At 43.6% G+C, this 72,089-nt stretch overlaps 3 protein-coding genes across 3 annotated transcripts; 1 reads left to right on the top strand and 2 right to left on the bottom strand.

Annotated features, from left to right (window-relative positions):
* Window positions 1-111: 111 nt before the first annotated feature.
* LOC147303130 (uncharacterized) lies at window positions 112-1,829 on the bottom strand. The gene is made up of 3 exons (XM_086280979.1): window positions 1,784-1,829; window positions 1,116-1,172; window positions 112-1,020 (listed from the first exon to the last, which is right to left on the bottom strand). Exons 2-3 carry the CDS (start codon window positions 1,153-1,155, stop codon window positions 590-592), a joined length of 471 nt encoding a protein of 156 aa, XP_086137105.1. The 5' UTR covers window positions 1,156-1,172; window positions 1,784-1,829; the 3' UTR covers window positions 112-589.
* Window positions 1,830-38,457: 36,628 nt separating this feature from the next.
* On the bottom strand, window positions 38,458-40,537 carry LOC147303129 (uncharacterized). Its single transcript, XM_086280747.1, has 3 exons — window positions 40,463-40,537; window positions 39,789-39,845; window positions 38,458-39,693 (listed from the first exon to the last, which is right to left on the bottom strand). The coding sequence occupies exons 2-3, from the start codon at window positions 39,826-39,828 to the stop codon at window positions 38,936-38,938; spliced, it is 798 nt and encodes a 265-aa protein (XP_086136873.1). The 5' UTR covers window positions 39,829-39,845; window positions 40,463-40,537; the 3' UTR covers window positions 38,458-38,935.
* Window positions 40,538-43,987: 3,450 nt separating this feature from the next.
* LOC147303128 (uncharacterized) lies at window positions 43,988-62,178 on the top strand. Its single transcript, XM_086281208.1, has 9 exons — window positions 43,988-44,167; window positions 45,734-45,847; window positions 49,970-50,448; window positions 52,441-53,319; window positions 53,998-54,431; window positions 55,269-55,540; window positions 55,622-56,266; window positions 56,519-57,008; window positions 62,066-62,178. The coding sequence occupies exons 1-9, from the start codon at window positions 43,988-43,990 to the stop codon at window positions 62,176-62,178; spliced, it is 3,606 nt and encodes a 1,201-aa protein (XP_086137334.1).
* Window positions 62,179-72,089: the final 9,911 nt, after the last annotated feature.

Genomic DNA, 72,089 nt, shown 5'->3' with positions numbered 1-72,089 from the left:
ACACATGCACAGATGAACATAGCAGAAGCAGTGCAATAAATATTTTTTGTGGTCTTGCTAAAAATTCACACAAATTACATTTAATATAGAATAATACAGAAATAGCCTGTTTTTAAGTTAGTCGACTGAATTAGAAAGAATGAAAATACAGAAATACAGTTGTTAATGTCATTTATTGATTAATTCTACAATCTAGTGTTAAATGCAGCTGTTTTCACAGTACACAACAGACAGAAGTTAGGATAAATGATCAGATCAATAATATTTACACAACTGAACATCTTTCTTTCGTAGTTAAATATTTCATCTAAATGCTGACCCTCTGATCGGACGAATGCAATTAACTCATGTGAAAATAATCTGGGATCCTTTTGAACATGCACACTATACAGAGCAAGTACACATATTTACCGGCTTCTAGAATCAAAGATACATTTCCCACACTTCTATTTATCCCCTCCGTTTCGACACTTTCATATAAGATGAAAAATAAACATAAAACACGATCAGACTGGAAATGAAAAGATGAGCTAGAACTGTAAATACATCTGCTGTTCATTGCAGATTAATTACAGTCACATGTTGCTCTTTATAGAAGTGCAGCAGCGATGATGGCCACTGTGACAGAAACCAGGCTGACTTCATTAACCACTGCCCCCGCTACTACTGCCGTGGGTGTAGCTTTGGTTGTGGTTGTAGCAGCTTTGGTTGTGGTTGGAGCAGCTTGGGTTGTGGTTGGAGCAGCTGTAGTTGTGGTTGTAGCAGCTTTGGTTGTAGTTGTAGCAGCTTTGGTTGTAGTTGTAGCAGCTTTGGTTGTAGTTGTAGCAGCTGTGGTTGTAGCAGCTTTGGTTGTGGTTAGCGTAGCTGTGGTTGCGGTTGTTGTTGGAACAGCAGCTGTGGTTGTGGTTGGATCAGATGTGGCCGAGGTTGGAGCAGCTGTGGCCGTGGTTGGAGCAGCTGTGGCCGTGGTTGGAGCAGGTGTACTAGTGGCTGCATCCGTGGTTGTGGTTTGTGTGTCGGCTAAAGATGTTCAAGAGCAACATTGATGAAATTATTTCACTTTCAGGCCCGTCTCCTGTACAAAGTAGAATTTGTGATATTTTGCGTAAACTTACCAACAAACAGAAGCAGGATGGCAAAGATCTTGGTCGTCATTGTGGAACGATCCTTTACTGTTTTAAAGATAAAATGATTGGTCATAGTATGATGTAACATTCAGAAGTGTTCAATGTGCCCTCACATTTGTCATTATTCCTACTCATATATCATATTATTATTATTATTATTATTATTATTATTATTATTATTATTATTATTGTTGAAAAAAAGGATATAAAACATGAGAGAGAGGATATGCATTTATCCTAACTTTGGAAATTCCCACGTTAAAATAACCAAAACATTAAACACAACCTATAACAACATAGCTTAACTAAGTTGGAATAACTGAAAAACAGAAAACATAATTACATAGATACAAGGGAAGTAAAATAAAATAAATGTGTTGACCAGCTTAATAAGTAATAAGTGATTTTTATGACAAACCTTTGTTTAAAAGGAGAAAAATAACTCTAGACTTTATTTTTTAAGGAGTAAAACTATAAAACCCTTTTTCTCCCAGAAACAAAAGCACGCAAAGTACTGTCATAATATCTAAAGTGTTATTTCTTTCTTTCTTTCTTTTTCTATTATTTTCTATTAAATAATATAATGGAACAAAGACAGAGCCAGCAGTTTTCACTGAGGTTAAATTTGGTAAAATATCCAGGATGAATGAACTTACAGGTTTCGGTGGCTTCCCTCCTGAGATAGAAAATGTGATGCTCACAGAGTCCAACTGTTTAATTGTCGATGTTCTTCAGTCGTTTTATACCCACAGAAGGCTGACCGTGACATCAGGTGCTGAACAAAGACACAGGGAGGGAAACTGGTTGGGTGACTTCTCGTGTTAATGTGATATTAGATTTACTTTTATTTTTTTTACTGATGGCTGTGAACAGAGTGAGCGAGTCTCCAGCCATCACACGGCAGAGGCTCTTTCAGGCTCGGTGCTGGGTTTCAGCCAATGGGGTTAGAGATCTTGTCAAATCCACAGGCCTTCAAGCACCTTGAAAGAGTAGTTGTCAAACAGCTAACAGATCATCTGCAGAGGTTTATTTGAAGAGTTTCAGTCAGGTTTCAGAGCTCATCACAGCACAGAAACAGCTTTAGTGAAGGTTACAAATGATCTTCTTATGGCCTCTGACAGTGGACTCATCTCTGTGCTTGTCCTGCTAGACCTCAGTGCAGCGTTCGATACTGTCGACCATAATATCCTATTAGAGCGATTAGAACATGCTGTAGGTATTACAGGTACTGCACTGCAGTGGTTTGTATCATATCTATCTAATAGACTCCAGTTTGTGCATGTAAATGGAGAGTCCTCTTCACACACTGAGGTTAATTATGGAGTTCCACAGGGTTCAGTGCTAGGACCAATTCTGTTTACATTATACATGCTTCCCTTAGGCAGCATCATTAGAAGACATAGCATACATTTACACTGCTATGCAGATGACACCCAGCTCTATCTGTCCATGAAGCCAGATAACACACACCAATGAGTTAAACTGCAGGAATGTCTTAAAGACATAAAGACCTGGATGGCCGCTAACTTTCTGCTTCTTAATTCAGATCAAACTGAGGTTATTGTACTCGGCCCTGAAAAGCTTAGAAATATGGTATCTAAGCAGATCCTTACTCTGGATGGCATTATCTCGGCCTCCAGTAACACTGTGAGGAACCTTGGAGTCATGTTTGACCAGGACATGTCCTTCAACACACATATTAAACAAATATGTAAGACTGCTTTCTTCCATTTGTGCAACATCTCTAAAATTAGAAATATCCTGTCTCAGAGTGACGCTGAAAAACTAGTTCATGCATTTATTACTTCCAGGCTGGACAACTGTAATTCATTATTATCAGGAAGTCCTAAAAACTCGCTGAAAAGCCTTCAGCTGATCCAAAATGCTGCAGCAAGAGTCCTGACAGGGACTAGAAAGAGAGAGCAGATTTCTCTAAATCCAGAATTCAAAATCCTGCTCCTCACATACAAGGTCTTAAATAATCAGGCCCCATCTTATCTTAATGACCTTGTAGTACCATATCACCCTATTAGAGCACTTCGCTCTCGCTCTGCAGGCCTACTTGTTGTTCCTAGAGTATTTAAAAGTAGAATGGGAGGCAGAGCCTTCAGTTTTCAGGCCCCTCTTCTGTGGAACCAGCTTCCAGTTTGGATTCAGGAGACAGACACTATCTCTACTTTCAAGATTAGGCTTCAAACTTTCCTTTTTGCTAAAGCATATAGTTAGGGCTGGACCAGGTGACCCTGAATCCTCCCTTAGTTATGCTGCAATAGATGTAGGCTGTTCAGCTCTGATGATTCAGTAAGGACATCTCCTGGTTTCAGCTTCATGTTTCCCTCTCACCACATATCCAAACCGACATCATGACCAGCAGTTTTTTTGCAGCTGTGGCTCCAGCAAACATCAGCTGATACTAGAAATTAATATTAAATCAATTCTAACAACAGCTGATCAAGCTTAAACGTGCTGCTGTTGTTTAGCGCGACATCCGCTGGTTTCCTCTTTCTGGCGCAAAGTGAGCGATAAATAAACAAGAGAGAAAAGCCGATCAGCTGATCACTGATCAGTTTCATGATTGAAGTAGAAACAGGAGAGAGAGGGGAGAGGATGAGAGAAGAAGAGGCAGCTGACAGCGTAACGACAGAATAACTCCAGCTTTGTGTCTTTTCCATTGTACCTGAAGTCCGGGACAAACTGTGTTTCTTTTCCCCTCAATACGAAACGCGTAATATTTTCTCTGAATACGTCATACCTGGACCTGGGAGTATAGAATATCTTTGGGGAGTGTCAATGGGTGTGTCGTGCTCATTTCTCTTTATCTCCACGTTGGACGAGTGCTGAGTATTTGTGTGCATGAGGGTGGGAATGCATGCTTGTGTCTGTGTTTCAGTTTTCAGTTTTATTTGTCATATGCAAGTTAGCACAGGGTCAACATTGCAATGAAATGTGTTTGACGAGCAGCAGTCACTCAGCAGCATGGTACAGTAGAAGAAAATAAAATAAAATAAAATAAAATAAATAAATAGAAAAATAGTAAGGAGCAAAATATTAGAGAGACGTGGTAAAAGAGAAAAGATGACTAAATATATCTATAAATATAAATATATGTACACTAGTAATTAAATAAGAAAATCTTGAAAAGAAATATGACGGGGGGCAGATGGGATATTGCACAGGAATGAGCAGCAGAAAATCACAGTATTGCACTTTTAAATATAAATATCAACGACAATAAAGTGGAGTGACCAGTGCAGATTAAACAGAGTACTTGTGAAGCTGCAGGTAGCTTCTGAGCGCGTCCTGTGGACTGTGTGTGTGTGTGTTTAAGTGTTGTGGTTGAGGTGTCGTATGGCTTGATGGTAAAAACTGTTTTTGAGTCTTGTAGTCCGAGCAGACAGAACCTGTAACGTCTGCCAGATGGTAACAAGAACAGCTGATGTGCTGGGTGGCTGTGGGCCTTGATGATGCTGTGAGCTTTACGGAGGCATCGCTGGAAATAAATGTCCTGAATGGCAGGAAGCCTCGTGCCAGTGATGTGCTCTGCTGCCTTCACCACCCTCTGTAGTGATTTACGGCTGCTGGCAGAGCAGCTTCCGTACCAAACTGTGATCTAGCTCGTCAGCAAGCTCTCGACTGCACACCTGTAGAAATTTGAGGTGATGTTGGCGTTCATGCCAAACTTCCTCAGCCTCCTCAGGAAGTAAAGCCGCTGGCGAGCTTTCCTGATAGCAGCGTCTGTGTGAAGGGTCCAGGAGAAGTCCTCGGTGATGTTGACTCCAAGGAACTTGAAGCTGCTGACCCTTTCGACCTTGACACAGTTGATGTAGATGGGCTGGTGCTCCCTGACTGGTCGTTTCCGGCAGTCCACTATCATCTCTCTAGTTTTGCTGATGTTGAGAGTCAGGTTATTTTCCAGGCACCACTCGTACAGCGCCATCACCTCCTCTCTATAGGCGTCTCATCATTGCCTGTGATGAGGCCTAGGATGGTTGTGTCATCCGCAAACTTGATGATGATGTTGGACTCGTGTGTGCCTGTTTGTCTATGTCCATGTGCCAGCTTGAGTCTCCGCCTCTGCCTCTCTGGGACATCTCAAGCCCCCCTAGGTGTGGAGGCTTGTCTCCACCCACCACACTTCCTGCCGGTGGCTGATGCCCTCAGACGTATGTGCGTTGGTGGTTCTTGGTGTCCGGGGCTGGGCGCTCAAGTATGTACCTCACTCCCAGCGGCTGCTTGGTGGGGCCTGGCACACATGGCCGGGTTCGGGCCCCTTCCAGGGGGGTGGCGTGCCCTCGGGCCTCTGGGACCGGGGCTGGGTCCTTCTGGTGCGACTGGCTGCCTGCAGGCTCGTCACTGCAGTGCCCTGTGGCTTCTGCACCGTGGCTACTGGGTGACCCCATGTCTGGGGCTCTCAGCTCTTTCCAGGAGGGTGGTGCAGTTGCCTCTCAGGTGGTTTTCCTTGGGCTTTTACCCTCTGGTGGGTCTTCTCCATGTCTGCTTCATGCTCTGGGGAGCAGGACTATGGCTCCCCACACCTTCTAGCAGATCGTTACATGCAGAAACCTTTTGAACTCAAGCGGGCTCACACACACAGATGTGCACACAGGTGCACACAGACTTTCTCAGAGTATATTGTGCGCTGTCGGTCTTGTGTGCTGCTAAATAACATTCAATATTTAGTATTTAGTGTTACTTACACATGTCTAGGTTGTTGCTTTGATCTCTGTATTGTGTTCTCTTGTTGTTTGTTTTTATTTTTCTTCTTTTAACAGCTGATCCAACAGATTTTCTCCGGGCCTTCTCTTACTGTCCCCCTTTCCCTCTGTTTTTCTTTCTCCCTTTCTTTCTTTCTTTTTATGGGCGACCGTGGCTCAGGGGGTTGGGAATCGCATCTGTAACCGGAAGGTTGCCGGTTCAATCCCTGGGCCCTCTGTCCTGGTCGTTGTGTCCTTGGGCAAGACACTTTACCCTACTTGCCTACTGGTGTTGGCCAGAGGGGCCGATGGAGCGATATGGCAGCCTCGCTTCTGTCAGTCTGCCCCAGGGCAGCTGTGGCTACACCTGTAGCTGCCTCCACCAGTGTGTGAATGTGAGAGTGAATGAATAGTGGCATTGTAAAGCGCTTTGGGTGCCTAGAAAAGCGCTATATAAATCCAATCCATTATTATTATTATTTTTTCCCTTTCTCTCTAACTGTCTGTCCAATTTGTTATACCTTAAAATAAAATAAGTTAATAAACAACAATAATATAGATGGCAAATGGCCTGTATTTATATAGCGCTTTACTAGTCCCTAAAGACCCCAAAGCGCTTTACACATTCAGTCATCCACCCATTCACACACACAGATCAATCAAGTGGACTAATAGGGCATTGGCATATTAGTCCACTTGGAAAAATAAATATGTTGAGCATCTTTCCTTCAGGCAACTATTCTGATTGCTAAAGTACTGAGTAGGACAGGAAAAAAAATGACACTGAACATGTGAAACAGTTCATATAAAATCCAAAACCTTTATAACAAACAGTGACAGGCTCATGCAGAAGCAGCACTTATATATCTATCTGAATAGAAGAAGAAAAATCACACTCTCACACATAACCCACACTGGTGTTCATCCAGTACTTTATATTTATCAACAAACAGATCCAATCAAGGGTTACGGTTTTCAGAATATTTCTAAAAGGTCAGCAAAAAATAATACCGCTCTATAGTTATTCATGTAGCGTCGCTCTCCATTTAAAAAAATGGAGTTACCTTAGCTAATCTCATATAATCAGAAAATACTGATTACATATGGATATAAATAAGCTTTTAGAGTAAAATGACAATCATATATATATATTTCACCTCTGTAATATTCTGGATATTTATAATTGAGCTATTTGCACATATATAAGTGCTGTTCCTGATATTTTGTGAACTTGTAACATATTGTATTATTTAACAAGTTCAGTCTGTTACTGCTTTTGTCTTGGAGCAGCTGTAACCCTCATAATTTCCTCAGGGATTATGAAAGTATTCTGAATCTGATTACTATAATCTGAGTGATTCCTTCAGTTCATCTTTAATCTTTTATTTCATTTATTTATTTACAATTTCAATGACATCAGTTTCATTTATTCCACAAAGAAATCCAGAACTCAAAATACTGATCAAACTATTTCTTTATTATTTCTGAATTATTTCACTGCCTCTCTGTTGTAAAAACTAATCGTAAGGTATGTTTTTCTTGTTGTTTATTATAAAACTCTGAGTCTAAATTTAAAAACATGAAACTAACAGAAACTAAGCCAGACGTTTGTTGTTTCATTTCCATTAGAGCTGCAGTCAAAGGCTGTGTCTCCCCTCATGCTCCGGTTGATTAACTCCTGACATGCGGTGAAAGAGGATATGGGATTCATTAGCTCGCAAAAACGATTCCTTTGTCATTTGAGCCAATGTTTGAGAGCAATCTGGTGCGCAGGTTCACTTTGTTTGCTTGTTTCCAATGGAGAGTTTCTCATAGACGGTGTGTTTACCCATCCAACCACTCACAGATGGTTCAGTGCTGTGATGGTTCAGTCAGAGATGTCGGTTCAGGACTGAATAAAATCAACTGGGCTGTCTCATTATCATTTTGTTTGTTTGTTTTTTAATAGACACATCAAACACCCACACGTCTGTCTATATATCCTTTAAAAAATTTCTTTCAAACCAACATTAACTTAACCTCAGCTCGGAGCCTGTGCCAGCTATCATCGGATGAAAAGTGTGTGTTTACAAGAAAATCAACAATAATAAAGTGGCTAAATGTGTGTTAAGAGATGTCACAGTGCAGGCTCGAATTATTTGAAGTAGTTTGAGTGCCTCGTCTACAACGTCATAAAACCTCCTCACGGTTCTGGGTCTGGGTCCCAGTGTTTTGATTTGTGGGGTTATTGCTGTCTGTGCTTTGGTTTTGTATTTCTAGATCTTTGATTTTAGTCCCACTGGTTTTCTCTGTTTTCAGGTCAGTCGTGTCCCTGTGTGAAGCCCGTGTCCTTGAGTCTGTGTATTTCCTGTTTTACTTTGGTAGTCTTCAGTCTGTGTGCGTCAGGTTGTGTTTTGTTGTCCTCTGTCTCTGTCACGGTTCGACCCAGCATTTTGAGTTTATTATGTGTTGGTTTATCTCTTGAATGATCGTTGTGTTACCTTTGTGATTTGTTGGTTACTATTTGAGTTCCATGTTTCTGTTTACTCGTGGTTAAGGATTTGTGTTCTCATGTTTTGTGTGAGTTTAGTTCTGCGTCCTCGTGTAGTGATCTCTTGTTTCCTGTTTTATTGTGGAGGTCTGTGTCTCATGTGAATGTGTTCAGTTTTACCTCATGTCTCGTCTCGTTAATTACTCCCAGCTGTGTGTAATCCCCCTGTGTTTCTCTGTGTGTATCTAAGTCGTGTCCTCTGTCATTGTAGTTGCTGGTCTGTCTGTGTATCCACCATGTTTCATTCGTGAGCTCCCTGCCGTCATCATCATGTACCATCGTCTTCCTTCCTTTATGTCCAGGTTCGTGTTCTTGTTCATGCTCAGTAGTTTAGTTGTCCCAGTATAGTTTAGATCTCCATTTTGCCATTTGCCTCTCTATATTTCAATTCAATTCGATTCAATTGTATTTATATAGCGCCAAATCACAACAAAAGTCGCCTCAAGGCGCTTCATAGATACAGAGAAAAACCCAACAATCATATGACCCCCTATGAGCAGCACTTTGGCGACAGTGGGAAGGAAAAACTCCCTTTTAACAGGAAGAAACCTCCGGCAGAACCAGGCTCAGGGAGGGGCGGGGCCATCTGCTGTGATTGGTTGGGGTGAGAGAAGGAAGACAGGATAAAGACATGCTGTGGAAGAGAGACAGAGGTTAATAACAAGTATGATTCAATGCAGAGAGGTCTGTTAATACATAGTGAGTGAGAAAGGTGACTGGAAAGGAAAAACTCAATGCATCATGGGAATCCCCGGCAGCCTACGTCTATTGCAGCATAACTAAGGGAGGATTCAGGGTCACCTGGTCCAGCCCTAACTATATGCTTTAGCAAAAAGGAAAGTTTGAAGCCTAATCTTGAAAGTAGAGATAGTGTCTGTCTCCTGAATCCAAACTGGAAGCTGGTTCCACAGAAGAGGGGCCTGAAAACTGAAGGCTCTGCCTCCCATTCTACTTTTAAATACTCTAGGAACAACAAGTAGGCCTGCAGAGCGAGAGCCAAGTGCTCTAATAGGGTGATATGGTAATACAAGGTCATTAAGATAAGATGGGGCCTGATTATTTAAGACCTTGTATGTGAGGAGCAGGATTTTGAATTCTGGATTTAACAGGAAGCCAAAACAGGAGAAATCTGCTCTCGTGATTTGTTTCGTGTTCAATAAATCACGACTTCACGACTGCCTGCGTTTGGATCTTCCTTTACCTTTTCCACACGGCTCTTCTCACTCGCGTGACAGTACGGACCAGCCAGATATGGATCCAGCGGCATTCACCCCACCCACAGAGCTTCGAGAGCTCATAACGGGCTCAGCTTCAAAATTAATCAACCTGTGGCTTGAGCATGAGGGAGAAGTGTTTCTCTACGTTCTGGAAGCCAGCCTACAACAGCTTATTTCCGATTATCCCCGGCTATTGGACTCACTGCACCCGCTGGTACAAAACTTCATTTTGATGGACCGCAGTGCTTGAAAAAAGCCTGGGTGACAGTGCTGTAAGTCATGCCTCCACCATCACCCTGTGTGAATGTGGACGTCAAATTCAAATTCAAATTTTATTTGTCACGTACACAGTCATACACAGTACGATATGTAGTGAAATGCTTGGACAACTGCTCGTGACCTAAAGAAAACAAAAAAGGAAAAGGCTATGAATAAGATAGGAAATAAATATGAAAAATTAAAAAGGGTAAATTTAACTAGGAAGGAATAAAATATAAATTAAGGTTAAAAATGAAATAACTGTACAACACAAATTAGAATGAAGGGTAAATTTAACTGGAAGAATAAGATAAAATATATAAATTAAAGTTGAAAATAAAATAACTGTACAACAAAATACACAATATAGAACTATATAAGAATGTATGAAGAAATATAAATAAATATATACACAATAACAGCAGCTGTACAAGACAAAAGACCTTTTGTCAGGAAGTCGTCAAATGTCTCACTGAAAATGTTTTATTTTTATTTTCTCTGTTGAGCTGGGTAACATTGTCAGTGAGACATTCAACGACTCCCTTAGCGTGGCATTTTCAGCAGCGAGCGTTTCCACCTGCTGCTGACTGAACTCCAGGGATTCTCGTAAGCATTTAAATTCCTGGTGTAGAATCTCCACCAAGGACAGCCTTGCAGCCTTGTCGATTGACTCTAGGATATCGATAATATCTTTGCTGGCTGGCGATGTTGTGCCGGGGGAATCTGCCAGGCGACATCTTTTCGATGACGGCGTCTCAGACTTGGCCGGGGAAGCTGCACTCTGGGCCTTCTTCATCACGAGGTCCTGGAAGCACTGATCGATGTAATCTTGGAGAGCCTCTAAACTCTCCCCGTTGTTCTCCAGGGTGTTGGAGATGATTTAGACAAATGTTGTTAGTTATAAGACAACTGATAAGTGTATTTGGTAATACTGAAGCTTAAAGGAATTTGTTCAATTCTAAGCTACCATTCGCTTAAAGTTTCTGCCAAAATCTCCGGCGTCTGATGTCAGTTACAACATGAGTCACTTACCTTGTCTGAGTCGGAGTTGTAAATGAATCAAATACTTAGAACATGTATTAGAAAGAACAGAATTTATTTCATTTGACAGACTAGTTACACAATATGGGATCAACAAGAAAAGATTTTTAGAATATCAACAAATTAAATCCATAGTAAAAAAGAAATTTAAACCGGGTCAAGTTGAACTACAAACACCACCAAGTGTGGTTCAATTTCTTACTCTTAAACCCCCAAATTACTATCCAAAATATACAGAATGCTTTCTAAAACAGATGAATCAATATCACTTCCTATTGCAAAATGGGAAGCGGATTTATCGGTTAACTTAGACCTAAACTTCTGGTCTCAGATTTGCTTAAAAACCTTTCATCTAGTTAGAAATCCCAGTCTGCAATTAATTCAATACAAAATATTACATAGAGTGCACTATACAGGTCATCGGATGTTCAAGATGGGCTTTACGTCTACCAACAACTGCTCACACTGCCAAACCAATTCACCGGACAATCATATCCACGCTCTTTGGTTCTGTCCACCAGTTCAGAAGTTTTGGCGCGAGATATGTGAAGACTTATCGAAGTGTCTGAAATGTACAGTGGGGCAAAAAAGTATTTAGTCAAGGTTCAAGGTTCAAGGTTCTTTATTTGTCACATGCATAGTTATACAAGTATAACACACAGTGAAATGTAGCCTGACACGCTCCTCGACATGTGCAAAAATTGGGGGGGGGGGGGGGGGGGGGGGTGTAGAGGAAGAACATTATATATATATATATAATAATAATAATGGATTGGATTTATATAGCGCTTTTCAAGGCACCCAAAGCGCTTTACAATACCACTATTCATTCACTCTCGCATTCACACACTGGTGGAGGCAGCTACAGGTGTAGCCACAGCTGCCCTGGGGCAGACTGACAGAAGCCAGGCTGCCATATCGCGCCATCGGCCCCTCTGGCCAACACCAGTTTCTGTACATTAATATGAATAGACATCTGACTATTATACAGGATAGACAATATAAACATATTTAAAATTAAAGGAATTGAAATGTACATTGTGCCTTGGTTTAGTGTCTGGAAGAGTCCTGGGCTGCCCACATTCTGGACCTGAATGTGGGCATCCCATGTCAGGTCTGAGGAGATGTGGACACCAAGATACTTGAAGGACTGCACCCTCTCCACTGGAGCTCCATTGATGATAATGGGCTTGTAGTCTCTGTGCTGACCCCTTCTGAAATCGACCACCAGCTCCTTGGTCTTGCTGACGTTCAGCTGGAGGTGGTTGTCCTGGCACCACGATGCCAGATTCTTCACTTCATCCATGTAGGCCGCCTCATCGTTGTTGGAGATGGCACCCAACACCACTGTGTCGTCAGCAAACTTCACAATGGTGTTGGAGCCATGGGTGGCCACACAGTCTGAAGTGTAGAGGGAGTAGAGCAGTGGCGAGAGGACACATCCCTGAGGTGCTCCTGTGTTGATGGTGATGCTGTTGGAGAAGCACCTGCCCACCCTCACCACCTGAGTTCTGCCAGTGAGGAAGTCCAACACCCATGCACACAGACGGCTGTTAAGTCCCAGATCCCTCAGCTTTGTGAACAGTCTGCAGGGCACTATTGTGTTAAACGCTGAACTGTAATCAACAAACAGCATTCGCACATAGTTACCCTGTTTCTTGTCCACGTGGCTGAGAGTGGTGTGTAGGACGTGGGCGATGGCATCCTCTGTGGATCTGTTGGATCTGTAGGCGAACTGCAGCGGATCTGTGGTGTCTGGGATGGAGGAGGAGATGATGTTCTTCAGCAGCCTCTCAAACACCTTCATTACTACCGAGGTCAGTGCAACTGGCCGGTAATCGTTCAGGGATGAGGGTTTGCTGTGCTTGGGCACAGGGATGATGGTGGATCTTTTGAAGCATGTGGGGACCACAGACTTCGCCAGGGACTCGTTGAAGATGTAAGTGAACACACCTGCTAGCTGGTCAGCACAGCAGCGCAGCAGATGCCGTCTGGCCCCGCCGCTTTCCTTGTGTTCACTCTCCTCAGTGCCGCTCGGACGTCATGCTCCGCGATGCTGGTCACCGGTCTCTCGCTGATGACGTCACTGTCCTCGGTAGTCAGGCGGTAGATAGCATTAGCCGCCTGGCTAACCTCAAAACGGGCGTAGAACCGATTCAGCTCGTTGGTGAATGCAGAGTCGGCGTTGATCGGCGCAGTGTCCCTGGCTTTGTAGTCCGTAATGGTGCGTAGTCCGTGCCACATACTCCGTGTGTCGCCCTGGTGGAAGCGGGACTCCACACGTTCCCGGTACCTGCGTTTGGCATCTCTCACCGCGCGCCGCACGCCGTATGAGGCCGCTTTGTAGGCGCTCATATCGCCAGTGGCGAGACCCGCGTTGTAGGAGGCGGTCCTGGCGTTTACTGCAGTGCGGATCGATCTGTCCATCCACGGTTTCTGGTTTGGGAATGTGGTGACTCTCGCAGTGGGGATAATCTCCTCCGCTAGCATATTGACGAAGCATACTGCTACTTCCGTAAACTCGTTGATGTCGACTGCGCATGCTCTGAACATGTCCCAGTCAACGTTGTTGAGTGCGTCCTGTAGCGTAGCTTCTGATTGGGCAGTCCACCGTTTTACTTCCTTCGTGGTCACGTCTTCCCTCCGTATGCTTTGTTTATACTGGGGAATGAGGAAGATGGCGTTGTGGTCAGACTTCCCAAAAGCCGGGTGTGAGACAGCTTTGTAGCCCTGCTTGTATGGCGTGTAGCATACACCGATTGTGCAAGTTCCCCCACCTAAAATGATGACAGAGGTCAGTAATTTGCACCAGAGGTACACTTCAACTGTGAGAGACAGAATGTGAAAAAAAAATCCATGAATCCACATGGTAGGATTTGTAAAGAATTTATTCGTAAATCAGGGTGGAAAATAAGTATTTGGTCACCTCAAACAAGGAAAATCTCAGGCTCTCACAGACCTGTAACGTCTTCTGTAAGAAGCTTTTCTGTCCCCCACTCGTTACCTGTATGAATGGCACCTGTTTGAACTCATCATCTGTATAAAAGACACCTGTCCACAGCCTCAAACAGTCAGACTCCAAACTCCGCCATGGCCGAGACCAAAGAGCTTTCGAAGGACACCAGGAAAAGTATTGTAGACCTGCACCAGACTGGGAAGAGTGAATCTACAATAGGCAAGCAGCTTGGTGTGAAGAAATCAACTGTGGGAGCAATCATCAGAAAATGGAAGACATACAAGACCACTGATAATCTCCCTCGATCTGGGGCTCCACGCGAGATCTCATCCCGTGGGGTCAAAATGATCATGAGAACGGTGAGCAAAGATCCCAGAACCACACGGGGGGACCTGGTGAATGACCTGCAGAGAGCTGGGACCAAAGTAACAAAGGTCACCATCAGTAACACACTACAACGGCAGGGAATCAAATCCCGCAGTGCCAGACGTGTTCCGCTGCTGAAGCCAGTGCATGTCCAGGCCCGTCTGAAGTTTGCCAGAGAGCACATGGATGATACAGCAGAGGATTGGGAGAATGTCATGTGGTCAGATGAAACCAAAGTAGAACTTTTTGGTATAAACTCAACTCGTCGTGTTTGGAGGAAGAAGAATACTGAGTTGCATCCCAAGAACACCATACCTACTGTGAAGCATGGGGGTGGAAACATCATGCTATGGGGCTGTTTTTCTGCCAAGGGGACAGGACGACTGATCCGTGTTAAGGACAGAATGAATGGGGCCATGTATCGTGAGATTTTGAGCCAAAACCTCCTTCCATCAGTGAGAACTTTGAAGATGAAATGAGGCTGGGTCTTCCAACATGACAATGATCCAAAACACACCGCCCGGGCAACAAAGGAGTGGCTCCGTAAGAAGCATTTGAAAGTCCTGGAGTGGCCTAGCCAGTCTCCAGACCTCAACCCCATAGAAAATCTGTGGCGGGAGTTGAAAGTCCGTGTTGCTCGGCGACAGCCCCAAAACATCACTGCTCTCGAGAAGATCTGCATGGAGGAATGGGCCAAAATACCAGCTACTGTGTGTGCAAACCTGGTTTGAAGTTGAAGAGCCCCTCAGGTGGCTCGATGCACCGGCGGCACCCTGCACCAGGGCTGAGCCCCCATACACCCACCCGCCCACAACCCGGCAACACACCAACCAGGACCCAAGCCCCCGAGGCCCGGCCAGGGCCCCAGCCTGGAGACAGAGCACCCCCAGAACCCCACGCCCATCCTGGACCCACCCTGGGGCAGCCAGGCTACCAGGTCAGTAACCCACGTCCGTCAGCACAGACCCTCCCCTAGCCCCGCTGCACACAACCGTCACCTAAGAGCCAACAGAGCCCTTAATAGGCCATGACTGGGTTGAGCCCCCCAAGGAAGATGCTCCTGGGTAATCCCCTGACGCCCCAATCCTGTCCCTACCTCCACACCAATCACAACAGCAAAGGTGGGACCAAACTATGACCCCCCACCCCCACTAGGTGATGGAGCTGATCAAAGGAGCCCAGAGCAATTGATCTGATGTGGTGGCAGAGGCTGTATCAAGACTAATGTAATCTAATAGATAATTTCTATATTGGTTAGAATTAAGATTATTTTTATTTTTCCAGTTCATGAGGACAGTTTTCTTGGCTATGCATAGGGCAGTGAAAACCATATGGGCTATATTCTTTTCTGAAGTGACATTATCTAAGCTGCCCAACAAACACACTAAGGGGGAAGTTGGAATGTTACTGTATGTGGACATCACATTTTGGGTTATTTAGACTAAAATACTCAATTTTGCTCTACAAGGGCCTGATGTCCACTGACAAGGACATTATGCTGCTACTGTTCTATCAAAATTTTAAACAAATGTCCTCATATGTGGCTCTCATTTTTCATAAAAACAAAAATAAGGTTTTAAAAAAATCTGGTAATTCTTTGTTTTTACATTCATTGGGCCCCAATATGCAATAGCAAAGAGAAATTAAAAATGCTGCTGTGGAAGAGTTCGGGTCTTAGGAGGTTAAGGTGAAATAAGTTTTATTGTGAAGAAGCATTATTACAACAAAGAATTATCCACTAAATACAAACTTCCTTACTGTTTTGTCCTCAGATTATGGAGTATTACATTGAATAAGCAGGAAAGTTATTTTTTGTTTTTTTGTTTTTTGTTTTTATACACAATAAATACAGAAACGTGGCTTACCATCCCTTCTAATTTATCATTTGAATGTCCAGGAAGTGTCACTGTAGGGTCATCCAATAGAGGAGGTGCTAGTAGAAAGTAAAGGGAGCGCAGCTGCAGGTAAAACAGTGCAGTGTGTTGATAAAGGCAAATGCAAAATGGGTGCATTTCTTGTGTAATTTTGTGCAGACATCAGTCTGTGTGATTATCAACCACACAATCTGCTCATGTCCAAGTGATGTCATGTGCAAATGTCAGTGTGCTATTCATTGAGATGAGATGAGATAGCCTTTATTTGTCAGTTGCAGGTCTTTTGCCCACAACCGAGATGACAGACCTTGCCGACCGTACATAAAATACACAAACATCACACTGGGGAGACAGGTCAGGCCAGGTAGCGAGGAAAAAACATTGAAATGTGTAACACAGAAGGATAATACAGGAATGCACAGATATCAACACACCATAGCACAATAAACACAGACAGCAACATGGCAAAGAGTTCCAGTGTGCACATCTGATCTGGGACCGCTGCAATCTTCGACTGCGCCTCCAGCTGACCCGATGTCCACATCAGAGGGGAGCGTTGGAGGTGGCGTTGGATCCGGGGTAGGGAGGGTGATGCGTCAGTGAGTGCTTATCAGTATCAGTATATGTATGTGTGTGCGTGTCCATAGTTCAGCTGAGACAGTGTCCTTCGCCCTGCCAGGCTAAGTAAACAGTCTTCCAGCCAACCCAGGTGGCCTTGTAGGGAATGGGAAGAACAGACTAAACACAGTCGTTATCAGGGAGTTTTGTTCAGCTCCAGCCTTGCAGCTGGCACCGAGAGGGTATCCGCATAAGTGATGTTATTTTTTACTTTAGTGCGAACAGCTCATATGAATTTCACAGCAGTTCTACAGTGTAAAGGGAAGTCAAACGAAAAAGACAGGTGATCAGGGAAGTTACTTATTTTGTTGTGGGGAAATACCAACCCGAGGATATCTAACGCGCTTTGCAACACTAATAGTGAAAGAAAAACTTCAGAGGTTTAAAAGAGACACGGTTTCAAATAGAAGCGTATTATTAAGTGTCAATATTAAAACAATAAATGAGAAAATAACCATATAGTTAAAGGGTTAGGGGAGGTAGCCAATCAGGTCAGCTGTTAGCATTGATTAAGATAAGATCAGCTTTATTAGTCCCACGCGTGGGAAACTTTTCATCATGGCAGAAAGTACAAGTTTAAGAGCCGTAAAATTAAGAAAAACATGACAGAATAGGATAAGATAAAATCAGATACCATACGATACAACAAGAATAAAAGTGCTATATACAACAAAATAGAATAAAATGCTCAGTTATAGTAGGAAAAAAAATTGCACATAATATTGTATTTAAGGGAGACTGGGAGAAGGCTATCATGGTGTAATGGATGTGTGTGTGTGCATGTGTGTGGTCATCTGCAGAGACCATGTTGTCTGACAGCAGTGGGGAGGAAAGACCTGGGAAATCTCTCCGTCCCACACCGTGGGTGCTGCAGCCACTGAAGGAGCTGCTCAGTGCTGTCACAGTCTCCTGCATGGGGTGGGAGATGTTGTCCAACCGGGATGACACCTTAGCCACCATTCTCCTGTCACTCACCACCTCCACTGGGTCCAGAGGGCATCCTACAACAGAGCTGGATGTGTTTGTCGGCGGTGTGTTTGCTGCAGTAGGAGCGGAAAATGGCCAGCTTTTCATTATAATCCGCTGGAAGTTGCTGCGCTACCGTAGTCCTGGTCCGGATGGAAAAATGGCACCGTGTCATGTGTTGTTAAAGACTAGTAGTTAAACATATGCCATTTTATGACCAGTAGTCAATGTAGTAAATTAGCTTAACAGCTGCAGGCCATATATTATCCTTTAGTTCTAATGGTGTGCTATGTATGTAGTTTAGTCTCTATTATACTCTTGAATAAAAGAAACATAATCATTTGTAGTTCATTAGACAAAATGTGCATTACTCTGTATCCTTGATCAGCTGTGAATGTCTGACACTGTTTTCTTGAGAATGTTTTATTGCTGAATCATGTGAAGAAGGCCATAAGAGGGAGACTAGGTGTCTGGGCAGAAGAGATAAAACCACATTCTTTACCCCCCTTCCAGTTTCACACAGAAAGACAGGGAGGCAAGGTCAGGAGCCAGGCTCACTAAGAATTAGAAAAACATGTGAAGATGCAGCTTTTATGACAAAGAGGGGGGCTGGGATTAGCTATAAAAGTCTGTGAAAGTTGCCACCATTTTGAGACATGCTGTCGAACCTCTGCAGGCATCTCTCCCGTCCGGACGTTGTAATGCTCTTATTGTGAATTGTACCGAAATAAATGATTGTTGATTGAGCATATATACACCGAGTATTGTCCTTCCTTCAGCCCAAAGATTCAAAGAACTGCGTGTTTTCAACAACTTGGTGCCGTGACCCGGATCTTTGGTGTGCTGAGGAGGTGCAGATTTGGCCTTTGGTGAGATCGTGGGGCGAGGCGAACGGAAGACCGGTCTAACAACAAAAGGTAAGCACAGCCTGTTGTATTATACCAAATGTGCATATTGGGCTTTCCAAATTAATCTGTTCGCTGAGTCACATGTGTTTTCACAGTAAATTTGTCGGTGTCTGGTTTTTGGCGCAAGATACTAACAACATAAGTTGAGGCTGAATTCCAGTGTGTTAAATAAACTGCTTCTACCGAGATACTAATAACATACTACGTTGGTCTAGTCGCAGTAATCTGCTTCTACCGAGATACTAATAACATACTACGTTGGACTAGATGCAGCCACTTTACCTTCCACATTTAATTTTGTCTAATACTGGCTTCTGTAGCAATAATACGTTAGAATTTATTCTGAAGACGCGGCCATTAGTTCAGTACATTGAAGTCGAGGTTTGAAGTTTGTTTATGGTGTCGGTTACGTCCTGGCTCTTGCCGGCTATGAAATAGAAGTTGATTTAAGGAAAAGCAGATGCTGGCTTCACGGTGCAGTTGGACGCTGGCAACGCGAGAGCGAAACACGTCCGTAGGTTTGGTTTATGATACGGCCGTGTTCCGGTGGTGCGGCCGTGAAGTGCAGTAGTGGTTGGTGCTAATTTTAGTACATTGAACAGAGGTTTGACGGTGGTTTGTGGCGTCAGTCGAGTTTTTTTTTTAAGGGCTGCGGTCATAAAACAAAGTAAAATTTTACTTGCCAAGAAGTACATAGAGCAAAACCTGGTTTATGATGTCTGGTATAACTTCGGGGATGCAAGCATCACTTTTATGATGCGACTTTGCCCCATTGTGGCGGTCATAAGCGCAGAGAAAGGGGTATTTTGGTCTATGGTGCAGTGTGCTTTCAGAAGATCTAATAGTTGAGCTCAGAGGTTTCTGTGTAAAATTCCCGCTGAGGAAAAGTGTTGTGTGTGAGTCTGAAAGCGCGCTCTGGGTGAGAGAGTGTGTGTGAAGCTGCGAGGCGCGCTCTGGGTGCTGTCTTGTGGGTAAAGCGCGCACTGAGTGAGAGTGTGAGTGAGGCGCGCTCTGAGTGTGTTTTTTGTGTGGAGTGTGAAGCGTGAACACAGTGACAGTGACGGTTAATGTGTTTGATTAGGAGGACATTAGAGCAAATACACATTTTAGGATCAAAGGTTGATGCCTAGTGTACCTGTGGAACATTTGCCTATGGAGTAGCGACCCTCCTGTCCGTGGACGCGTGGCCAGGACCGGCGTTGTCCGGGTGCTGAGGTGGTGACTTGGGGAGGTGAGGGCCCCCGCATAGCCACGGAAATAACACTGGAACGGCCGTGTAATCACGGGTTCACATTTATTTCCGGACTAGAACAAGACACATTTTGCGAACAAACGTTGAGTCTAGATTAGTAAAGAAATATAAAAAGGTTGAATTCCTCGTTTCAGTGGTTGAAATTGTTGTGTGCCTGTCCCCTGACGAGTGTGAAATTAGAATAAAGAGGGAATTCGGAGCCACATAGAGATAGACGGGCATAATTGGGTGTATTACTCTGTGGTGTAAACATTTAAAAATATTAAAAATATAAAAAAGGAGTGAAAGGGTGAGAAGTGTGTGGTGGTGTGAATATGTCGGGTCTTAAATCTGACATAGAAAGAGGAGAAATGCAGGGTGACTGGAAAACTGTTGATGAGCAGGTGAAGGAGTTGTTGCGGGCGCTGAGGGTCATGCGACCTGGCAGCGTGGGTGAGAAAAAATCAAAGACTGCAGCTGTAGCAGCGAAAGTCAAAAAGTTGTGTGATAAGGAAGGAGTGAGAGGAGAAACAAGAGGTTCGTTGGCAAAATTACTTCTGGGAATAGCACAGAAGCTCCAGGAAGAAGAACAGGACATTAGTACACAGTTAGAGGAGGCTGCTTTTTGGAGCAGGCGCAGATTAGGGAAAAAGTTGCAGGAAGTTCAGGAGGAGAAAGCCCGTGTAACGAGGTGGGCTGTGACATGCCAGGGGGTGGAGCACTGGATGAGGGAGAGAAGGGAGGAGCCTGAGAAGCTGATGCTGCCGGCTTCTCCGGTGAAGTCATTGCTCACTGGGTTTCCCCCTCCCTATCAGGCCCCCGCCCCCCTCTACCCTGTGCTGAGGGTGGAGCAGGGCTGTCTCTCTAGTGAAAATGGCCAAGTTTTAGAAGTGACAGGAGGCTATGTAGATTGTGATATATCTAAAGAGCCCAAACGACCTACTCCACCCCCGAGGGGTGAAAGAATAAAGCAAAGCTCCACTTTTGTTAATGAAGAGGGAGCTTGTGGCGGAGTGCAGACACCGCCCATGAAACAGTCTCCCCAGCAGGTAGAGACTGAAGAAGAGCGGGCTGTGCGGCTGCTTGAAACAGCTATAATAACTCTAGAGCAGTGTCATCAAATTTCTGAGGATGAGGCATGTAGTGGAGTAGTTGTTGCACCACAGGTTGAGAAAGGTGAGGTGTGCGGGCCCGATGGGGACGCATACGAGGGCTGGTTATCAGGCACACTGGATGATAATACACCAGTAAGTGTCTGGGAAAAGCAGAAATTAGATGCAGTGCCGGAGCTAGAAGAGGCCTTTCACAATAGAGCAGCTAGAGAAAAAGCAGGAAGAGGCAGAGTAGTTAAACCTAAACTTCCAAACAAACCACACCCCATGACACGTCGGAGCCAGGATGACAGGGACACTTTGTCTCTGCCGGGATCATTCCCCCTGGTGGTGACCGCTGGGGGTCACATGAAATACAAGCCATACGGGGTGGGAGATGTAACTGCATTGATTGAGTTATTACCTCCTATTACAGACGGAGGTGCGGGGTGGTTGAGAGAATTTGATAGAGCAACAACAGGTGTTCAACTGGCCCTAGGTGATTTCAGAGCTGTGGTGGCCAGATGTGTTAAAGGCACAGCACTGGATGACATAGAAAAAATAGCAGGTACAGCATTGATGGCTGATAGCACCCCGTTTTGCCGTGTTGTGAATGAAATATCTCATGCATTACGTGAAAAATATCCCACTCCAAATGCTGCTAAGATTTTGAAGTTGTTGTGGAAGCCTGATCAAACTCCAAGGGAGTACATAGAACAGGCTAAAGCCACATGGGCCCTTAACACTGGCCAGCATCCTGGTAGAGAGGGGATGCAACAATTGTGGTTTAGAGACGCTGTGTTAAAAGGTGTGCCCGAAAAGGTCAGAGTGGCCATGACTGATAATCCCGACATGGAGGGAGCGGAGTCTCACGTGTGGGAGAAACATCTGGTGCATCGCCTGCAGACAGCTCATGATGAGGTTATGGCTAAGAATGAGGATGCAGATAACATGAAAGAGCAATTGTTGAAATTACAGCTGGGTGAAGCGAGGCTAAAAGCACAGGAGAAGAAAAAGGAGGAAAAAAATAGCAAAAGTAATGGTAGCTCAAGGTTTCCAGCAAATGGGGACTGATGTTGATCCTAATGCATTGCCAGTAGACACACCGGGACCCGCGCGAGGCACAAATTGGGGTGGCCGTGGGGTCGGTAGAGGAAATTGGGGCTCACGTGGTGGTCAACGGGGAGGAGGCGGCGGCATGGGCAGGCAAAGGGGTGCGCCAAGAGGAGGTTTATATGTGCCAGGGACTGTGTGCTTCAACTGTGGTCAGACTGGACATTGGTTTCGAGAGTGCCCAGAACCACCTCAGCCGTTCAGCAACAACATGCCACGTTCAGCCAGAAGGGGGCGTGGACAATGGTCGGCCCCCAACTCACAGATGGCTCCACCAGGCCAGTATTCAGTGGAATACTGGCAGCAGGGACAATACTGACACACCCCACAGAGAGGCCTGGAAATAGGGGGAGGGGCAGACTCCCTGTTGCCACTGAGGGTTCATGGACGTAACCTGCCCTTTTTAGTGGACACAGGAGCGACGTATTCCACCATTCGTACGGCTCCTGACGACATCCCACTCACAGACACAAAAATCAGTGTTATCGGCTTCTCTGGGGTAACCATGACTTTGCCAGTGACCGTCCCTCTAAAGACGGAGTTAGGACGTCAGTCCTTAACACATTCATACATGATTTCATTACAAGTTCCAGTTAATCTGTTGGGCAGGGACCTGCTCATTAAGCTGGGAGCTACTATCATGTGTGGAGCTGATGGATTAACAGTGACTTTGAAAGATGGCACACAGCTGTCCTGTTTGCAATCAGGAATGAGAGGACAGTGGCTGTTATCTGAGGATTGTGAACGTACAGCGCAGATTTACTGGGCGCGACTGACCACATCAGATGGAATTCTGGCACAGTACCAACTCTGGCGTCCCTGGATAATGTCCATGTCTGTTTACTCACCCTTGCGTGACCCCTACCACGTGACCTTGTGTTATGATCGCGAACGCACTGAGTGCTTTGAGGAATTGTTTAATGAGTGTTTAGATGAGACAACTTGGGAGCTTAACTCTCAGGACATTTATGTTGGTACAGCTGGAGTGGCAGCGTTTGTTCCACTCCCTGAAGATAAAATGAGTTGGTATAGAATGGGGGATGAAGCGGTTCCCCATGTGTCTTTGGCAGTACACGAGGGTCATCAAGCAAAAGATTTAGGCCCCATGGTGAGAACAGCCACAAGGGCCACAGATTGGCAACAAACACAACTCACTGATGTCTCATACTCACCCAGTTGTAAAACATATCGAATTTCTGTGACTGCTACTGATCAGAGTGTGTTAGAACACAAACTTTTAAAGCGAACACATGGCAGGGAGAAATCTGATCACGAGGAAGCTGTTAAAGGCTTAACAGAACTCCCAGACACTCTGTGGTCTAAAGGTCCAACTGATGTGGGTTTAACATTCTGTTCACCCATCACATTTGAGCTAAAGGATGACACCCCTATTTGGCGTTCACAATACAGACACAGCCCAGAGGCAGATAATGGGATTGCAGAAACTATTTCAGGGCTCCTGCAGGTGGGTGTGCTGGAGTCGTCTTCCTCTGCATGGAACACTCCGATCCTCCCAGTTGAAAAGTCAGGCACGGGCAAGTATCGCATGGCACATGACCTTAGGGCAATAAACGCTGTCCTTAAGACACAAACAGTACCTGTACCAAACCCCTACACAGCTCTGACTAATTTATCTCCAGATCAGCGGTGGTTCACATGCATAGATTTGGCAAATGCTTTCTTTTGTCTCCCTCTGCATCCATCTTTAAGAGATATTTTTTCATTCACTTACAGGGGCCAGCAGCTGCGTTACACACGGCTGCCGCAGGGTTTTGCCCTTTCACCTGGCATTTTCAATCAGGTACTAAAAAATGCTCTTTCTCCATGTGTTTTACCTGAAGGATGCACACTGATCCAATATGTGGACGATTTGCTGATTGCCGCTAAAACAGCTGATGCTTGTTTTCAAGCGACAGTGACTGTGCTTCGTCAGCTGGCTAAAACAGGCTTTAAAGTAAGTAGAGAAAAACTCCAACTTGTCAGAACTGAAGTTACATTTCTAGGTCGTGTGGTGGCGATGCAGACGGTGGGCATGTTGGCGTCCCAGAGGGAAACAATTATGTCACACCCCCAGCCACGTACAGTTAAAGAAATGTTGTCATTTCTTGGGCTCACAGGTTACAGCAGACACTACATTCCTGACTATGTGGGCAAAACCAAACCTCTGAGGGATTTGGTAAGAGAACACGGCATGAGAGATCTCACAGCTAATCTCAACTGGACCACTGAAGCTGAAATGCGGTTCATTGAATTAAAGCAGGCCCTGTCTCGTGCAGCAGATTTGGCAATCCCCGATTATAACTCTGATTTCTCAGTTGATGTTTCTGAAACAAATGGAGTAGTAAATGGTGTGTTGTTTCAGAAAAAAGGGGGAAAGAGACAAGTACTGATGTATATCAGCATTGGCCTGGATAACACAGAAAAAAGACACCCCATGTGCACACAACATGCAGCAGGGGTAGCAAAAATAATTCAGAAAGTGGCTCACATTGTAAGAGGGCACCCACTGAAAGTGCTCACAACACACAGTGTGGTGGCCTATGTGAACTCACAGGCATTTACAATGACCCCATTGAGACAACAGAGACTGACTAAGATTCTGGAGTCTCCAAACTTGACCTTCACACATGAAGGGATTAACATGGCAGATCAAATGGGGGGGGGGGGGGGGAACACCTCATGACTGTACACAAATAGTAGAGGTTGAAGAGAAAGTAAGATCTGATTTGAGAGCAGAACCGGTGAGTGAGGCAGATGATTACTTTACAGATGGATGTTGTTTTAGAGATCCGAGTGAAGGATTGAAAACAGGCTATGCAGTGATGAAAGGAGTTGGAGAACAGCTGCTGGTGGAGAAATCAGGAACATTAGAAGGGCCTCAGTCAGCACAGAGAGCAGAGCTTGTTGCAGTGATAGAAGCTCTGAGATTAGGGAAAGGAAAAAGAGTTAACATTTATACTGACTCAGCATATGTTTTCCGAGCAGCACATGTGGAGTTGGGGCAATGGAGAAGGGCTGGATTCAGAACAGCCACAAATAAACCGATCAAACATGAGGAGGAAATGAGACAGCTGGAGGACGCTCTGAAAGAGCCTCTGGAGGTCGCTATCATAAAGTGTAAAGGGCATGACGAGTCTGACACTTGGGTGGCGAAAGGAAACAGAGCAGCCGACGAGGAAGCAAAACGGGCGGCAGGCTATAAGGAAGGAAAACAAATGGTAAGTATGGGTATGGAATGGGGAGACCTGCCAGCCCAAAAGCGAGAGGACATCGAAAAGGCGCAAGGAGGAGCCTCACCCGAGGAAAAGGCGGTGTGGCAGGAAAGAGGGGCTGTACAATCAGAAGGATTGTGGAGAGGGCCCGACGGGCGGCCAGTGCTCGCAGCAGAAGTGGCCCAGGAGAAAATCAAAGGAGCTCATGGGTTAGGTCATGTGGGAGTGGCCCAGATGGAAAGGGATTTGTGTCATTGGTGGCATCCCTACATGAAAAACCTGGTAAGGGAACATGTGAGAGCCTGCCTGATTTGTGGACAACACAATCCGAAGCCCACCGTGAAACCAGAAATGGGTAAGTTTCCTTTGCCAGAAAGACCAGGCCAGGAAATTGTGATTGATTACACTGACATGATAACCGCTGTTCGAGGGTGTAGATATCTGTTGGTGTGTGTGGATGGACTGACTGGTTGGCCAGAGGCGTGGCCTACCCGCAGAGAGGATAGCAAAACAGTGATCAAATGTCTGGTGAATTATTATGTCCCTTGGCATGGATTCCCAGAGAAGGTAAGATCAGATAATGGCACTCACTTTAAAAATCGAGATCTCGCTGAGGTGGAATGTATGTTGGGGTTGCAACATAGATATGGTACAGTTTACCATCCACAGTCTCAGGGAAAAGTGGAGAGAATGAACCAAAATCTTAAAAACAAATTGGCAAAAATCTGTGCACAGACTAACATGAATTGGGTTGATGCTCTTCCCATAGCCTTAATGAGTGTAAGGTGCGCCGTTAATCAGCGCACTGGGTTCACTCCATATGAGCTGCTGACAGGAAGACAATTTCCAGGCCCTGCAGCAGGTGTAAGAGAATTAAGAGAGGAAGTAAAAGTGTCTGAACATGTGAAACACTTTAAAGCACTAAAAGCTCTTGTCTCTAGCTTCACTACGCAGGTGGGAGATCCAACAGGAAAGGAGGTGACCACGCCAGAGGCGAAGTGGGTGTGGCTGAAGGTGTATAAGCGAAAGTGGGACGAGCCCAGGTGGACAGGACCTTTCGAGGTGACCACTCGAACCTCTCACGCGGTCCAGCTGAGGGGCAAAGGCGACACCTGGTACCACTGGAGCCAGTGTGCGGCGGCGGAGGAGCCTAGGCGATCGGAGAGGCTCTTGGCGAAAAAGGGGGACACGGCTGTGACCCCAAAAAAACACAGATCTTAGTATAGAAGGGGCAGAATAATCCCCTGATCTGTGTAACGACCAAAGGGTAGTCCACCCCGGAGGTTGAAGAAAGAAGTCGAGAATCACCCGACGAGAAGATAGTATTAGCTGCAGTAAAATTAAATTTAAAAGTGCCGTAGGCCTAAAGCTCTAGTCTAGAAGTTATTAGCGAGTATTAAAATGGGGGAGGAAAAGTCTAATGCAAAAATAAAGCTACTGGAGAACTGGAAACTGATGGGAGTGTTAGCTATGATCACTATTGGTGTGCTAACTACTGTTTTTCTGTTGTGTGAATTGCCCAGTTACAGAACTCATCCACCTCCTCTTCCTCTCGCGGACCCTGAGGCGACCAGCTCTGAGCGCGATGTAGGTGAGAAACCAGATCCTTGTTTGGAGTATTATGGAGGCATAGAGGTGGATTACGTTAGAGGATCCACCACAGCCTTCACTTTTGATCTGTGTTCCGTGATAGACTGTGGAAAGGATCAGACCAGTTGGCGCGGGTACGAAGTGTGGACATGTCATGACATAAGATTCACGAATGCTTGTCTTGTAGGTAATCCCACCGCCACGGGGTACACCCCGTGTGAGGAGTGGGACATGGTGACCGGTTACACCCTCCCAGGATGGGATACACGGGGCCGTTGGGAGGGGTTTGCAATCCAGCGTGATTTCAGTAACACACAAAATCCACTTACAATGTCTATTGGTGGGTGGCAGGTTACACCGCAGCGGTACCGGAAAGAAGATAAAGTGTTTTATTTAGTGTTAGGTGTAGATGTATTTGGGAAAGACCCGAGGGGCGTAATAAAGATAAACTTTAAAGATCCACCCTGTAAATTACCCAGCCACAACACCACATTAAGCTGTAATTTATCCAGCAGCGACACCGCATCAACCAAAGCCCCCCCTTCCGTGTCTAAGGTAACAAAAATGGACTACACGAAGTGGAAACCCCGACAGCTGATGTCTCGTGCCACAGGCTATGTGGACAGCAACCTGTGGTTGGACTGGCTGATTGAAAATACAAAAGAGCAAAAGGTGTCTGATTGTGTGGCATGCGCTACAGCACGCCCACGTTTATTTATTGAACCGGCACCTCTGTATCCAGAGGACCCCTGGGGTTTTGATTGCATGCTCCGACTTACTCGGAGAGCAGTAAATTCAGGAAAATGTGCTCCATTATCTGCTTTATTTCCCCCAATAGATAATAACACCATTCCCGGACCATTCACACCTAGGAAAGCTAATTATACTTGTTTCAATTTTACTGCAGATGATCCCGGAGAGCAGGAGTATGACGCTGGAGAGATCCCGGCTGATTGGTGTGAGGTCACATATCCAGGAAGAGGAGAGGCAGCGCGTGCGGGCGCCACGGTCGTGGGTACTTGGGCTCGAGCGGGTTTGTACTATTATTGTGGAGGTGGGAGTCTGCATGTGCGAATACCAAATGAAGCGGTTGGTGTTTGTGCCATGGTCAGACTAGGAGCGCCTCTGCTGATAATAGGGGGTAAGGATAATTCTGAGGGGGTAGAGGGACATGCGCGACGACCACCTAGGCGCAGACGTCAAGGGTGGCCTAAAGGATCATCTTGGTCGTTTGATTTAACTGTTAATTCACCCACATATATAGATTCTATCGGTGTTCCGCGTGGCGTTCCAAATGAGTTTAAATTAGTAGATCAGATAGCAGCCGGTTTTGAAAACATCCCAGTACTTTCTGCCTTGTTTCCCGTCACCCCCAACAAAAACGTAGATAGAATTAACTATGTGCACTATAACGTTCTCCGACTGTCAAATTTGACCCGTGATGCAATTCAGGGCTTAGCAGAACAAGTAGGTCCAACCTCTCTGATGGCAGTGCAGAACCGGATGGCGCTGGATATGGTTCTGGCTGAAAAAGGAGGGGTTTGTGAAATGTTTGGACAAATGTGTTGTACTTTTATTCCCAATAATACAGCTCCGGATGGCTCTGTAACTCGAGCACTGGAGGGGCTACGGACTCTGGCCCATAATATGCATGAACATTCAGGTATCGACAATCCGCTTGAGGAATGGATGACTTCTGTTTTTGGGCAATGGAAGGGATTTGTTATGTCAATCTTGGTCTCACTGTCTGTTTTCACTGCTGTCTTAACCACATGTGGTTGTTGTTTGATCCCATGCCTCAGAGCTCTAGTAGTTCGTCTTATTGACAGGGCCGTAACCTCAGGGCCGGAGGGCCGGGGGGTCATGATGCCTCTGTTAAAGGATGATCCTGAGGAATGGAGAGACGTGGACCTTGTGACCCTGGAATGCGTCTTGTAAGTGATCTCTTTGAGAAAAGAGATCAAAGGGGGTGTTGTTAAAGACTAGTAGTTAAACATATGCCATTTTATGACCAGTAGTCAATGTAGTAAATTAGCTTAACAGCTGCAGGCCATATATTATCCTTTAGTTCTAATGGTGTGCTATGTATGTAGTTTAGTCTCTATTATACTCTTGAATAAAAGAAACATAATCATTTGTAGTTCATTAGACAAAATGTGCATTACTCTGTATCCTTGATCAGCTGTGAATGTCTGACACTGTTTTCTTGAGAATGTTTTATTGCTGAATCATGTGAAGAAGGCTGTAAGAGGGAGACTAGGTGTCTGGGCAGAAGAGATAAAACCACATTCTTTACCCCCCTTCCAATTTCACACAGAAAGACAGGGAGGCAAGGTCAGGAGCCAGGCTCACTAAGAATTAGAAAAACATGTGAAGATGCAGCTTTTATGACAAAGAGGGGGGCTGGGATTAGCTATAAAAGTCTGTGAAAGTTGCCACCATTTTGAGACATGCTGTCGAACCTCTGCAGGCATCTCTCCCGTCCGGACGTTGTAATGCTCTTATTGTGAATTGTACCGAAATAAATGATTGTTGATTGAGCATATATACACCGAGTATTGTCCTTCCTTCAGCCCAAAGATTCAAAGAACTGCGTGTTTTCAACACATGAAACGAAAGCACCAAGACGGATCTCCTCGGAAATGTTCAATTTTCATTTCTTCTGCTAGCGAAACGCTTCTCCCGCTCGTTCTTTGCTCGATGATCCACTGCTCGAGTCTTTCCTCCAACTCGGGCCACCTCGCCTTATGTCCGCGGAAACTCCGCTGCATCTTCTTGACCTGTCGGAGCTCGTTTTCCAGCTTCCTCCACTTGCGAACCATCGATTCATTAATCTTAAATTCTCTCGCGGCTGCTCGATTTCCATGTTCCTCCGCGTAGCTTAAACTGTGCTTCATAAGCGTGTCTCTTTGCCATTTTCAGGGTTGTTAAAACAACGATGTTCTGCATAATGCACATACCTGTTCTTTCATACAGGTGTGTGCAATTGTACCGGTATATACGATCAACGCCCACACTTCACCCTTTAGCGTTCTCATGGTGTTCTCTACTATGTCCTCCTTACAACACACAGGGCGGACTGCGCTATAGGGAAACTTTTTGAAGAAAATCTAAGACTTTTATGTGCGCCTTATAGTCGCGAAAATACGGTACGTCATTGTCATGAGACACTCTCGCAAAAAAAGAAAATCATGGTTTTAGTAATGCAGTAACGCAGCGTGCTTATGGGAAAGTAACAGTAATCTAATTACCTTTTTTGCAATAGCAATCCCCTACTTTACTCGTTACTTGAAAAAAGTAATCGTATCTGCCCGTCTCTGCTAACTAGTCTCTCAGCGTGACTCTGAGACAGAATGTTTGTAATATTAGTTATACTGTGCAAAATAGTACTAACACATCAGAAACTACTAAAAGCTAATGCACAAAAGGAGATGTTTATTTATTATGTTTTTTTATTACTGCATACATCATGCATCTCTATAGAAAATACACACTTTGCTCACTGTGACGTATATGTCATTATCTTAGTGCACCTGCATGTCTGAGCGTACTTGCATATAAAATCACACAGGTGCAGGTAGAGGAAAATGTGTAATGGTTTTAGGTAAAAAAAACTTCCTTGTCAATTTACATAAAGATCGAAACTTGTGATAAACATCACAAATAAAGGCATCCCTTTCTAATGTGTTCTCAGAGTACATGTGATTGGAGCGAAACATTTCCCGGAACAATCAAACTCAAAGTTCCGTTTTCATGTTTTTCATGTAAAGTGTCCCACTTTCAGCGTCCATGCTTTTTTGGAATTGGGTTTGTAGAAGAAAATCATTAACAGTTATTATATTGAAAAGTGTTTTTAATTTGGGGAGGCATGGTGCCACACCCAGCTTAGTCTAGTTCTTCACTTCTGAGGCTGATTCGCTCTCCAAAAGTTGCTTCTGTTCATCTGGACGCAGCGTTTTGTGGGAGAAACGTTTCGTCATCATCAGGTGACGTCTTCAGTCTCAGCTGACTGCAGGTTTCAACCTTATAAACAGGACATTTGTATAATGACTGAAACCAGCCCACTGAAGGAACAATGAGCTGGGAGGTCAGTTCCTTAATCATAATTATGCAAATTCTCATGACCATTGGTCAACAACCACTGATCAAAACCCACTGATCAATGACCATGAGTCCCATTCACAGAGAGTTGGGGAATGGCTGCAATCACAGCATTGTAAGATGGTGACAGATGTACCCTTAGGCCCCTCCTCCATTCAGAGATAGTCTTTCCCTTTTCACGTAAATGGCCTCCTTGACTCCGCCCTCAAACCAGCATTCCTCCCTGTCCAGGATGTTACATCCTCATCCTTGAAAGAGTGTCCACTGGCCTGTAGGTGTAAATAGACTGCAGAGTCCTGGCCTGACGAGGTGGCTCTGCTGTGTTGTGCCATCCTCTTAGCCAGAGGTTGTTTGGTTTCCCTGATGTATAAATCCTGGCAATCCTCCTGCACTTAACAGCGTACACCAGGGGTCGGCAACCCTAGGCACGACCATAGCTGGACTGGCCATCGGGCATACCAGGCATTTGCTCGGTGGGCCAATGATTTCTTTCTATTTTTTTGGTAAGGGTATAAACAATGAAGGGTGGTGGCTGGTGTGGAAAAATAACTCAGCTGTATGGTGGTGGCTGTCGCGGAACTTCCACAGATTCAGCAAGTGGTGGAGGCCAGCAGGTGGATGAGGGAAAGGGGAGGCAAGAGGAGAGACCCGAGGCGGCTGCCCGGTCCGAGTGTCAGGTGAACCGAACTTCAGGTAAGAATTTCTGACCTGCAGTCTATCTGGGTCAGATATAAACCAAGTTTAGGTGGAGTTTATTTTCATTGTGCTGACTTTTTACAGTCAGTTACAATAACTCGTACTGCTACTAGCTAGCATGAGGGAGTTTATACAGCTGGGTGGTGCTATGATGTTACTGATAGTGAACTTTATTTTGTTCATAAGGTTAGTAGAGTTTCCAACGGCTCCTTACAAAAATGGAATCGTCTCACATTCAGAGAAAATATTACACGTTTCATATTGAGCTGAGAAGAGACGCAGTTTGTCCCGGACTTTAGCTAGAATGAAAAAGACACAAAGCTGGAGTTACTCTGTGTCTTTGCTGCACAGCTGCCTCTTCTTCTCTCATTCTCCCCCCTCTCTCTCTCCTGTTTCTACTTCAATCATGAAACTGATCAATGATCAGCTTTTCTCTCTTGTTTGTTTATCGCCCACTTTGCGCCAGAAACAGGAAACCAGCGGATGTCGCGCTAAACAACAGCAGCACGTTTAAGCTTGATCAGCTGTTGTTAGAATTTATTTAATATTAATTTCTAGTATCAGCTGATGTTTGCTGGAGCCACAGCTGTAAAGCTGCTGGTCATGATGTCGGTTTGGATATGTGGTGAGAGGGAAACATGAAGATGAAACCAGGAGATGTCCTTACTGAACCATCAGAGCTGTGATGGAGAAACAGGTTTACCTTTTAGGTGACATGAATGAGTTGAAGTTATTCAATTCAATTCAATACAATACAATTTCTTTATTGTCCCACAAGGGGAAATTAGTTTAGCAGCAGGAGGATAAAAACAAACAGAACAATACTATAAAACAATAATAACAATAATAATGATAGAAAATTCAAGGACAATTATTTGCCATTAAGGAGACAAGACGCAGTAGGGATAAAAGAGACCTGGAGTCTTTTAGTCCTCCTCGGAGGTACTCTAAAACGGCAGCCGGAAGGCAACAACTCAAACTCACTGTGAAGTGGATGGTTCACACAATTAATAATAGACTGAGCCTTTCTAAGCACATTTCTATTGTAAATGGCCAAAAGTTCATCTTGCCAGCGCCCTGAAATTTTGCTAGCAGTTTTTACCAGAAGTCCCAACCGATTCTTATTCTTCACCGTCAGGTTACCAAACCAGGAAGCGATACAAAAGGACATCACAGATTCGATAAAACTTCTATAAAACAAGGACAACATCTCAGATGAGACGTTAAAAGATCTCATTTTCCTTAAAAAGAACAGTCTTTGTTGAACTTTTTTAGTAGTGGCATCAGCATGAGATTCAAAACACAGTTTATGGTCGAGTACCACACCTAGATATTTATAACTCTCAACGATCCCAATATCGGCAGTTTTAATGATAGTGGGTGATGAGCTATAAGAGGACTTCCTAAAATCAATAATCATGTCTTTAGTTTTTGACATGTTAAGTGAAAGGAAGGACTCATCACACCAATTCACAAAATCATCTACAACCTGTCCATGGCCTGACTCGTCCCCCACTAGAAGACTGACGATCACTGTGTCGTCAGCAAACTTCAGGATGTGTCTGTTTGTGAAATTGCTGCGACACTCATTCATGTACAGAATGAACAGAAGGGGAGAGAGGCAACAACCCTGGGGTGATGCAGTAGAGGAGGAGAGCACATCAGAAAACACATGATTCACCCTCACACATTGTGACCTATTAGTCAGAAAGTCTGTCACCCAGCCGACCAGACTAGTGTCAAGCTTGAAATGATTGTAAAGCCTGTCAGCAAGTAAGAGGGTTGAATTGTATTGAATGCCGATGAAAAGTCAGCAAATAATAATCTTGCATGGGTGTGGGGGGCCTCAAGATGCTTATACAAGAGATGCAGGAGTGTGACAGCAGCATCCTCCACACCTCTCCCTGCTCTATAGGCAAACTGGAAGGGGTCAAGATGGTGTTCAACATGCATTAAAATCTCCTTCTTAATTATCTTCTCAAATGTCTTCATCACTAAAGAAGTCAGAGCCACAGGCCTAACATCATTCAGTGCCTTAGGAGAACTGCCCTTAGCAACAGGAACAATGATCGCATGTTTCCAAATTTTAGGTACCATCTGTAGCTCTAAAGAAAGTGAGAAGATATAGTGAAAAATCCCACTCAGCTGATCAGCACAAGTTCTCAGTACCTGTCCACAGATGTTGTCAGGTCCAGGACTCTTGCTTTTGGTATGTCTAAAAAGATTAGCTACCCCTGTCTCATCAATACAAATAGATGGGGGAGTGATGGTCTTTTCCCTCAGTGTGCTGGTCTACCTAGAACAGTCAAAGTTCTCAAAACGAAGGTAAAAACTGTTAAGACTGTCTGCCAGATGTTTGTCAGAGGTAAACCCCTCTAAGGTAATGCTGGGAACGTCTCCCTCGTTAAAAGCAATTTTCCTTTTAAGAATCAGATCCTTAATATCTTTAGAGAGCCACGGTTTGTTATTAGGGAAAGTCTTAAATTCTCTGAGTGGAACCACAGAGTCTTTGCAAAAAGAGATGTAGCTACACACCACATCAGTGAGTTCATCCAAATCACAAGTGTTCTCTTGAAACACGGAGCAGTCAGTGCAATCAAAACACCCCTGAAGGGCAACACAACTGTCTTTTGTCCAGACATTAGTCCGCTTCACACAGGCCTTCTCCCTCCTAATCACAGATCTGTAGGCAGGGAGGAGGTGAATAACATTGTGATCCGAAGAACCTAGCGCAGGTCCGGCCACAGACTTGTATGCCCCCTTAATTGGTCCATAACACAAATCCAGCGTTTTGTTATGCCTTGTAGGACAAGTGACATATTGAAAGAAATTGTTCAGTGATTTCTTAAGATTACAATTGTTAAAATCACCAAGAATAAAATTAGGAGCATCCAGAGAGAGAGTCTGCAGATTGTGTACCACTTTAAAAATGGCATCAGCAGCAACTTTAACGTCAGCCTTAGGATGAATGTAAACAACAGTGACAAAAATTTGAGGGAACTCCCTCGGTAAGTAAAAAGGCCTGACAGATACTGAAAGGAGCTCGATGTCAGGAAGACACAACCGCCCCCGCACAGTAAAATTATTACACCAGCCCTGGTTGATATATAAACAAACCCCTCCTCCGTGAGATTTGTGTGTTACTCCACAGTTCCGATCCAATCTGACAGGGGTCCCAAAGCCGCTGATTCGCAGTTATGAAGTGTTTCTGAGAGACAAATAACACCAGGATCCTTTTTTAGGTAGCTGACAGCTGGTGACTGTGCAGGGGCGGGTCTAGCAAAGTGTTGCCAGGGGGCCAGGTAGGGCATTAACAGGGAGAGGGGGGCACAAAGAAATACTTTTCTTTCTAATTGTCATTTAAAATTTCTAGCTTTTAACAAATAATTATCCGAATCTTGCGAACAAAGTTTTTATCTGATGTAAAATGTAGAGATGGCACGATGCCACATCTTTATGTCCGATACCGATATCAGAAATTTGGATATCTGCCGATACCGATATGAATCCGATATAGTGTTTTTTAATCAATAAAACTGTTTTTTAAATATCTTGCTGCATTTTGTATAAGCTCATACTCAAGTTTAAATAAACAACACTCAAGTTTACAAAACAAAACAACAACACTAAAGCTATTGTAGTAGTATTTATTTATTTTATTGTCATTGTCAAGAACAATGAAATTGCGTTTGGGGCTTCCATACAACCCAAAAAAAGAAGAAAATAATAAATACCCCTTAAAACCCAAGTGTACATATTTAACCCAGTGTGACTCCAATGCAATAAGACAATCCTTAGCAATAATGTTCGTAGAAATTCAGACAAAGACCTGAGAAACATGACAAAATACAACAATGCAACCCATTCAATATTATTGTACTGTGAGATATGATATCAGATATGATAGTTATCTATTTAAGAAAGGGGGGGGGCAGGAGGGGGAAGAGAATAAAGATATGATGCACCAATGCAGACCAGTTCATTGCTATTAAGAAGTTGGATATGGTTATTGTCCGTGAGAGGGGGGCAGAGAGTTCAGGAGCCTCACAGCCTGTGGATACAGGCTGTTGGCCAGTCTGGATGTTCTGGCCATACAGATATTCTGTTATACCTGTGTGTAAAAAATACACCGCACCCAAAACATTTCATAGTTCAGCAACACTGATCAATCTAATAAACTTAAACCTGCTCCATCCTCCCTATTCTGGTATTTTAAAGAGTACTTAGAAGAAATATTAAGCAACCTAACTAATAGGGTTCCAACTCCCAGCAACAACAAAAATAAATAAATAAAAAATAGGGAACCACCCCCCACCCTCCACCTCATGATGCTTAATCGACGTAATCAACCTTAATTTGATGCAGTGTGAAAAAAAATGCACAGAAATCAATTATTTTTCAAGAAATATTAAATAGATTCAACATCTTTCTTCAGCAGAACTGCAGACTGCACAGATGGTACCTTCCCAAAGGAAAAGTACTATAGCTGACTAGGGTATATTAGACTTAACAGTTACTATATATAGTAATGAACTTCTATACATTTTACATCAGATTAAAACTTTGGGTGTCAGATAATTATTTATTAAAAGCTCGACATTTTAAATGAGAATAAGAAAGAAAAGTATGTCTTTGTGCCCCCTTTTCCCTGTTCATGCCCTATCGGCCCCCCTGGCTAAACTTTGCTAGATCCGCCCCTGCACAGCTACCAGCGTCAGCTACGTAGAAAAAGATCCTCGAGTAGAAAGTAACATTAAATACATTCTAACAACAGCTGATCAAGCTTAAACGTGCTGCTGTTGTTCAGCCGCTGGTTTCCTCTTTCTGCTGCAAAGTGGGCCAAAAACAAAGAAGACAGACGATCAGCTGATCATTGATCAGTTTCATGATTGAAGTAGCAGCAGGAGAGAGAGAGGAGGCAGCCGCTCCATATACCGGTTGTTAAGCTTAACGTGGGAATGCTTTACAAACATTTATCCGCTGGTCATTCGACATGAGGAATGACTTCTGCATTCTTAATTCAGCTCAAGACGCTGTAACAGTAACAGTAACAGTAACACTTTCAATCCGCTAGTAAAAGGTAGTTCTATTAATCTGCGCTCATTACTCTTGAACCAGAACTGGATGCAAGTCCCAAAAGAACTGAATTGTAGAACTGAAACTGAATGGTGAGAAGTGAATCTGAAATTATTCGAGAGCTTAATTTTTTACGGATAAAAGCAAATGAATTCATTTTCAAAATATAAAATTCAATTTCAATTTAGTGATGATCATTTTCAAACCAATAAATGGAAATTCAAATTAGGCTAATTCAAATTCCGTTTTTAAAAGCATTTATTCAAGTTACAATTCAGATTCAATCCGAGCGATTCAAATTCAAATTTAACTTATTCAAATTCAGTTTCTGATGACACAGATTTCTGCCCATAAAACCTGCAGTCAGCTGACACTGAAGAAGTCACTTGGACGAGTGACGAATCGTTTCCCACAAAACGCTACATCCAGATGAACAGAATCAACTTTTGGAGATTTACTTTCCTGGATGATTGAGATGCATCAAGACGATATTCACTCTGTTTTCTGTTGTTGGAACAGCATCTATCATCCGTATGGAGGCCTCCTGGTTGACTCAGTGATTCTCCCAACATTTTCTTCAACTGACAATCATTGCCTGTCTTTAAACACGTGTCTTAGGTTCAATGTCAACACCATTATGGACTTTGTCTCCTCCTCCTTTGGCTCTTCCATCTCACTGTGCAGAGAGTTGAGGATTCATTTATGTCTGATGTACAGTTGGTCTTGTAAAGTACTTTATTTGTACTCTTAGATGTTTCTAGAAATATCTTTCTGGGGTTTCTTCTTTCTTCTTAAATCTTTTATTTAGAGATGCTGTGTTTTTCTCTCACACCTTTGGTATCTTTGCGAGCCCTTGTAGGGGAGATACAAGGGCTCGCAAAGATGGTAAATGTGACCTGGTTCAGGACACTGGCCCACATAGCTCTTTCTTTAGACTAAGCAGCACTAAATGACCCATTTCTAAACCAAGCTTTACCAAACTAAGTAATGCAATGATCTGGCAGGTGGTTTCGGGTAAGTGGCAATTAAGCACGAGACACAGTATAGAGTGCTTTCTACAACAAGCCATGTATACTTTACTTTCAATAAAAGGTTAGTGTTAGTTTGCTTTGCTTCTGAGAGTCTCAGTTCTGGTCCTGACAGTTCATAGCATGCTTCCTTTGCAGTTTTATTTACACAGCGCCAAATCACAACAACAGTCGGCTTTTATATTGTAAAGCAGACCCCACCGTAACACATACAGAGAAAAACCCAACAATCATATGATGTGAATATGTTTCTGTGTGTGAATGTGTGTGTGAATGTGTGGATGACTGGATATGTAAAGCGCTTTGGGGTCCTTAGGGACTAGTAAGGCGCTATATAAATACAGGCCATTCACCATGTTTCTGAACTGAACTTATGGAGTTGGCAGAACAGAGACAGATTTCTGCCTATTTCTGTGTCAGTAGCTGTTTATGCATAAATTTAATTTTGACCACTTTTGTTTCTTGTTGCTCTCTCGCACTTTACTACTTTTACCACTTCTATAGTTCTTATTAGGGATGTTGTGATGAAACTCACCTATGTTCTGCATCTATTCTCAGCACACGGCTCTTCTGATTTAGTTCAAGGCAAAAACATCAGGAACAAAAGGTTGGAGACATTTTTGAGCCTACCTGTAACCTGTCCAGTGTCTACAACACATGCACAGATGAACATAGCAGAAGCAGTGCAATAAATATTTTTTGTGGTCTTGCTAAAAATTCACACAAATTACATTTAATATAGAATAATACAGAAATAGCCTGTTTTTAAGTTAGTCGACTGAATTAGAAAGAATGAAAATACAGAAATACAGTTGTTAATGTCATTTATTGATTAATTCTACAATCTAGTGTTAAATGCAGCTGTTTTCACAGTACACAACAGACAGAAGTTAGGATAAATGATCAGATCAATAATATTTACACAACTGAACATCTTTCTTTCGTAGTTAAATATTTCATCTAAATGCTGACCCTCTGATCGGACGAATGCAATTAACTCATGTGAAAATAATCTGGGATCCTTTTGAACATGCACACTATACAGAGCAAGTACACATATTTACCGGCTTCTAGAATCAAAGATACATTTCCCACACTTCTATTTATCCCCTCCGTTTCGACACTTTCATATAAGATGAAAAATAAACATAAAACACGATCAGACTGGAAATGAAAAGATGAGCTAGAACTGTAAATACATCTGCTGTTCATTGCAGATTAATTACAGTCACATGTTGCTCTTTATAGAAGTGCAGCAGCGATGATGGCCACTGTGACAGAAACCAGGCTGACTTCATTAACCACTGCCCCCGCTACTACTGCCGTGGGTGTAGCTTTGGTTGTGGTTGGAGCAGCTTTGGTTGTGGTTGGAGCAGCTGTAGTTGTGGTTGTAGCAGCTTTGGTTGTAGTTGTAGCAGCTTTGGTTGTGGTTGGAGCAGCTGTGGTTGTGGTTGTAGTAGCTTTGGTTGTAGTTGTAGCAGCTTTGGTTGTAGTTGTAGTAGCTTTGGTTGTAGTTGTAGTAGCTTTGGTTGTAGTTGTAGCAGCTGTGGTTGTAGTTGTAGTAGCTTTGGTTGTAGTTGTAGCAGCTTTGGTTGTGGTTGTAGCAGCTGTGGTTGTAGCAGCTTTGGTTGTGGTTAGTGCAGCTGTGGTTGGAGCAGCTGTAGTTGTGGTTAGCGTAGCTGTGGTTGCGGTTGTTGTTGGAACAGCAGCTGTGGTTGTGGTTGGATCAGATGTGGCCGTGGTTGGAGCAGCTGTGGCCGTGGTTGGAGCAGCTGTGGCCGTGGTTGGAGCAGCTGTGGTTGTAGCAGCTTTGGTTGTGGTTAGTGCAGCTGTGGTTGGAGCAGCTGTAGTTGTGGTTAGCGTAGCTGTGGTTGCGGTTGTTGTTGGAACAGCAGCTGTGGTTGTGGTTGGATCAGATGTGGCCGTGGTTGGAGCAGCTGTGGCCGTGGTTGGAGCAGGTGTACTAGTGGCTGCATCCGTGGTTGTGGTTTGTGTGTCGGCTAAAGATGTTCAAGAGCAACATTGATGAAATTATTTCACTTTCAGGCCCGTCTCCTGTACAAAGTAGAATTTGTGATATTTTGTGTAAACTTACCAACAAACAGAAGCAGGATGGCAAAGATCTTGGTCGTCATTGTGGAACGATCCTTTACTGTTTTAAAGATAAAATGATTGGTCATAATATGATGTAACATTCAGAAGTGTTCAATGTGCCCTCACATTTGTCATTATTCCTACTCATATATCATATTATTATTATTATTATTATTATTATTATTATTATTATTATTATTATTATTATTGTTGAAAAAAAGGATATAAAACATGAGAGAGAGGATATGCATTTATCCTAACTTTGGAAATTCCCACGTTAAAATAACCAAAACATTAAACACAACCTATAACAACATAGCTTAACTAAGTTGGAATAACTGAAAAACAGAAAACATAATTACATAGATACAAGGGAAGTAAAATAAAATAAATGTGTTGACCAGCTTAATAAGTAATAAGTGATTTTTATGACAAACCTTTGTTTAAAAGGAGAAAAATAACTCTAGACTTTATTTTTTAAGGAGTAAAACTATAAAACCCTTTTTCTCCCAGAAACAAAAGCACGCAAAGTACTGTCATAATATCTAAAGTGTTATTTCTTTCTTTCTTTCTTTTTCTATTATTTTCTATTAAATAATATAATGGAACAAAGACAGAGCCAGCAGTTTTCACTGAGGTTAAATTTGGTAAAATATCCAGGATGAATGAACTTACAGGTTTCGGTGGCTTCCCTCCTGAGATAGAAAATGTGATGCTCACAGAGTCCAACTGTTTAATTGTCGATGTTCTTCAGTCGTTTTATACCCACAGAAGGCTGACCGTGACATCAGGTGCTGAACAAAGACACAGGGAGGGAAACTGGTTGGGTGACTTCTCGTGTTAATGTGATATTAGATTTACTTTTAGTTTTTTTTTACTGATGGCTGTGAACAGAGTGAGCGAGTCTCCAGCCATCACACGGCAGAGGCTCTTTCAGGCTCGGTGCTGGGTTTCAGCCAATGGGGTTAGAGATCTTGTCAAATCCACAGGCCTTCAAGCACCTTGAAAGAGTAGTTGTCAAACAGCTAACAGATCATCTGCAGAGGTTTATTTGAAGAGTTTCAGTCAGGTTTCAGAGCTCATCACAGCACAGAAACAGCTTTAGTGAAGGTTACAAATGATCTTCTTATGGCCTCTGACAGTGGACTCATCTCTGTGCTTGTCCTGCTAGACCTCAGTGCAGCGTTCGATACTGTCGACCATAATATCCTATTAGAGCGATTAGAACATGCTGTAGGTATTACAGGTACTGTGCTGCAGTGGTTTGTATCATAGCTATCTAATAGACTCCAGTTTGTGCATGTAAATGGAGAGTCCTCTTCACACACTGAGGTTAATTATGGAGTTCCACAGGGTTCAGTGCTAGGACCAATTCTGTTTACATTATACATGCTTCCCTTAGGCAGCATCATTAGAAGACATAGCATACATTTACACTGCTATGCTGATGACACCCAGCTCTATCTGTCCATGAAGCCAGATAACACACACCAATGAGTTAAACTGCAGGAATGTCTTAAAGACATAAAGACCTGGATGGCCGCTAACTTTCTGCTTCTTAATTCAGATCAAACTGAGGTTATTGTACTCGGCCCTGAAAAGCTTAGAAATATGGTATCTAAGCAGATTCTTACCCTGGATGGCATTACCTTGGCCTCCAGTAACACTGTGAGGAACCTTGGAGTCATTTTTGACCAGGACATGTCCTTCAACGCACATATTAAACAAATATGTAAGACTGCTTTCTTCCATTTGTGCAACATCTCTAAAATTAGAAATATCCTGTCTCAGAGTGACGCTGAAAAACTAGTTCATGCATTTATTACTTCCAGGCTGGACGACATTTATTCATTTATTCATTTATTCCACAAAGAAATCCAGAACTCAAAATACTGATCAAACTATTTCTTTATTATTTCTGAATTATTTCACTGCCTCTCTGTTGTAAAAACTAATCGTAAGGTATGTTTTTCTTGTTGTTTATTATAAAACTCTGAGTCTAAATTTAAAAACATGAAACTAACAGAAACTAAGCCAGACGTTTGTTGTTTCATTTCCATTAGAGCTGCAGTCAAAGGCTGTGTCTCCCCTCATGCTCCGGTTGATTAACTCCTGACATGCGGTGAAAGAGGATATGGGATTCATTAGCTCGCAAAAACGATTCCTTTGTCATTTGAGCCAATGTTTGAGAGCAATCTGGTGCGCAGGTTCACTTTGTTTGCTTGTTTCCAATGGAGAGTTTCTCATAGACGGTGTGTTTACCCATCCAACCACTCACAGATGGTTCAGTGCTGTGATGGTTCAGTCAGAGATGTCGGTTCAGGACTGAATAAAACCAACTGGGCTGTCTCATTATCATTTTGTTTGTTTGTTTTTTAATAGACACATCAAACACCCACACGTCTGTCTATATATCCTTTAAAAAATTTCTTTCAAACCATCATTAACTTAACCTCAGCTCGGAGCCTGTGCCAGCTATCATCGGATGAAAAAAAATCAACAATAATAAAGTGGCTAAATGTGTGTTAAGAGATGTCACAGTGCAGGCTCGAATTATTTGAAGTAGTTTGAGTGCCTCGTCTACAACGTCATAAAACCTCCTCACGGTTCTGGGTCTGGGTCCCAGTGTTTTGATTTGTGGGGTTATTGCTGTCTGTGCTTTGGTTTTGTATTTCTAGATCTTAGATTTTAGTCCCACTGGTTTTCTCTGTTTTCAGGTCAGTCGTGTCCCTGTGTGAAGCCCGTGTCCTTGAGTCTGTGTATTTCCTGTTTTACTTTGGTAGTCTTCAGTCTGTGTGCGTCAGGTTGTGTTTTGTTGTCCTCTGTCTCTGTCACGGTTCGACCCAGCATTTTGAGTTTATTATGTGTTGGTTTATCTCTTGAATGATCGTTGTGTTACCTTTGTGATTTGTTGGTTACTATTTGAGTTCCATGTTTCTGTTTACTCGTGGTTAAGGATTTGTGTTCTCATGTTTTGTGTGAGTTTAGTTCTGCGTCCTCGTGTAGTGATCTCTTGTTTCCTGTTTTATTGTGGAGGTCTGTGTCTCATGTGAATGTGTTCAGTTTTACCTCATGTCTCGTCTCGTTAATTACTCCCAGCTGTGTGTAATCCCCCTGTGTTTCTCTGTGTGTATCTAAGTCGTGTCCTCTGTCATTGTAGTTGCTGGTCTGTCTGTGTATCCACCATGTTTCATTCGTGAGCTCCCTGCCGTCATCATCATGTACCATCGTCTTCCTTCCTTTATGTCCAGGTTCGTGTTCTTGTTCATGCTCAGTAGTTTAGTTGTCCCAGTATAGTTTAGATCTCCATTTTGCCATTTGCCTCTCTATATTTCAATTCAATTCGATTCAATTTTATTTATATAGCGCCAAATCACAACAAAAGTCGCCTCAAGGCGCTTCATAGATACAGAGAAAAACCCAACAATCATATGACCCCCTATGAGCAGCACTTTGGCGACAGTGGGAAGGAAAAACTCCCTTTTAACAGGAAGAAACCTCCAGCAGAACCAGGCTCAGGGAGGGGCGGGGCCATCTGCTGTGATTGGTTGGGGTGAGAGAAGGAAGACAGGATAAAGACATGCTGTGGAAGAGAGACAGAGATTAATAACAGATATGATTCAATGCAGAGAGGTCTGTTAACACATAGTGAGTGAGAAAGGTGACTGGAAAGGAAAAACTCAATGCATCATGGGAATCCCCGGCAGCCTACGTCTATTGCAGCATAACTAAGGGAGGATTCAGGGTCACCTGGTCCAGCCCTAACTATATGCTTTAGCAAAAAGGAAAGTTTGAAGCCTAATCTTGAAAGTAGAGATAGTGTCTGTCTCCTGAATCCAAACTGGAAGCTGGTTCCACAGAAGAGGGGCCTGAAAACTGAAGGCTCTGCCTCCCATTCTACTTTTAAATACTCTAGGAACAACAAGTAGGCCTGCAGAGCGAGAGCCAAGTGCTCTAATAGGGTGATATGGTACTACAAGGTCATTAAGATAAGATGGGGCCTGATTATTTAAGACCTTGTATGTGAGGAGCAGGATTTTGAATTCTGGATTTAACAGGAAGCCAAAACAGGAGAAATCTGCTCTCGTGATTTGTTTCGTGTTCAATAAATCACGACTTCACGACTGCCTGCGTTTGGATCTTCCTTTACCTTTTCCACACGGCTCTTCTCACTCGCGTGACAGTACGGACCAGCCAGATATGGATCCAGCGGCATTCACCCCACCCACAGAGCTTCGAGAGCTCATAACGGGCTCAGCTTCAAAATTAATCAACCTGTGGCTTGAGCATGAGGGAGAAGTGTTTCTCTACGTTCTGGAAGCCAGCCTACAACAGCTTATTTCCGATTATCCCCGGCTATTGGACTCACTGCACCCGCTGGTACAAAACTTCATTTTGATGGACCGCAGTGCTTGAAAAAAGCCTGGGTGACAGTGCTGTAAGTCATGCCTCCACCATCACCCTGTGTGAATGTGGACGTCAAATTCAAATTCAAATTTTATTTGTCACGTACACAGTCATACACAGTACGATATGCAGTGAAATGCTTGGACAACTGCTCGTGACCTAAAGAAAACAAAAAAGGAAAAGGCTATGAATAAGATAGGAAATAAATATGAAAAATTAAAAAGGGTAAATTTAACTAGGAAGGAATAAAATATAAATTAAGGTTAAAAATGAAATAACTGTACAACACAAATTAGAATGAAGGGTAAATTTAACTGGGAAGAATAAGATAAAATATATAAATTAAAGTTGAAAATAAAATAACTGTACAACAAAATACACAAATCACACTGCACCGATGCCAAACAACACTGGCAGAAAAACAGTATTTAATGTCCTGGAATAAGAACTGGTTGTTTGGTGGTTGTGATTGACTAATGCCAAGCAGACAGACTTCAGACCTGTGGCCTGCTGTTGTTAATAAAAAGCAGAAGAAACTGCTGTGATCTGGATTTTTCTTCACGTTGCCTTGCTTTATGTCCCTGCCGATTGAGCACTGACTCCACAGTGAAACAGGAGATGAGTCACGGGGACAATGATCTTTTTGTCATTCAAGCTTTGGTTTGAGAGAAATACGATGAGCAGGTGCACTTTGTTTGTTTGTCCCCAGTGGAAAATTGCTGTGACGTCTCAGTGTGTTGCGTATGCTGCTGCTCCTTTGACAGTCCCAGGTCTGACTGATTTGTCAGACACATCCAGGTCTCCTCTGTGTCCATTTTCCATGCAGTGAGCAAATATCCACTGCCTTCTGTAGAGCTACAGAAGGTCATTTAAACCTGTAGAGCAGTAAGAGGAGATATATATATATATATATATATATATATATATATATATATATATATATATATATATATATACACACACACACACACACACACACACACACACACACACACACACACACACACACACACACACAGTGCCTTAAAATTCACTAAAAAGCAATCTTTTCCATCTTTTAAATCTCTAAAGTTACATAAATCCAGCTGTTTAATGTTGGTGGTTCCTGTGTTCAGTGCGTTTTTATTTAAACTCCTTCCATACATGTAATTTTTTTTTTACTTTTCCAATGAAAAAAACAAATGATTTGCCAAATCTCTAACAAGCATTTATAAAGAGTTGGATAAATGTCCTCGCTGTGGGTATTTGGTTTGTAATGTTTCGAGTAGAAAAGTTTCTTAACTGGAGATATCTATAGTGGTCTTGGTTTTCAAATTCAAATTTTATTTGTCACGTACACAGTCATACACAGTACGATATGTAGTGAAATGCTTTCTAAATGAAAGATTTGCTTTAAAGTTTGGAAACTCATAATTTCATCTTCCTCTATAATACCACATATTGATATGATCCCTTTTTCTATCCAGACAAGTTTATGTTTAAGTTCATGTTTCAATGAAAATATATTGATAATGGCTTAAACCCTGTCTTGCCTGTCAGCTTTTGCAGTTCTCGGCTTGTGCCAGAGTGGCCGGCTTCGGACGGGGATCAGCTGCCTCTGGTTCTCTGGACCTCTCCACACTGCTGGGATGGATCCACAGTTGTTATCGAGATGTGAGGGCACAAGTCTTCGAGACTCTTGGGCATCCCACCCTCATTATCAAGTACATGTTGTCAAAAAAGACACACACACACACACACACACACACACACACACAGTGCCTTAGTTTTATGCAGCACCACAGGGGTTTTACGATGAGTGTTTGTGAAACTGTTTGTCACTGAATAAAAGGCGGCAAGGGGACACTAGGAGTCGGAGTCGTCTGAGGTTGGGTGCAGAGTTGCTGCTCTGAGATTCCGACTGGACTCCCCTTGCGCAGGGTAAAACGATCGACCACTGTTTGTCTTGCTTTGTTCACGGTGATAAGTCTCTGAATCAGTGGGGCCTGCAAGAGCAGACCTAACACCCAGGACCGCTTACCAATATTTTTGGCTTTGGTTTGGCTTTTGTGTTTACTGACAAAGTCAATATTAATAAAAAATGAAAACAAAATATTTGAGTGTCTTTATGAAGCGTTCTGGTGTAACCACAGGAGCGTGCTTAGTTCCTTTTGTTTGTCATGAAGAAACCACAAACAAACCTTTGGTACTGAGTCGTGTCTGTCAGCGGAGCCTCGTTGGTATGCTGTCGCTTCTCCAACTCAGTACTGCTCAGCAGGTTTAGGTAGCAGAAAAGAAATGTGATGCCAAACCAGCCTGCAGGGTAATATGATACAGCTCTGTGCAGTATAACCTGTAATGATAATTAGTATGGTCAAAGAATGGTGGCCCTGGGTGATATTTTTCAGTGTCTTTTTGGTCTTACATTAAGATTATTTTCCAAATTCCAATTACAATAAAAGGTGTGAGAGAAAAATCATTACATTCAAGATGACTTATCCAAAGATTCAGTGTTTACTATCTTCTTAAAGAAAACAACAGCCTCACATTTGATTAATGGCTGCCATAAAACAGAATTTAAACCTACTGTGTTGGTGCCTTTCTGTTTCCATCATATTTCAAATGTTAAATACGATTGAAGTCAGAGTTGCACACACACACACACACACACACACACACACACACACACACACACACACACACACGCACACACACACACGCACAGGTCAGCTGGTAACAGCAGACAGAACTACAGTTAATACTTCAGGTTTAATGTTGACGCTTTGTTCTCAATAGTATGCACATGTTCATGGAAAAGAAAATATGACACAAATATCATTAAACCGAGCACTGATCATTCTGGCCCCACCCGGACTCCTACCCAGCATCCACCTCCACCTGCTTCAGCTCACCACCAGGTGGAGACAAGTTGACAGCACAGCTGCTCTCTTCAAGCTGTCTGCTGCGCCTTTATATACGTATGTATAAATATGATACAATAGTACATATATATATAAATATGATATATGTACCTGTTAATAAAAAGCAGAAGAAAAAACAGAAATTATATGCCACACACACACACACACACACACACACACACACACGCATATATAAAATTCTACCTTGAATAGCATATAATTTCTTCTATTTCCTTCTATTAGGTATGCTGCGCCTATTCACTTATTCCTGCCCCGCCCAGAATTTGAAATCTCTGGGATTATTAAAGGTCATCTTATCTTTGTTCTGTTAACGTGAGAAAGAAATGATTAAGAAAGCTGTAAACAGGCTAAACCTGTCAGCTGCCACAGTGTCTCTAATTTTGTCTTTGACAGGTGGGAGGTGCCACAGCTTTGGCATTGCATAATAAGATGTGACCTAATGTGACCCGACCACTGAGCTCTGACATTTTGGAACATCACTCATGATTTCCTGCAGCTTTGTCACAAAAGCCTGTAGCTGAGGTGGGATTTATGCTTTATGAAACCATATTTTTTAAATGGACTAGCCTGTTTATGACACAGATAATTATCACTCGTTTTCATTTCGATTAATTATTGTTTGAGACGACTGAGAGTAGTTTACTTTCCAGGTTCAGAGATCATGCCAAAGTCTCACCACACAACCCACAACCTGGAACACCCATTAATAAAGCCACCACAAAGCACTGTGTATAGTTTATTCTATTTATTGTGAGTCATTCTCACATAAAATGTGTTTGTTTATTAAACTCAGAGCTGAAAACAGGCTGATCCTACAACATTTTTTAGTCTTTTAGTTAAAAGAAGATGATTATTTTCATCTGCACTTACATTTATACTTGGAGGTGTGGTTGTTGGTGGACTTCCCCTTTAAAATGCAAACATTGGAAAGCTGGGTGTCAGAGCAATCTTTTTCCACTGATATCAGCTATTCAAATAAAAAAAGGTGGTAGCATTCTGTTTGTAAATACAATATCTCAACAATGTTGGGAATGAATTCCGAATAAACCAAGTTGCATAAAGTGTTCTGAGTGCTCAGGTAGAGTAGAAAAGAAAACAGACTCGTTCTTTTATAGAAATCAACAATTTATCAGCTGAAAACTGACAAAATGCCTATTGACTTAGAAACTATGATTCTTACAGTTGGTGTGTATTTTCAGCATATAAAATTATTTTTTAAGGATTTAAAATATCATGTCATATTTGACCTCTGACCTCTCCTTCAAGGTCAACAGATCGATCTGAAGATCAAAGTGATAAAAATGCTATACATAGCTATTTCTGTCATGTAAACAATAATAGGAAAAATGTTTCTTATTGACATTGTTCATATTCACATCAATAAAAGACTATAATAAACGATAAAACAGATAAAAACAATAAAAAGAAAGACTTTAGTTATTAATGTTTAAGTTGTCTCACACAAAATACCAAAGTGAAAAAGTTTGTTTTAAATTCTTGTAAATTTATTCAAATGATAAGATAAAAATACAATATTTACATAATCATTTACAGCCCAAACTGTTTTTGAGTCTGAGACATTTCCTTGGACTTCATGGCTTGGTTAGTTCTCTGACATGGACAGTCTGCTATGGGACCTTATATGGACAGGTGTGTGCTTTTCCTAATCATCCTAAATGCCCATCATCTACTAAATTTTGTAGGATTTTGAGGTGATAATAAATCCATAAGACTGTAACATGATCATCTGTGGAACAAGTGAAGCACTGTGTATACTTTCCGGATACACTGTATGTAAATACTTTATCTCTTTGTTGACGGTGTGATGGAACCAAACCTGTTTTGTGTGACATAAAAAGTTGGACAGTTGGAATCAGTGGGCATTACAACTTTAATAACATCAGCAAAGACAACCTAGAACCACAAGTAACTTGTAAGTAACTTGTAAATAAATCTTGAATATATGTCCTAATTTCACAATAATGATTCAGTTATTTGTTACAAGATGTTAAATATATTCTATAAATATATTCAATTGTTTATTATTTTTTATATTTATTAATTATCTTTGATCAGTTGAGTAATTTTCTGGGAAAAAAAGCTAATATAAAAGGTCTACAAAAGTGTTCTTATAAAGTCCAAACATACTGAGGCATTTAGGGCATTAGCTGCACTTTAGCTTGTTTTTTTTTTTCAAAAGGTGCTTCTCTTTAGATACGGCACTGTAGCGTTTTAGAAGCTTGCAATTTTCACGAGCAAATTGTACAGTTATAAAAAAAATTATAGATAAGCATAGGAGAACAAATTCAGAATGCTGTTGTAATTATGATTAGGATCTTTTAAAAGATATTTTATTATGAAATATATGATAATTTAAATATTGAAGTGGTGATTCTGCTTTTGAAGGTTTGTAACATTTTCCCAAAATGATGGTGAGGGTCGTTGTCATCTTATTTCTGTTTGTTGGTAAGTTAATTATGAAAAACATTACAGAATATTAATGAATAAAAAAAAAAGTAGTGTGAAAACAATATCAATCTCACACTGGCTTAGGTGGTGCAAACGCTACAACAACAAACACAGCTACAGAAACTACAACTGAAACATCACCAACCACAGCTACAAGAGATGCACCAACTACAACCACAGCTCCACTAACTACAACAACAGCTCCACCAACTACAACTACAGTAACACCAACATCAACAACAACTACAGCTCAACCAGCTACAACCACAACTCCACCAACTACAACTACAGCTCCACCAACTACAACTATAGCTGCACCAACTACAACCACAGTTTCATTAACAACAACAGCTGAACCAACTACAACCACAGGTCCACCAACTAGAACTACAGTCACACCAACTACAACCACAGCTTCATCAACTACAACAACGGCTGCACCAACTACAATAACAGCTGTGCCAACTACAACCACAGCTGCACCAACAACAACTACAGCTGCCCCGAGAACAACCACAACTGCACCCACAACCACAGCTGCCCCAACAACAACCACAATTACTCCAACAACAACCACTCCTGCTCCAACAACGACCACAGCTGCTCCAACAACAACCACAACTGCTGCCGCAACAACAACCACAACTGCCACAAGAACAACCACACATGCCCCAACAACAACCACAACTTCACCCACAACAACCACGACTGCTCCAACAACAACTACAGTTGCTCCAACAACAACCACAGCTGCCAACCAAACGACAACCACAACTGCGGAATCAACTGCAGCAGCCCCAACAACAACAACAGCTGCTCCAACAACAACTACAGCTGCTCCAACAACAACCACAACTGCCCCAACAATAAACACAACTGCTTCAACAAAAACGACAGCTGCCCCAACAACAACCACAATTGCGGTATCAACCGCAGCTACCCCAACAACAACTACAGCTGTTCCAACAACAACGTCAGCTGCTTCAACAACAACTACAACCGCAGAGACAACAACAACCACAGCTGCCCCAACAACAACCACAATGGCAGCAACAACCACAGCTGCTCAAACAACAACTACAGCTGTTCCAACAACAACGTCAGCTGCTTCAACAACAACCACAGCTTCCCCAACAACAACCACAACTGCCCCAACAATAAACACAACTGCTTCAACAACAACGACAGCTGTTCCAACAACAACCACAATTGCGGTATCAACTGCAGCTACCCCAACAACAACTACAGCTGTTCCAACAACAACTTCAGCTGCTCCAACAACAACCACAGCTGCCACAACAACAACCACAATGGCAGCAACAATAAACACAACTGCTTCAACAACAACGACAGCTGTTCCAACAACAACCACAATTGCGGTATCAACTGCAGCTACCCCAACAACAACTACAGCTGTTCCAACAACAACTTCAGCTGCTTCAACAACAACCACAACTGCTCCAACAACAACCACAGCTGCCCCAACAACAACCACAATTGCGGTATCAACCGCAGCTACCCCAACAACAACTACAGCTGTTCCAACAACAACCACAATTGCGGTATCAACTGCAGCTACCCCAACAACAACTACAGCTGTTCCAACAACAACTTCAGCTGCTTCAACAACAACCACAGCTGCTCCAACGACAACTACAGCTGCCCCAACAACAACCACACCTGCTCCGATAACAACCACAACTGTCACCCCACCAACATCCACAACTGCACTCACAAGCACAGCTGCTCCAACAACAACCACAGATGCTTCAGGAACAACTACAGTTGCTCCAACAACAACCACAGCTGCCGCCCCAACAACAACCACAACTGCGGCATCATCCACGGCTTCCTCACCGACAACAACCACCACTACACCCACAACCACAGCTGCTCCAACAACAACTACAGCTGCTCCCACAACAACTACAATTGCGGCTCCAACAACAAATACAGTTGCTCCAACAACAACCATAACTGCCGCCCCAACAACAACCACAACTGCACCCACATCAACCACAGCTGCTCGAAGAACAACGACATCTGCACCCGCATCAACCACAACTGCAGCTACTCCAACAACAACCACAACAACTGCACCCACAACCACAGCTGCCCCAACAACAACTACAGCTGCTCCGACAACAACCACAACTGTTGCCACAACTGCAGCAGCTCCAATAACAACCACAACTGCTCCAACAACAACCACAGCTGCCCGAAGTACAACCACAACTGCACCCACAACCACAGCTGCTCCAACAACAACTACAGCTGCACCACCAACAACCATAACTGTCGCCACAACAACTACCACAACTGCGGCCACAACCACAGCTGCTCAAACAACAACCACAACAACAACCACAACTGCACCCACAACCACAGCTGCCCCACCAACAACCACAACTGCCACCCCAAGAATAACCACAACTGCTCCAACAACGACCACAGCTTCCCCAACAACAACAACAACAACAACAACTGCACCCACAACCACAGCTGCTCCAACAACAACTACAGCATCCCCAACAACAACCACAGCTGCTCCAACAACAACTGCAGCTTTCCCAACAACAACCACAGCTACAAGAGATGCACCAACTACAACCACAGCTCCACTAACTACAACAACAGCTCCACCAACTACAACTACAGTAACACCAACATCAACAACAACTACAGCTCAACCAGCTACAACCACAACTCCACCAACTACAACTACAGCTCCACCAACTACAACTATAGCTGCACCAACTACAACCACAGTTTCATTAACAACAACAGCTGAACCAACTACAACCACAGGTCCACCAACTAGAACTACAGTCACACCAACTACAACCACAGCTTCATCAACTACAACAACGGCTGCACCAACTACAATAACAGCTGTGCCAACTACAACCACAGCTGCACCAACAACAACTACAGCTGCCCCGAGAACAACCACAACTGCACCCACAACCACAGCTGCCCCAACAACAACCACAATTACTCCAACAACAACCACTCCTGCTCCAACAACGACCACAGCTGCTCCAACAACAACCACAACTGCTGCCGCAACAACAACCACAACTGCCACAAGAACAACCACACATGCCCCAACAACAACCACAACTGCACCCACAACAACCACGACTGCTCCAACAACAACTACAGTTGCTCCAACAACAACCACAGCTGCCAACCAAACAACAACCACAACTGCGGAATCAACTGCAGCAGCCCCAACAACAACAACAGCTGCTCCAACAACAACTACAGCTGCTCCAACAACAACCACAATTGCGGTATCAACCGCAGCTACCCCAACAACAACTACAGCTGTTCCAACAACAACGTCAGCTGCTTCAACAACAACTACAACCGCAGAGACAACAACAACCACAGCTGCGCCAACAACAACCACAATGGCAGCAACAACCACAGCTGCTCAAACAACAACTACAGCTGTTCCAACAACAACGTCAGCTGCTTCAACAACAACCACAGCTTCCCCAACAACAACCACAACTGCCCCAACAATAAACACAACTGCTTCAACAACAACGACAGCTGTTCCAACAACAACCACAATTGCGGTATCAACTGCAGCTACCCCAACAACAACTACAGCTGTTCCAACAACAACTTCAGCTGCTCCAACAACAACCACAGCTGCCACAACAACAACCACAATGGCAGCAACAATAAACACAACTGCTTCAACAACAACGACAGCTGTTCCAACGACAACCACAATTGCGGTATCAACTGCAGCTACCCCAACAACAACTACAGCTGTTCCAACAACAACTTCAGCTGCTTCAACAACAACCACAACTGCTCCAACAACAACCACAGCTGCCCCAACAACAACCACAATTGCGGTATCAACCGCAGCTACCCCAACAACAACTACAGCTGTTCCAACAACAACCACAATTGTGGTATCAACTGCAGCTACCCCAACAACAACTACAGCTGTTCCAACAACAACTTCAGCTGCTTCAACAACAACCACAACTGCTCCAACAACAACCACAGCTGCCCCAACAACAACCACAATTGCGGTATCAACCGCAGCTACCCCAACAACAACTACAGCTGTTCCAACAACAACCACAATTGCGGTATCAACTGCAGCTACCCCAACAACAACTACAGCTGTTCCAACAACAACTTCAGCTGCTCCAACGACAACTACAGCTGCCCCAACAACAACCACACCTGCTCCGATAACAACCACAACTGTCACCCCACCAACATCCACAACTGCACTCACAAGCACAGCTGCTCCAACAACAACCACAGATGCTTCAGGAACAACTACAGTTGCTCCAACAACAACCACAGCTGCCGCCCCAACAACAACCACAACTGCGGCATCATCCACGGCTTTCTCACCGACAACAACCACCACTACACCCACAACCACAGCTGCTCCAACAACAACTACAGCTGCTCCCACAACAACTACAATTGCGGCTCCAACAACAAATACAGTTGCTCCAACAACAACCATAACTGCCGCCCCAACAACAACCACAACTGCACCCACATCAACCACAGCTGCTCGAAGAACAACGACATCTGCACCCGCATCAACCACAACTGCAGCTACTCCAACAACAACCACAACAACTGCACCCACAACCACAGCTGCCCCAACAACAACTACAGCTGCTCCGACAACAACCACAACTGTTGCCACAACTGCAGCAGCTCCAATAACAACCACAACTGCTCCAACAACAACCACAGCTGCCCGAAGTACAACCACAACTGCACCCACAACCACAGCTGCTCCAACAACAACTACAGCTGCACCACCAACAACCATAACTGTCGCCACAACAACTACCACAACTGCGGCCACAACCACAGCTGCTCAAACAACAACCACAACAACAACCACAACTGCACCCACAACCACAGCTGCCCCACCAACAACCACAACTGCCACCCCAAGAATAACCACAACTGCTCCAACAACGACCACAGCTTCCCCAACAACAACAACAACAACAACAACTGCACCCACAACCACAGCTGCTCCAACAACAACTACAGCATCCCCAACAACAACCACAGCTGCTCCAACAACAACTGCAGCTTTCCCAACAACAACCACAGCTGCTTCTACAACAACCACAACTGTCGCCTCAACAACAACCACAACTGTTCCAACAACAACCACAATTGCGGCTCCAACAACAACCACAGCTGCTTCAAGAACAACTACAGTTGCTCCAACAACAACCACAGCTGCCGCCCCAACAACAACCACAACTGCGGCATCATCCACAGCTTCCTCACCGACAACAACCACAACTACACCCACAACCACAGCTGTTCCAATAACAACTACAGCTGCTCCCACAACAACTACAATTGCGGCTCCAACAACAACCACAGCTTCCTCACCGACAACAACAACTGCTCTCACAACATCAGCTGCCCCAACAACAACCACAACTGCCCCAACAACAACCACAGCTGCTTCTACAACAACCACAGCTGTCGCCTCAACAACAACCACAACTGTTCCAACAACAACCACAATTGCGGCTCCAACAACAACCACAACTGCACCCACATCAACCACAGCTGCTCGAAGAACAACGACATCTGCACCCACATCAACCACAACTGCGGCCACAACTGCAGCTACTCCAACAACAACCACAACTGTTGCCACAACTGCAGCAGCTCCAATAACAACCACAACTGCTCCAACAACAACCACAGCTGCGGCCACAACCACAGCTGCCCCACCAACAACCACAACTGCCACCCCAAGAATAACCACAACTGCTCCAACAACGACCACAGCTTCCCCAACAACAACAACCACAACTACACCCACAACCACAGCTGTTCCAATAACAACTACAGCTGCTCCCACAACAACTACAATTGCGGCTCCAACAACAACCACAGCTGCTCCAACAACAACCACAATTGCGGCATCATCCACAGCTTCCTCACCGACAACAACAACTGCTCTCACAACATCAGCTGCCCCAACAAAAACCACAGCTGCTTCTACAACAACCACAGCTGTCGCCTCAACAACAACCACAACTGTTCCAACAACAACCACAATTGCGGCTCCAACAACAACCACAACTGCACCCACATCAACCACAGCTGCTCGAAGAACAACGACATCTGCTCCAACAACAACCACAACTGCGGCCACAACTGCAGCTACTCCAACAACAACCACAACAACTGCACCCACAACCACAGCTGCCCCAACAACAACTACAGCTGCTCCGACAACAACCACAACTGTTGCCACAACTGCAGCAGCTCCAACAACAACCACAGCTGCCCGAAGTACAACCACAACTGCACCCACAACCACAGCTGCTCCAACAACAACTACAGCTGCACCACCAACAACCATAACTGTCGCCACAACAACAACCACAACTGCGGCCACAACCACAGCTGCTCAAACAACTACAGAAGCTTCAACAACAACCACAACTGCACCCACAACCACAGCTGCCCCACCAACAACCACAACTGCCACCCCAAGAATAACCACAACTGCTCCAACAACAACCACATCTTTCCCAACAACAACAACAACAACAACAACAACAACAACAACAACTGCACCCACAACCACAGCTGCTCCAACAACAACTGCAGCTTTCCCAACAACAACCACAGCTGCTTCTACAACAACCACAACTGTCGCCTCAACAACAACCACAACTGTTCCAACAACAACCACAATTGCGGCTCCAACAACAACCACAGCTGCTTCAAGAACAACTACAGTTGCTCCAACAACAACCACAGCTGCCGCCCCAACAACAACCACAACTGCGGCATCATCCACAGCTTCCTCACCGACAACAACCACAATTACACCCACAACCACAGCTGCTCCAATAACAACTACAGCTGCTCCCACAACAACTACAATTGCGGCTCCAACAACAACCACAATTGCGGCATCATCCACAGCTTCCTCACCGACAACAACAACTGCCCTCACAACCTCAGCTGCCCCAACAACAACCACAACTGCCCCAACAACAACCACAGCTGCTTCTACAACAACCACAACTGTCGCCTCAACAACAACCACAACTGTTCCAACAACAACCACAACTGCGGCCACAACTGCAGCTACTCCAACAACAACCACAACAACTGCACCCACAACCACAGCTGCCCCAACAACAACCACAGCTGCTCCGACAACAACCACAACTGTTGCCACAACTGCAGCAGCTCCAACAACAACCACAGCTGCCCGAAGTACAACCACAACTGCACCCACAACCACAGCTGCTCCAACAACAACTACAGCTGCACCACCAACAACCATAACTGTCGCCACAACAACAACCACAACTGCGGCCACAACCACAGCTGCTCAAACAACTACAGAAGCTTCAACAACAACCACAACTGCACCCACAACCACAGCTGCCCCACCAACAACCACAACTGCCACCCCAAGAATAACCACAACTGCTCCAACAACAACCATATCTTTCCCAACAACAACAACAACAACAACAACAACAACAACAACAACAACAACAACAACTGCACCCACAACCACAGCTGCTCCAACAACAACTGCAGCTTTCCCAACAACAACCACAGCTGCTTCTACAACAACCACAACTGTCGCCTCAACAACAACCACAACTGTTCCAACAACAACCACAATTGCGGCTCCAACAACAACCACAGCTGCTTCAAGAACAACTACAGTTGCTCCAACAACAACCACAGCTGCCGCCCCAACAACAACCACAACTGCGGCATCATCCACAGCTTCCTCACCGACAACAACAACTGCCCTCACAACCTCAGCTGCCCCAACAACAACCACAACTGCCCCAACAACAACCACAGCTGCTTCTACAACAACCACAACTGTCGCCTCAACAACAACCACAACTGTTCCAACAACAACCACAATTGCGGCTCCAACAACAACCACAGCTGCTCCAACAACAACTACAGTTGTTCCAACAACAACCACAGCTGCTGCCCCAACAACAACCACAGCTGCTGCCCCAACAACAACCACAACTGCCCCAACAACAACCACAGCTGCTTCTACAACAACCACAACTGTCGCCTCAACAACAACCACACCTGTTCCAACAACAACCACAATTGCGGCTCCAACAACAACCACAGCTGCTCCAACAACAACTACAGTTGCTCCAACAACAACCACAGCTGCCGCCCCAACAACAACCACAACTGCGGCATCATCCACAGCTTCCTCACCGACAACAACCACAACTACGCCCACAACCACAGCTGCTCCAACAACAACTACAGCTGCTCCCACAACAACTACAATTGCGGCTCCAACAACAACCACAACTGCCGCCCCAACAACCACAACTGCGGCATCAACCGCTGCTGCTCCAACAACAACTACAGCAACATTAACCCCAACTAAAGCATCAACCACAACTACCACAACAAAAACCACCTCCTCTGCTATTGTTAACAACTTCAGCTTTCTTTCCCTAGGTCTGGCTCTAATACCACATGTTCTTAGCTCATATTCTTAATATTTTTCTCTTAAGTTCACATCCTTTAAATGAAGTCACAAACCAAAATACATGTGGAAATGTAAAATAATTAAGTATGTAAATTTTAATTTGTCTTCATTGGTTTGATAGAGAAAAGTTAATTTAAACAGTTTTAGTGTTTTCCTCCTCGAGATGATGTTTGTGGATGTATCAACCAAACATGTGTGATTTGATAACTGATAAAAATATTGTAATGTCTGCTATCTCAACACTGATCTTATCATGGCACTTTTCAAAACTATCATAAATAAAGTCTTTTTGCATTGATTAGTAAATGTCCCCTGACTTTTCAAGGTTGAGAATAATTTCTCATAATAACAATTTCTCTACAATAGTCAGTGTTAATACTAACTTATTCAGCTTTTTTTATTTTGCTGCAACTCACAATAGTTCTCTCATCACATTTTGTAAATTAAAGACCGTGCAGTATTTGGAAGACAAAACAAGTAAGCACAAACTGTGGGAGAATATAGAGTGACATCCTGGTGTTATATGTAAACACACACAGAGAGAGTATATACGCATAAAAATTATGATATTTCAAAGCAAAAGTCTGAGTGATTCTGATAATCCAGATTATATGACTGTGGTTTTATGGGGTCTGATATCTCCTTGTATGTCACGGCTGGCGGGGTGAGCCGTGTGGTGTTGGAGGAAAAGGAGGACCCAAAATGCGGCAGTGACTGATGATTCGAGTGACGTTTATTTACAAGGTGGCAGTGGCAAAAACAGGCAGTGAAGCATGACAAAACAACTGAAGAAACCTAAACTGGGAGAACTAAATGACAAACCTGAGACCATACAAAAGGGGTGCGGGGCAGAGAGACGCAGAGACAGGAACGGAACACCATAGAACGCAGATGAACGCAGACGAGCCGACAAAGAACACAGACCGACACCCACTAAATATACACACACACAAGGTAATCAGGTAATCACACACACAGGAGGGAAGAACAGCTGAACCTAATACACATCAGAACCGGAGGAGACACAGACTTTCAGAATAAGACAGGAACTCTAGGACACGAGCCTACAAAGTAAAGCAGGGAACACACGGACTGATTTACAACACAACACTAAGGACAGACACAGGTAGGGCTGAATATACACTAACTTCAGGTTCAACCCTAAACCAACACAAATCAGAACAAACACAAGGCACAAAAATGAACTTCAAGAAAACACAAAACGCTGGGTCAAAACGACCCAGGACCGTGACATTGTAATGTAAACAATCAACTCAAATATCCAATTTGATTATTAAACTTGACAGTGGTAATCTAACACAACTAACATTTGACACTCACATACAGCTGCTTTTACAACCACAGAGGTGCAGAAGAATGTGATGTAAGCAGAAACTTTGTGTTGATTTTGTCTCTGTCTTTCTTTGTGTTTGCACAAGATTTACTGCACTGTCCCTCAGCCCAAAACAGTGTTTCACACATTACATTACACACTGAGAATAAGGGCTCAGTGGAAGGCGTCTCACTCCCACTGCGCCACATATGGACATTTGGTCAGGACCTGTTGTCATCACACTTTAATGCAACAGGTAACTGACACAACTTTTCCCCTTAAATAAACGAGACCTCAAAGAAGACCAATACGAATCTTACTGCAGGTACGAGAATTCTAATTAGAGGACTGAACCTGTTCACAGTCACAGCGGTAAAATGTAGCAGGTCACTTCTGAAAAATGTCACAGAGCATGTGTGAAACAGCACTGCAACAGTCAGTGTTGTTGTCTGTTTCAGGAGGACAAAAGCAGAGAGACACTTGCATTCAAGCTGTTTCTGCACACACCTTTAACCAGGACGATATCTACCATTACTCCACCTGCACATTATTATCTGGATGCTGATATTATCACATGTCTGGCTCATAAAACATAACACTTTCTTTCACTGTAGTGGACAGCTTACAAGTAATGGAATCATAATTGTCCAGTTGTATTAATGTTCTCTGAATGGAGTTAGAAAGTTAGGGAGGTGTTGGAGTGGCTTCAGGGAACTGAGTGTAATGGAATTTCTTTCATTTGATGTATTAGTCACATGTTTTAGTAATGGTAAATGGCCTGCATTTGTATAGCGCTTTTCTAGTCCTTAAGGACCCCAAAGCGCTTCACACTACATTCAGTCATTCACCCATTCACACACACATTCACACACTGGTGATGGCAAGCTACGTTGTAGCCACAGCTGCCCTGGGGCGCACTGATATCAGTTTTCTGTCACTTAATTGTACACATGTGGGATACCATTAAGTTTCAACTTTATTGCATGCACACAGTTGCGTGTTGTGGAGACAGCTGGAGACACCCAGTTTTTACATGTCTCCGGAAGAGGCAGGGGGCAATCTTTAGATAACACAGTAAGAGGAGATAAAGGCTGTAAAACTCTCTGTCTCTCTGGGGACCTGTATTTAAACCAGAGCTATGCTGTTCATCAGTAGAGACCCTGCTATCAGTCCCATGATGATTGATTACAAGAAGGCCTATGACTCAATGCCCCACACCTGGATCCTGGAATGCCTAGAACTATATAAGATCAACAGTACCCTGAGAGCCTTCATCAGGAACTCAATGGCGGACAACACTGGAGGCCAACCTCAAGCCCATAGCATCAAGTGCATCATCTACCAAGGAGATGCTCTGTCTGTTCTGCATAGGCCTTAACCCCATTCAGTGAGATAATTGACAAGACTGGCTACGGATACCGACTACAAAATGGAGCAGTTGTCAGCCACCTCCTGTACATGGATGACATCAAGCTGTATGCCAAGAGTGAACGAGACATCGATTCACTGATCCACACTACCAGGCTATACAGCAATGACATCGGGATGTCATTCGGGCTGGAGAAGTGTAGTCGGATGGTAACAAAGAGGAAAGGTAGTCAGAACGGATGGGATCAAACTACCACAAGGCAACATTGCAGACGTAGAGGACAGTTACAAGTACCTGGGGATCCCGCAAGCGAATGGGAACCATGAAGAGGCCGCCAGGAAAGCTGCAACCAGCAAGTAGGGTCAGGCAAGTCCTGAGGAGTCAGCTGAACGGTAAGAACAAGATCCGGGCTATCAACACCTACGCCCTGCCCGTGATCAGGTACCTTGCTGGGGTAATAGGCTGGCCAAAGGAGGAGATAGAAGCCACGGACATCAAGACAAGAAAGCTCCTTACCATGCATGGAGGGTTTCACCCCAAGTCCAGCACTTATGATAAGGCTTCTCTCAAAAGACACTTCAGAGTAAGTGATAAAGTACTTGTCTTACTTATTTTACTCACTTACTCATTTTTACTTGGTTACCTTGAAAGTACAAAACCCCTCCTATGCCACACTTCTGTGTTAACTGCACCCGACTTGATGCAACCATGCAAGTTAGAAATTGACGCCAGTGCTGTTGGGGCTAGAGCAGTACTGTTGCAAAAAGACTTGCAGGGATTGGACCACCCCATTTGTTACTTCTCCTGCAAGTTTAACAAGCATCAGGTAATTTACTCCACCATTAAGAAGGAGACATTGGCTCTGTTGCTAGCTCTTCAGCACTTCCATGTTTACTTGGGGTCTGGCACATTACCCATTGTAGTGTACACTGATCATAATCCACTTGTATTTCTTGCCCGAATGTTTAGCCACAATAAATGCCTCATGCGATGGGCCGCACTGCTGCAAGAAAACAATTCAGAGATTTGGCATTTAAAAAAAGACAAAAAACAAACGTACTGATAAAGTAGTAGTTGATGACCTCTCCCGGTTGTGAGTATGACTTGTTTTGTTGTCTGTCATGAATATTGAAATCTGTGTATACAAAACGTAGTCTTGTATTTTAAGGGGAGGGGTGTTACGGCCCTGGGCCTTGGAGAGAGTCAGACTACCCTTTTGTTTATGCAAATCTAGGTGTGCCAGTACTCGTGGATGACTGGCTTCTGGGAGTCCTGTGCCAGCCTTCTTTTATGCAGATCACAGTGTGCCAGACCTCGCGGACGATTGGCTGCCTGGAGATCCCATGACCACTCCATGTCTAACGAATGTGTGTGTTCGTGTATGTGTTGACCTTACATGCTCTCTCAATTCACCCGTTGCATTTCTGACCTTTTACCAGAACAGAGGCTCATCCTTATGTGTAATAACCTAACTGAAACTATATGTACTATATTGAATAAATGTTTTAATCAAGAACCTCTACTAAAAGCTTAATAAAAGAATATAAAAGTATAACAGACAATTTGAATAACCTAGTAATTCAAATAGCCTCGTCTAACCAGCTCCTCAGAATAACCTGCACTTAGACTCTGGTTTCAGTTTCAGTTCTGCAAACGCTCTGGAAACCTGCAGTTTCCTGTCACTCTGACTCTGTACAGAGCGTACTCAAAATCAACAGAATCAGCACATACACACTTAAGATTATAACAAGCATTCAAAAGCATTTAAGATTATAGATTCAACTCAACAGTTTAAAGTGGTTATAACTGCACCTGTAATAAAGGCTAATTGGGTACCAAAATGTTTCAACATCTGAATGCACTATCAATGCTGTAGATTATATTATTAATGCAATGGTCATGATGATTATTATTAACAATAGCAGCAAAATATCTCTCTACTCTCAATAATGACCAATTGACTGGCTGATTGTCTGCACCTGGGAGTATAAAAGGCTGAAGATCCTTCACACTATGGGGAACTGCTGTTCTGAAGTGAACATGCAGTGTCCTCCTCGTCTGCTTTGCATGTGAAGCTTGTTTGTTAAACTTGTTTGCTGTGTTGCTCTTTGTTTAAACCTGGTATACAGCTGAACTTTGTTTCATTAGAGTTTTGTGATGCTGGCTTGCCTTAGTTAACCCTTAGCTTTTACTCTTGCCTGTTCTTTTTATTGTGTATTAATTGTTTCCCCGGTGGTCTGTTGAACAGCCCCGTCGGTTTTTAGTTTAATGTTTGTAATAAAACCCCTTATTTACTCAGATTTCATGAGAGGGCTTGTGTATGTTTCTCCCCTCCTGTCGCCTAGCAGAGGGGGTCAAAGCAGAGGGGGAGGAGAAGTCCAGCACCCTGAGGCTGTACGCTAAGCGGAAGGAAGGGTAGCCTGGTAGTGTGGATCAGTGAATCGATGTCTCGTTCACTCTTGGCATACAGCTTGATGTCATCCATGTACAGGAGGTGGCTGACAACTGCTCCGTTCCGTAGTCGGTATCCGTAGCCAGTCTTGTTAATGATCTCACTGAGGGGGTTCAGGCCTATGCAGAACAGCAGTGGGGACAGAGCATCTCCTTGGTAGATCCCGCACTTGATGGTGACTTGTGCTATGGGCTTGGAGTTGGCCTCTAGTGTTGTACGCCACATCCCCATTGAGTTCCTGATGAAGGCTCTTAGGGTCCCATTGATCTTGTACAATTCTAAGCATTCCAGTATCCAGCTGTGGGGCATTGAGTCATAGGCCTTCTTGTAATCAATCCATGCAGTGCACAGGTTGGTCAGTCTGGTCTTGCAGTCTCGGCTGATTGTTCTGTCTACCAGTAGCTGGTGTTTTGCGCCTCTGGTATTCTTGCCAATTCCTTTCTGTGTCCCGCTCATGTATTGACCCATGTGCCTGTTCATCTTAGCCGATATGATGCCTGACAGGAGCTTCCATGTCGTACTGAGGCAGGTTATTGGTCGGTAGTTGGAGGGGACCGGTCCCTTCTTGGGGTCCTTGGGGATCAGGACCGTCCGACCTTCGGTTCAATCCACTGCCATGATGCAGTTCTCAAATCAGTAGAGTATTTCCTCGCCCACATTAGACATTGTCATTGGGTTTACACACATTGCTGTTGCTATTGCACATTACATTGATATTGTTTCTACACAGACTTCACTATGAAAAATACATGTTAGCCTGTCGATGGACTCCTCACTTGAATCTCACAACTCATCCAAACAGTTTGCACTTTTGTCAGGTACAGTTCAAAATCTCTCACTTTCCTGACTACTGTCCAGCTGTCACTGCACTGACTCTGCAACCCAGTGTTTTGTGTCTGATTACTGTTATTCACAGTTTTGAGCTCTCTTGATGGTTTTCTGGTCATGTTAAATTTGTTGTTTTTTAGCTTCTCGTTTCAGTCACTGCGTCCTCTCTGTGTTCCATGGTTCATATTCAGTCAGTCATGTGTGCATACGTCATGTGAATCATGACACTAGCATTGCACTAATGTTTTCAGTCAAATTACTTTAGCTGCTCTCCAAATTTCCTTTTCAAGCACATCCCAAGGATGCTCTACTGGACTGAGATCTGGTGTTTGTGGAGTCTATCGGAGTGTTTTTCAGTCTTCTGTTGTTTAATGTTGGTGAGTCGGTATTACATGTAGCCTTAGATTCCTCTTCCTGTTCCTGTAGACCATCATCAGGGTCAGGTGTGTCATGCTTTCAGGGATGCTCTTTTGCAAAGCTTGTTTGTAGTGACTGGTTGTTTGAGTTCCTGCTTCCTTCTAGTGCCACATTTTAGCTGAATTCTTTCCAGAGTCGGTTGGGTTTTGAGTAAAAATCTAAATGTTTAGATGACTCAGACTTCAAAGGGTGGTGAAGTGATTGACTTTTCATGCTTTGACAAATGTGACAGATTGTTTGACTCTGACTGTTTTGAGAACTGAATGAAGATTGGTGAGAATGACTTTTCTGCTGTGAGAGCTGAACCAAATTGATTGAGAAAAACTGTAATGTACTTGTGATCAAAGCAGTTTCTTTCTCAGTCCAGCACGTTGCCTATTCCAAAGCTAAATGGGAGGCAGAGCGTTCCTTTGTCAGGCCCCTCTCCTGTGGAATCTGTTCCCAGCCAGGGTTCAGTAGACAAACAGCCTCTCTACTTTTCAGATTAGACTTTTGTTTTTATTTTATGATTAGAATTACAAGCTCAAATGATGCTTAACCATGACTTATTAGGCTGCTATAGGTTCAAGTTTCCTATGACTTCTCCTCCACCCCTTCTTTTCACTCCTCATTCATTTAATTGCATACCATTTTCTTTTGTCCACCCTCTCCTGTGGTGTATGTTTTGTCCTGTTTGTTCTGTGTTTCATGGTTCTTTGGTTTCCCCTCAGCCACTAAATGACATGACGGATTGCTGCCTCTCCCTGAGCCTCGGTCTGTAGGTAAAAGAGCTCTTCTTTCTCACTATCGTCAAGTACTTGTACTTGGTTGGTTGACTGATTACTTCACAGTTTGCCGCATCTTGGACTGGTATATGAATACAATTTCAGTTCAAAACTGATTGAAATATTGTTGTTTAAAAAAATCATATAGCTGTAGTGACAACAAGGCTCTAACAGTATGTAGCCTACTTTTTTTTTTATTAACATGGGATACAGGCTGCCTATGTGAGAGGAAGGTGGTGATGTGGGTCAGTGTAGCAGAGAGAAGCCAGAAAATGTCAAATCAGTAGGAAAACTGTCAGCGTTATACTGGCCAGTATTACGGATGAGTGTACAAATGTAAAAAAAACGTTTTGTGAGTTTATTTACTTACTTTACAAAATTTGCTAAAGTTTGCAGTAAACTTAAGTAGTGCTGTTATACAATACTGTGCTAAAGAAAAGAAAAGATATCACTTAAAGTGGGTCCTACAGACACAACACTAATTCACCCCTTGAGTTGGGAACCTTTGTGCTTGAATGCTTTGCAAGTCAGTTTAAGTGGCTTAACACGCACACTACGCACACACAAACACTCTCTCTCTCTCTGACACACGCACACACACACACACACACACACGCACACACACACACGCACACACATGCACGCGCGCACACACACACACACACACGCACGCACGCACGCGCACACACACACGCACACACACGCACACACACGCGCACAGACACACGCGCGCGCACACACAGACACACACGCACACACGCACACGCACACACGCACGCACGCACGCACACACGCGCGCGCGCGCACACACACACACATGCACACACACACACGCACACACACACACACGCGCGCGCACACACACACATGCACACACACACACACGCACACGCACACACACACACGCACACACACACACGCACAATTGTCCGGTAAAAGGCTAGAAACTGAAAAAAAACACCAATGCACAAAGAAGAACTTTGAAAGCAGAAAGCATCAGTACTGCTGCTCAGGACTAACTAAAAATTAAAGTCTGGCTGCTTGGGAGCAAAACATAAAGAAATCAGGGGTGGCTCAAGACTTTTGCACAATACTGTATCTCTTTCTGCTATAGGGTTAGCTTCATTCTGTTTGCTTCATATTTATGATTTAATACAGATTTAAAAACTACAATTGGATTGTTTTAAAATTTCTTTGAAGCTTGCTGAAGCAACAAAGCAACGTGAGTTGAGACAATCACCAGCAAACACTTGAGAATATTTCCACGATCAAAGGTGTGTTATGTTGGGCATACATCATCAGATTTGCAAAACAACAGTGTCTATTTATCAAATACAAAACATCAGAATGTTTTCGCTCCTAAGCTGTCACTGATGTGACGCCAGAAGCGGCTGCACCCTTTAATGCAAACAGCGATGTGGTGTCTCTGAAACATTACTCCCTTCAGCGTAACTGAAAAAGAAAACATTTCCTCAACAGGAGTCATTTATGCAAGCCTGGTGCACAAAGGACAGCTTGCCAAAATTCCCCAATGCTGAAAAGAAGGCTGTCCACTGAGCTGTCACGAGTTTCTCCTTTTCTCCTTCTCGTTCTCCACTTTTTCCATTTTTGTCTGTCTGTGTTCCAAACTTTAGGTTTTACATTGTACAATGTCGAGATACTATTTTAAGGGGATCATAGACTTTAAATAACTTGCCTCGTATTGCATTCTGTTCCTACTCCCATTTGCTGCAGTTGTTATGCTACTGAAACCTCTGGAGCTTGAACACAAAGAAAAGGCTTCACAGTCATATCAAAGTGTATTAGGGTGTATTTCTTTGGGCACACCTATAAACACAAAAATAGTTGTTCTAACTGCATGACAAATAAAACTTTCACACCCTCAACCAGTTCTTTTTCACCGAATTCTAGGTCAAGGCAATTATTATGTTCATTGTTTATTTTTTGAAAACACTGCTGAGTGTCATATATTGCTGTGTGAGGCAGGCAGAAATGACTCCAAAGATGCAGGACTCACAGGCAGAACTAACCTTCAATGCAGCTTTCTTGCTGAATTTCCAAGTACACTCAACAAAAATATAAACGCAACACCTTTGTTACTGCTCCCATTCCCCATGGGATGGACGTAGAGACCTAAAATTCATTCCAGATACACAATATAACCATCCCTCCCAAACAGTGGTCACAAATCAGTCCAAATGTGTGGTAGTGGGCACATCTGCTATATTGAGATAATCCATCCCACCTCACAGGTGTGCCACATCAGGATGCTGATCTGACATCATGAGTAGTGCACAGGTGTACCTCAGACTGCCCACAACAAAAGGCCACCCTGGAATGTGCAGTTTTTTGCGCTATTGGGGGTCTGGGGACCCAGAACCGGTCAGTATCTGGTGTGACCACCATTTGCCTCATGCAGTGCAACACATCGTCGCATGGAGTCTATCAGATTGTCAATTGTGGCCTGTGGAATGTTGGTCCACTCCACTTCAATGGCTGTGCGAGGTTGTTGGATATTCGTGGGAACTGGTACACGCTGTCGTATACGCCGGTCAAGCACATCCCGAACATGCTCAATGGGTGACATGTCCGGTGAGTATGCTGGCCATGCAAGAACTGGGACATTCTCAGCTGCCATCTGCCCTGAACAATGTGAACCATGATTCATCCGTGAAGCGCACACCTCTCCAACGTGCCAGACGCCATCGAATGTGAGTATTTGCCCACACAAGTCTGTTACGGAGACGAGCTGGAGTCAGGTCAAGACCCCGATGAGGACGACGGGCATGCAGTTGAGCGTCCCTGAGACGGTTTCTGACAGTTTGTGCAGAAATTGTTTGGTTGTGCAAACCAATTGTTCCAGCAGCTGTCTGGGTGGCTGGTCTCAGACGATCTTGGAGGTGAACCTGCTGGATGTGGAGGTCCTGGGCTGGTGTGGTTACACGAGGTCTGCGGTTGTGAGGCCGGTTAGATGTGCTGCCATATTCTCTGAAACGCCTGTGGAGACGGCTTATGGTTGAGAAATGAACATTCAATGCACGGGCGACAGATCAGGTTGACATTCCTGCTGTCAGCATGCCAATTGCACGCTCCCTCATTGCTTGTGGCATCTGTGGCATTTTGCTGTGACACAAAACTGCACATTCCAGGGTGGGCTTTTGTTGTGGGCAGTCTGAGGTACACCTGTGCACTACTCATGATGTCAGATCAGCATCCTGATGTGGCACACCTGTGAGGTGGGATGGATTATCTCAATATAGCAGATGTGCCCACTACCACACATTTGGACTGATTTGTGACCACTGTTTGGGAGGGATGGTTATATTGTGTATCTGGAATGAATTTTAGGTCTCTACGTCCATCCCATGGGGAATGGGAGCAGTAACAAAGGTGTTGCGTTTATATTTTTGTTGAGTGTACATAAACCAAAGAAGACATAAGAAACCTAAAGTGAGATACACTAACCAGATGGAGGATGAGGGAGATCGTGGCAAGGAACACAAGGACACATATATCCACACAAGGGAATCGGAGCAGAGACAGATCACCCGGGAAACACAGCTGCACAACAGTGATAGACAACCAGAGAGACATGACTGTACATGGACCTAAGAACACAAATACGAAACAACCAACACAAGGAACAGAATCTTTTCCTCACAATATTAAATAAGCAAAAATCAAAAGTCCAAAGACAAAAAGCGGGTCACAGACCGAGGACTGTGACAGTGGGCTTCAAAAGCAGGGGTAGGGAACCCCAGGCCCCGAGGGCTGGTGTCCTGCAGGTTTTAGATCTCACCCTGGGTCAACACGCCTGAATCAAATGATTAGTTCATTACCAGGCCTCTGGAGAACTTCAGGACATGTTGAGGAAGTAATTTAGCCATTTAAATCAGCTGTGTTGGATCAAGGACACATCTAAAACCTGCAGGGACACCGGCCCTCGAGGCCTGGCAAAAGAGGAGAAGAAGCTGGAGGAATAGGAAAAGAAATGGAACAGAAAGAGAGAGAGAGCATGAGAGTGTGTATGAAAAACCCCAGCAACATTGCCAAAACACCCAGCCAGGTGGCCCACAACCAGCAAGCGCCCACATCCTGAGGGGGAGCAGCAATGTGGAGTGGCAGAGAGGGCAATCAACCCACCTTTAATAGTGATGTCCAAAATTAAGCTTTAATCTTTAAAAGCAACAGCCATCTTAAGCACAGTCCACACACTGCAGTAGTTGCACAACCTTAATATCTGCACATCTTCTACAGAGAAAATAACAAAGTCAGTATGACAGGAGGGGCACTTCAGTGTATATTTAATTGTTTGTAATATACTGGGATATTTAAAAACAGAGCTATTTGTATATATTAATTTTTATTATTGTATGATTGAATTTGGTTTTTTCATGCTCGACCTGTTAGTTCAGTAAGATTTTGCTTCAGTGCAAACAATGAAAGAACGTGTTTGTAGAGTATGAAAGACCGATACTCACATTTGATGATATATTGGCCAAAATTATTTATTGGTTGTTGTTTTTTTCAGTCACATGAAACATAAAATTTGTCAGAGGTTGTTATTTATGAGTCCTTAATAAGATCATATGATATTGCAGTTCAAGGATAACTTTGATTTAATGTCACTACTAGTCGTGTATTACTGGTTCACACTCTGCCCGACTCTGCTCGGATCAGCTGATTGTTGTTGCCGACAGTGAAACTGAAATGAAAACATTAGGTCAAAAGATGCATTTGCTCATGTTTAAATCACAATCATTAAAAAAAACTATTAGAAATACAAAACTTTTCCCTTTTGGATTAAAAACAGAATTGTTCTTGGAAACTGCAAAGTGGCTGCAGTAACCCCCCCCCCCCCTTCCCTTCTACTGACTAATCTGTGATGAAAAGAACCTTGAAATATTGCTGCAGAATTTCATGGGCGGTATAATACCTGGCTTACGCAGTGAATGCAGGGTTGGTCCTGGCACAGTCCAAAGTCTGCACAGGAAAAACCCGAATGGATAATGCACGGTTTTTATTAAAGTTCCTTTGGTTCAGCCTCCTATTATTCTATTAAGCATGGCCTGCAGAAGCTGGTTGCTCAACATTCCTTTGAATACTTCTTTAATAAAAAGAGGAATGTTGACTCACTCACTAAATAGTGGAGAACTGACTCATTTGAATCTCCACCCTGTAATAAAAGCACCAATAAGTCCTTATATACACCTTAGTGGTATTTGTCTTCTATACAAATCATGCAATAAAATTAATAAATAATTACAATAAAAAAAATATTTGCTTAGTTGTGTCTTTCATTATAAATCATTATAAATTTTGCTAAAAATAACCACATGAGCCTGATATCTAGCCTAAACCACATCTAGCCTAATAATAAATGGATCCTGTGTCAGAATCTATTTTTAACTTATGACTTTATTACCTGCATTTGAAGCCCTTGTTTGCAAAATATGATGAATCATATAGTCAGTGTTGTTTTTTTCACAAACAGGAAAAGGTTCATGTGGATCCCACTGTTACCAGATCTACCACATGCAAGCTGGAATTTAGCACCCCATGATTTCCCCTTATTCATTTTTGCAAAAGTGCTAAACGTGAAATACACGGGGTCAAGTCCAAACTGAAGTTTCATGATATATTTTTCAGTTCATTCGCAGGACAAGAACAAGAAAAAAGATACTGGTGCAAGTTTTGAGCATTATAAGCTTTCATCACCAAAAACAGTGAAATTCTGTCCCTTCCATAAAAGCTGCTGCTAGAAAGAAAAAAAGCACAGTTGTATATGGTTTGGATCCAAAATGCTGCCCTTTGTCAGACAGACCAGGAACTCTTCATTGTCTTAGCAAATAGGACGCTAATAAACTAATACTGATCCATCCAGTTTGTTAGCGAGCTGTGAGTGCTCATTCAGCAGTGACAGGGTAGTTTTATTTTGAAAAGGTTGTATGCCATGAATTGAAAATGAAGCTTATGTGCAAGTTCAGTAAGGAAGATCTATGGCCTCACATTTGTCTGCTCCCAGGTGCTCCCAGCCAAATCTAAGCTTCGCATCACGTCCACTTTCCCACACTGTCAAGCTGTTTGTGACATCACTGGTCCAGTCCTATCATCTTTCTGCCAGCCTTCCCCAGGCCAAGCAGCCTTCATGCCTCGTACTTTTAATCTCTCTGTGCATCTGTCATTCTCCTTTGCAAGCACCTTTGTGAAACCACCTTCTCCCCATCACCTCCATTCAAGCCTCCATCTTCACCTCCACCAGCGTCTAGATTCTAGGGGTCCTCCCCTAATGCCTGTCGCCTATCCCTGGGGTTCTGTTCCACCAAGACGGCCATCGAAGTCTAACTGCCAAACACCTCTATCTAAATTCTGTACATCAATAAATCGTGTTCATGTCTTTCTAATAATCTCTCAGGTGGTAGAGTAGGTCATCTGCTAATTAGAAGGTTGGTGGTTCCATCCTTCCAGTCTGCAAAGCCAAATATCCTCGGGCAAGATACTAACCCTAAATTGCTTTTCGATGCGTCCATCTCTCTGAGTGTGAATGTGTGTGAATGTCAGGTGGAAAGCACTTAGTTCGACAAAGTGCTGCTGTGATTGAGTGACTGAGCCAAGTTGTGTAAAGTGCTCAGAGATCAGATAGAGTAGAAAAATAAGAGCAGTCTAAATGCCATTGACCATTTCCTTATTGAACTGAGAATCGCACACAACAGGTTTGGGATTTACTTAATCTGTCGTGCTTCATATTTTATCACCATTATATTTCACAGGTAAAAGTAAATACAATAAACATATAT

The sequence above is a fragment of the Aulonocara sp. 'chitande type north' Nkhata Bay genome, linkage group LG22 (assembly GCF_057382095.1).
Source record: "Aulonocara sp. 'chitande type north' Nkhata Bay isolate Kocher_YH1m ecotype deep benthic linkage group LG22, A_spYH_male_GT1.1, whole genome shotgun sequence".
NCBI classification, from domain to species: Eukaryota; Metazoa; Chordata; class Actinopteri; order Cichliformes; family Cichlidae; genus Aulonocara; species Aulonocara sp. 'chitande type north' Nkhata Bay.
The sequence above is the reverse complement of the archived record's forward strand: the minus strand, read 5'-3'. Positions and strand labels throughout refer to the sequence as shown.

Coding starts and splice junctions, on each gene's coding strand:
- LOC147303130 (XM_086280979.1), bottom strand. CDS start 1,155: ATGACGACCAAGATCTTTGCCATCCTGCTTCTGTTTGTTG. Junction 1,021..1,115: donor CATCCTGCTTCTGTTTGTTG/GTAAGTTTACGC, acceptor GAACATCTTTAG/CCGACACACAAACCACAACC.
- LOC147303129 (XM_086280747.1), bottom strand. CDS start 39,828: ATGACGACCAAGATCTTTGCCATCCTGCTTCTGTTTGTTG. Junction 39,694..39,788: donor CATCCTGCTTCTGTTTGTTG/GTAAGTTTACAC, acceptor GAACATCTTTAG/CCGACACACAAACCACAACC.
- LOC147303128 (XM_086281208.1), top strand. CDS start 43,988: ATGGATCCAGCGGCATTCACCCCACCCACAGAGCTTCGAGAGCTCATA. Junction 53,320..53,997: donor AACAACGACAGCTGTTCCAA/CGACAACCACAA, acceptor CCACCACTACAC/CCACAACCACAGCTGCTCCA. Junction 54,432..55,268: donor TAACTGTCGCCACAACAACT/ACCACAACTGCG, acceptor ACAACTGTTGCC/ACAACTGCAGCAGCTCCAAT.